At 47.5% G+C, this 51342-nt stretch overlaps 4 protein-coding genes across 9 annotated transcripts; 2 read left to right on the top strand and 2 right to left on the bottom strand.

Moving 5' to 3' along the window:
- Nucleotides 1–18548: 18548 nt before the first annotated feature.
- On the bottom strand, nucleotides 18549–22600 carry FBXO2 (F-box protein 2). The gene is made up of 5 exons (XM_085080204.1): nucleotides 22351–22600; nucleotides 21137–21263; nucleotides 20942–21037; nucleotides 20468–20603; nucleotides 18549–20065 (listed from the first exon to the last, which is right to left on the bottom strand). The coding sequence occupies exons 1-5, from the start codon at nucleotides 22598–22600 to the stop codon at nucleotides 19931–19933; spliced, it is 744 nt and encodes a 247-aa protein (XP_084936330.1). The 3' UTR covers nucleotides 18549–19930.
- A 1618-nt stretch (nucleotides 22601–24218) lies between these two features.
- Nucleotides 24219–27817, top strand: LOC146428339 (F-box only protein 6-like). The gene is made up of 6 exons (XM_085080203.1): nucleotides 24219–24294; nucleotides 24415–24728; nucleotides 25362–25488; nucleotides 26169–26264; nucleotides 26601–26736; nucleotides 27273–27817. The coding sequence occupies exons 1-6, from the start codon at nucleotides 24281–24283 to the stop codon at nucleotides 27417–27419; spliced, it is 834 nt and encodes a 277-aa protein (XP_084936329.1). The 5' UTR covers nucleotides 24219–24280; the 3' UTR covers nucleotides 27420–27817.
- A 790-nt stretch (nucleotides 27818–28607) lies between these two features.
- MAD2L2 (mitotic arrest deficient 2 like 2) lies at nucleotides 28608–35088 on the bottom strand. Of its 3 annotated transcripts, none has more exons than XM_085080205.1 (9): nucleotides 35007–35088; nucleotides 32768–32819; nucleotides 32419–32537; nucleotides 31811–31882; nucleotides 30861–30961; nucleotides 30651–30745; nucleotides 30475–30548; nucleotides 29385–29477; nucleotides 28608–29088 (listed from the first exon to the last, which is right to left on the bottom strand). In XM_085080205.1, exons 2-9 carry the CDS (start codon nucleotides 32805–32807, stop codon nucleotides 29047–29049), a joined length of 636 nt encoding a protein of 211 aa, XP_084936331.1. In that variant the 5' UTR covers nucleotides 32808–32819; nucleotides 35007–35088; the 3' UTR covers nucleotides 28608–29046. The 3 variants fall into 3 exon arrangements, with proteins under 3 accessions (XP_084936331.1, XP_084936334.1, XP_084936332.1); XM_085080208.1 differs by lacking the exon at nucleotides 35007–35088 and adding an exon at nucleotides 33466–34283; XM_085080206.1 differs by lacking the exon at nucleotides 35007–35088 and having other exon boundaries at nucleotides 32768–33439.
- Nucleotides 35089–35093: 5 nt separating this feature from the next.
- Nucleotides 35094–48280, top strand: DRAXIN (dorsal inhibitory axon guidance protein). Of its 4 annotated transcripts, XM_085080200.1 has the most exons (8): nucleotides 35094–35293; nucleotides 35663–35751; nucleotides 42044–42519; nucleotides 43864–44051; nucleotides 44429–44540; nucleotides 44896–44985; nucleotides 45222–45311; nucleotides 47242–48280. In XM_085080200.1, the coding sequence occupies exons 3-8, from the start codon at nucleotides 42060–42062 to the stop codon at nucleotides 47352–47354; spliced, it is 1053 nt and encodes a 350-aa protein (XP_084936326.1). In that variant the 5' UTR covers nucleotides 35094–35293; nucleotides 35663–35751; nucleotides 42044–42059; the 3' UTR covers nucleotides 47355–48280. The 4 variants fall into 4 exon arrangements, with proteins under 4 accessions (XP_084936326.1, XP_084936327.1, XP_084936325.1 ...); XM_085080201.1 differs by lacking the exon at nucleotides 35663–35751; XM_085080199.1 differs by lacking the exon at nucleotides 35094–35293 and having other exon boundaries at nucleotides 35614–35751.
- Nucleotides 48281–51342: the final 3062 nt, after the last annotated feature.

The raw sequence follows: 51342 nt of genomic DNA, 5'->3' as shown, positions 1-51342 counted from the left end.
GTTGTGTCTGGCTGGGGCAGGCAGGTGGTGCCAGGACATGCTGAGACTAGCTGAGACTTCTGAAAGAATTGTTGTTGTTGTTTTAGTGAAGAAGGTTATTCTGCTGATTTAACTCAGGGCTCTCAAGGCTGTGGGTTGGACTAATTAGTGTGTTAGCTGAAGCAGAGGGAAGCAGTGGTGTGAGGTCTGACATAGCAGCACTTGCATGGGACAGGCTGCAGGACAGTCAAACACTTCTCATTTATCTCCTCTGCACTGTGATGAGTTCAGGGGATGTAGGGCTCTTTTAAGAGAAACTTCAGAATCTTGGAGTTTATTTAAGATAACTTATTTCTGAGGGTTATTTTTAGCTTGCTGTGGCAATGAGATGAAATCATCTTCCAAGCCCCTCTAGCTGGGTAGCTACTTGCTTCTCCTCACTGGATCTATTTTATAATAGAAGGGAGTAATAGAGCCTGAAATGTCATTATATCTCTCATAGCATGGGACTGTTCCACAGCCAGCCCTTTGCTCTGTGCCCAGTGGGGAGGAGCAGGGCTCCAGGCAGGATTTCCACAGCAGAAATGATGCAGCTCTTGGCTCCCTGCCCCAGCTCAGGAGGCACTGAGCAAAGGGAAGGTGATGCTGTGGAGCCTTTTTTGGCACAAGGCTCAGAGGTGTTGTGGTTTGGGCTGGGATGGCACAGTCAGCTCTTTCAGTTTGCCTGTTCAGTGTTCACCATGAAGTGCAGAGCCTGCTTGGGTTGACTGTGATGTGAATAGCTTACACTTGAGACAACCAGAGATTGTCTAAATTGCCTCCTCCCTGCCTTACCTGTGCTGGATGGAGGCTCTGCAGAGCTTGGTGTGCTGCAAACTGAGTCAGCAGCAATCTGTGCAATCTGTGCCTGCCCAGGGCAATCCTGGGGGAGCCAACAACAAATCCAGCTCTTAGAACAGGTTTTCAGGCTGTGCCAACAAGCACAAGCCACTCTGGGCTTACAGGAAAGTCGCTGTTGAACCACTAACAGAGAGAAGAAGTCCAGGTCTTCAGTGTGACAAATAAATATTTTTATTAATTAATTTCAACTTATGTAGACTTTCAAAGGTCACTCAGATTGGTCAGTTCAAAACCTCCCCCCAGGCTGACTGGCCAGGTTTGAATCATTCCTATCTTGAGACACTGTTCCAACAACATCCAAACTTTATCTTTGTTTATGAAACACAGGAAGAACAGAGAAAAATTTCTCACGGGAAAGGTCTGTGCTAGTCACACAGGAGCTCATGCCTCTTGCTGAGGTGATTTTCCAAGCATGCTCAGTGGGGATGGCCAGTCCTGATCTCCTCCTATCCTAGCAGAGAGCTGAAGTTTGCCAGGTCTGAAAACTGATTCTGATCATTTGTGCTCGTTGGCACTGCCAGGAGAGCAAAGGCCTTGTGGTTTATTAATTTTAGCTCAGAAACACTGTCTCATCTTTGCTTTTTGCAATGTTCTCCCTTTAAACCAGTTGCCTGAGGCTGGAAATCACCTGGTCACTGGTTATGTGGGCTGTACAGATTTTCCCTTCTTTGCTAGCAGCCAAAGGTTCTGTCACAGCCAAGCCCAGCAAGAGGCAGAGGATACCTGTGGGTAACTGGTGGGACTGGAAGCAATGGGGATCTGGGCATGAACACATGATGAGGAGATCATCACTCTGTTCTCTGGTCAGAGCTGGAGGAGACAAAGGAGCAAAGGCTCTGCTGGGTAAAGCAATACACATTTTGTTGCCTATGGAAACTGGATAATATCCTGAGCTGGCACTGCTTGCCTGTAAAACTCTCTTTTCTGACTTGGCCTGGGATATGGAGGAAGGCAATGCATGTTTATACACCAGCTGTGCTGCTGACCTAGGAACTAGGAAGTAGAGTGTTTGGTGGTTGGTTGTTTGTTTGTTTGTTTGTTTGGGGTTTTGTTGTTGTTAAAGGATGGAATTGGTGCAGTTTGGGCTGTACAAAGCAGCTTTTAAAAGCTAGTCCTGCTGTGTGAGTTGAAAAACTGCTGAAATAAAAAAAAACCCACCACCTTCATAAAGAGGAGATCTTGAATACTTTATTTTAATCGTATGGATGCTTTCTGCATTAAAGCATTACTGTAATGAAAATGTGCCAAAGGCTTTGCTAGAAAAACCATTAAAACAGATTGGTGCATCTATCTGTACCATAAAAAGGTCTTTTTAGCAGGATTTCCCATAATTCCAGCTGTCACAAAAACAAGAGACTCCTGAAATGCCCTGTGAGCAACCATTAAAACTGGGGAACACTCAGCCAGATGATCTTGCTTTGATTGTTTTCAGTGCAAAAAGCCCTTTGACCTCTGGGCTGTCATTGCTGGGGAACCTCTCTGCCTAGAGGAATTAATGAGCCCTCATTAGAGCACAATAATAATCACCTCAATTCCCAGGCAGCTGCGGGGAGGAGGGTGAAGGCAGAGCTGTGGGATGTGCTGTGGGATGTGCTCTGCTCTATCATGTGGCTTTCCCTTGGTCCCTGACCTGTCCCTTGGTCCCTGACCTGTCCCCACCTCCCTGAACACAAAGTGAGCTGGGCAGACAAAGGCTGGTGTGACCCAGGGCCTGAGAGGGGCAAACTGCAGCAAAGCTGGGGGAAAGGAGCTTACAGAGATCCACACAGAGTCAGGGACAGTCGAGGTAGGATGGAAACTTGGGAGCTATAAAAATCAGAGCATCATCTTTTCACTGGAACAACTTTGATTTTTATCCACATCCCCACCTCTAACAAATATATGGGTTTTGTACAAATAAAATGCTCCCCCACCTCTGAGACTTTGGCTTTGGTGAAGTAACATTTTCACATGAAAAATATGAGTAGGGGAAATATTTTGCCACCTTGGCCATGATTTCTCCTCATCCCCAATGAGGTAATGGAGATATAAGGAAAGATGCACAGGGCTGGAGGAGCTGGGGAGTATCTGAGAGACCAGAGGCAAAATCAAATTAGCATCAATGCATTTGAGTTTCTGTCCTAGTAACAATGCAGACACCACTCCCCAGACCCTTGTTTTGATCCTTCAGAGCTGGGAATATAAAAGGAGTGCTCTTCCATATTCAACAGATGCATCTGAAGGAGGAACAAAGGGGAGAGAAAGTGCCAGATCCTTTGACTTCTTAGAGAAACTTATTTTAAGGGGGAAGGGGGAAGGAAATTAGCAGGGTTTAAAAATACAAGAAAGAGAGGGAGGGTAGGAAAATCATAATTTTCACTTCTAACAGTCCTCTCTGCTCCTTTCCTTTGCTGAAAGCCCTGGGTTGTGTGTGAGATAAAGGTATTTGGGATGATGTCTGTCTCTCCATCCTTTAACAGATGTTTGTGCCATCTGAGAAATATAAATTGCATTGCCAGGCAAATAGCCATAGCTTTAGATGGGTGAAATGGGTCAGCTGTGCTTAGGTTTGGGGGCATTTCTGAACTAACTGCTGGTTTAGCAGTGAGACTACATTTTACTTCAGTGGTTTGGTTGTATATATAAATTATAGCCCAGTTTTCTCCATCAAGATTTGTTGGGGAATTCTTTTTTGTGTTTATCAGTTCTTTCAATGGCTGTGTAGGAGGATGAGTAGCTCTTATAGTATATTCAGCTATGGAATTGGCCACTTGGCAGCTGCAGGGTTTGCAAAGGGTCAGGTTGTTTTAACAGAGATGCAAATTACTGTTGTTCAAGTATTGAATCCCAAAGCAGGTGGAATCTTTCCTCAAGAGAAAATGCCAAGAAAAGCCACATCATGGCTTTGCTATTACTGCAGAGCACTGAGCAGTGACTGTAAAGTGCTGCTGCATTTTATTTGCTTCCACTTACAGTCAATTGACTCTCCAGGAACAGCCATGAGATTGGAGCTTGATGAGCTGGTGACAGGAGGGACAGAGACAGGTGTCCCCTGTAAACATGGGTGAAAGGGCCATTTCTGTGTCCTGTGAAATATGTTAAATTGATGGAGTAGAGAACATCCACTGTGCACTGGCATTTAAAAGTGCTCTGTGGCTGTTAGTGGTCACTCAGACAGACACCTGGTGGCCATCTGGGCTGGTGGATGTGTCCTGAGGCTTGTCCCAGAGGTCAGCTGGTGGCCTGGCTGGGTGGGAGGAGCTGCTCAGTTTGTCCTGTTTCTGCACTAAACCAGCAAACAGGGATCTGCTGTGGATTCCAGAGGGACTTTCAGGGGCAGAAGGAACTGCCAGACATACCCAGGGTGGTTTATGCACATCCCAGCTTCAGCTGGGAAGTGTGGAGCTGTGCATCACTTCCAGGATGTCAGTTTGGGGAAGAAGCACCAGGGAGCAGCATTTCAGAGGCAATGCACTGTCAGCTCACAGGACATCATCCTGCACAGGCACAGAGCATCCCCACCTCATCCTTGCTAAAACCAGCCTTGGAAAGAGCTGCACAGCCCAGACTGAGAGTGCTGAACGATCCCCTTGGTACCCCTGCTTTGTAACATGAAAATAAACCATTTTCCATATGTGAAAGCCTGCAAGGTAATTAATATCCTAGCCATTAAATTCCACTGCAATATACTCAGTGCTAATAAGCTAGCTAAGAGCTCTGCTTCAAATTAATAAGTTGCAAATGACCCAAGGGCCGCTGCTTCATGCTTGCCTTTTTCCCCATGTACCCACCCAAAATTACAGGATTTAAACAGAAAGACAATTTTCATTTATGAGCTCCTATCATTATTCATAACCGGAGAGTTGTAAGGAATAAAAAGCCTTTCTGGCTAATTAGAAACTTCAGCATCTCAGGGAGATTAGGAAGGGAATAAAATCTGGGTTTGACTGAGGTGCACAAATACAAAGCACAAATCAAGTGGAAGGGTAATGTAATTTCTGCAGAAATTTCTAAATGCATGGTCCTGAGGGTCTGTGCAGGGAGCATGAAGCACACCAGAAACACAGTTGCTGCATGTCCAGATATTTCCCCAACTCCTGGCTGCTCTCAGGAGAGGGAGAGAGAGGAATCCAAGGAGGAAAGGAGCAGAGGAACAGCCTGATCAGCTTCTGACCTGAAAGATCAAATCCCCTTTGCTGGTCCAGCCATGCAGCTCTCCTGGCACTGACCTGCTTGGCTGCCTTTAGTTGAGCTGTTTGGGAGGTGAGAGAGGTGAAAGGAGCAGGAGCAGAGCTGGGCAGCTGCCCTTGGAGTCACAAAGCTGAGATGATTGGGCCAAAATCCCCTCTCCTCTCCAAAAAGAGGGCTGTGGTTGGAGAAACTTGGGATGCTTTCATGTGTAACTGGCTTTTTTTCTTGCTCACGGGACTGTTAGCCTGCTGTCACCTACCAGCAGCAGAACCTCTAATTAGAACAAATTAGGACAAGAAGACCTAAAAGTACAGCAATGCTCTGCTAATTATGTGGCTTGTTTAGCAGGAGAGCTGGGCTGTGCTTTTGTTCCTGTCTTTTCCAACAGAAGGTGGTGTTGAGGAAAGGAAGAGAACAGCCTTGGAAATTCAGATTATTGGTATCCCTTGGATGTGTGTGGATTGCCTCTGTGCCAAGATATCATCCTGATTCCTGTTTTCCTCTACTCAGTTCTTTCCACACACTGAAAATTGGGTGTTTCTACTGAGCTGCTGTGCTCAGAAGCATCACTAATGTGCACAATCTCCCTGCAGCTCCAGATGCTCATCTTTCCTTCCATCCCTACCCCATCCCTTAGGGGCAATTAGGAAAGAACTTGTAAATTCATAATTGTGGACCTTTTCAAAGCTAGATTAGTTCCTCCAGTCTATCAGGTGAATACATATTTATAAGTGTTCTTAAAAATGCACCACCCTTCACTCAATGAGGTGTAATGAATCCATCATGTAAATACATGCTCAGGTGCAGAATGGAGAAATCCTTGGGGTATTTTTTAGGATTAATAGAAGGATGTTCTTTGGGTAGCTTGGCTTCTTTCAAAAGTGAGAAATAAAAGTCATTTTAATATCTGTGCCCATCATGGGCACACAAACTGGTGCTGTCTCATGGGTAGCTTTAGACAACCATGTCTGTTTTCCTTCCTTGCCCTGCAATTTCTCTGTCTGCAGAATCAGCCTTTATCACAGTTTGGAGTGTTTGGCTTTTTTCTACTCACAAATACATAACAGTGAATCTTAAGATACCACCAGGGCATGTCTGTGGGACACACCTGTGATTGCTTCTAATCAGGGCTAGAAGAGTTCCACTGGATTGATTCCAGGGCACTCCAACCCACTCAGAGCCAAGCTTGCCTCTCAAATCCTTCTGCTGTGAGGCTGAAGAACACAATTCCTCCAGATTACTGTGTGCCAGGGGAGGGAAAACTCAGAATTACAGCTGGAAGGGAGCCTTTCTCATCTCGAGTTAGGAAAACTTGCAGACTCTTATCCTGCTCCTAATTAATGGAGTCTGTGCTGCTTTCATTGCATGACACCACTTAACTCCTCAGAAAGGAGAAGACAATTATCTTGCAGCATTAACAACTATCCTAATTTAATGTTGCATGGAAGAGCTGAGGCAGAAAGAAATCTGAGATTTTATGGCTACAACTCTCCAGAGTCTGTCTACCCAAAGGGAAAAGGCTTTTTTTTTGCCCAGAACAAAGGGAGGAATGAGTCAAGAAATAGATAAAGGGGCAAAGCATGTTTCTCCCATGTCTCCTTTCCCACAGATGTATTAATTGCAGTGTGCCAGAAGACAGCACTTGGTCCTTGTCATGCTAGCCAGGGGAAAATTACACCCTCAGCTCAGACATTTGCAGATGAATGTGGTAGCCTTTGTGATGCTAAGTTACCTCTGGGCCATGATGTCATTTACTCCAAACCTAGAGATGCCACCGACACAAATTTGGCATACCTTAGAAAGCTTTGCATGTTTTAATCCAGACTGAGCTCCTGTGAATTGTCCTCTCGTGAAGTCCACAAGCAATTGGGTAGGTGCTGCATGTTACCAGTTACTACTAGCAGTAATAAGGTCCCAAAGGCTTAAAAATAAAAAAAAAACCTAAAAAAAAAACCCAAACAAAGAAAAAAAACCCAAAAAACAAAAAACAAAAACCTCTCCAAAAATCAAACAAAACAAAACAAACAAACAAAAAACCAATGACCCCCCCAAAAAAACCAACCAGATCCTTCCCCAGTGATCTCTTTCTCCTTCTATAGTGTCCTGGTTACATTTTTCTTTAATCATTACAATTTCTAATGTGACAGCCTAAAGATATTGTTGAAAACTTTCATTAAATGTTGCAGCTCATTATGGCTTTGATTACTGTATTTTTTAATGTGGGCTGAGCTTTCTGTAATGTGAGTCTGTTCTCCTTTTTTTCATTACAGAAAGCAGAGGGCTTCACCACCCAATTACAATGGACTTCACAGAGGTAGCTGAGGGCTAATATTAATTACCCTTTGTCCTAGCTCATCCCTTCATACACTTTCTAATGTCTCAATCATTTCTTTTTTACATCCTTTGCATTGTGAAGCAAAGGAGTAAATGAAAAACAACCAGGAAGGTCAAGGTTTGGAGTGGGTGGAGTTGTGCTCAAAACCTCATCAAGTGCAATCCTTTCCTGCTGTGTGTTGCTGCAGCAGGAGCTCAGGGCACAGAGCTCTGCCCTGGTTCACCTGCTCTGCTCTGCTCCTGCTCCTGGTGTCAGAGGAGTGATGGATTTCATGCCCTACCCTGACCAAACCTGGTAAAGCAGGAGAGTGGAGGAGATGGCAAGAGGCACCTGGCTATTGTTCCTGTGGCCAGGTACTCATTAATTCATTAACTCTCCTCCAACTCTCCCAATGCCCGTTAATGACTAATTAATGGCTCCCAGTGCCCCCACTGATTAATTTAACCAGCCATTTGTGTGGCACCCATACAGAAAAGGGAGTCTCCATGGCATGCAGGTGCCCTGCTGGCACAAGGACACCCCAGCCTGAGCAGGGGACAAGGACTCAGCTGTGCTGTTGTACCCAAGGTTGGTGATGGCTTTGGGGTCTCTGCTGGGGGACAAGAGTGGCAAGGCAAGCAGGGGGGGATGCTGGCAGCTCTTGTGTCCCAGGAGAGCAGGGAGATGGCTTGCAGGCTGTGCTCATGGTGGCTCCTCTGGATCCTCTGTAATTTACTGAGGAGCTGTGGTTTATAAACTGCAGTCTTGGAATGATGGATGGCACTGCTTTAATGCAAGCCTGCCTCTGGTGCTGCTGCCTCAGCAGCTGCTGATTTGTTTTCTGCTCTGCCCTGCATCAGAGCAGGCTGGGATCAGGACGAGGCAGTGATTTCTCTGCCCTTGATCTTAGCTTGCTTCTTTCCCTCCCACACCACCAGCCACCTCCTCTCCCCCTTGCCTTGGGCAGAGCTGGATACAGGGCAGAGAGAGCTGCATGGAGAAGCAGGAAAAAGCTGGCTGGAGACAGCAGGCTGGCACACAGGGGTTCCAGGGGTTTTGCTGAGGGTAGAAATGGGGAGCAGGCAGCAAACAGCACATGCCTGGCAGCTGGGCAGAGCCAGGGACACAGAGCTGCCTCTCCAGCCAGCAGCTGGACCTCTGCAGGTGACTTTACTCTGCCCAGTGTTCCAAGAGCTTCCTGCCTGCTGGGTTGGAAGAGTTGAACCACCTGCTCTGTCTGGCTCTCCTGTGTGTCCTCCAGGAGAAAAGATGAGCCACTGCAGCAGGGAGATGATCTCCCAGCAGCTTGGAGCTGGAGAATGGCAAGAGCTGTCCAAGTGGCCAGCTGTCCAAGACCCCCGCTGGTGTGTGTCAAGGAGATTTATTCATTGCTTGGTGAGTCTGTGTTACATGACCCACTTTGCAGCTTTTCCTTGTCTGTTTTGAAACTGTGAAATGAGGCACAGTAATCAAGGAGGGTTTTAATAACCATCCCAGCTCTGACATTTAAATTACAGATGGCATTTTCAATTAAACGAGCGCTCTCAGCAGGTTTAATTTAGCTATCAGTTCTGCTTTGTTCTTTAAGTGTTTCCTTGAAAACAGTGATGAATTTAAAACTTGCTCCAAAGGGAGAAGAAGCCAAGAAGGGATTGGAGCTGGCTGGGAAAGGGGAAGCCCTTTCAGGGATTGCTGAGTGTGCAGGGGGCAGACAGAGAGTGAGATGTTAAACTCCCCCAGCACAGATCTGTGCTCAGGATGCCCATGGTGCTGCTGCTCTCAGGTGTCATTTTGTGTGGCTGCATGTGAGCACTTGCACTCACAACTTGGTGCTTCCAAAAGCAGTGACAGCTGGACTCTCACACCCCGTGTGTTCCTTTGCTCCACACAGCCCACACTTGCCCTTTCTATCCATTTACACTTCTGTGTTCCCATTTTACCAGGGCACCCCAAATCCTGTCACTCTCATGAGCTCTCACTGTTCATTGCTTGTTTCTCCCAAGCAAGGCTGAGGCTGATTCCACCTCTGTTTAAAAACAAACTCAACAAGACCCTAAAGAACAGTGGGAATTACTGATTTGGTTCAAAATTGTCTCCCTGCTGGCTCTGCCTTGCTTTCCCCAATAGTTACTAGATGTGCTGGCTGCTGATACACTGAGCTTGGTTTGCCTGTCCTTATGGGAGCTGCTGTTCTCAGGGGCTGCCTGGGCTGAGAAGTGCTCTGTCTCCAGTTTTAACCCAAGAGGAGGTGGGGAGCAGTAGAGGAAGGGGAGCAGAGTCCCAGTTGTGTGACACAGCTGGAGAAGTGCTGCTCTCCAAAGCCTGTGTTTCCTGACCCTCCAAATTGCAGTGGGCTGTGGGCACAGTGAGAACCCAAGGCAAAGCTGCAGGGCTGCATCTTCCAGATCACTTCCTGCTCTCCAGGAATGAAATCCTGCCTGAATTTTCTTGAGATGTGTGTGTTTCCAGTCCTCCCTGGCAGAGCTCACAGTGCCTTTGGTCAGAAACATCTCCTGTCAGCTCCACAGCCAGGGAAACAGCTGGAGCTCTGCCCAGCACAGCTACAGGTCAAGTACCACTTGTGATAGTGAAAACCCAATTCAATCATACAATTTGGGAATGTCCTGCCTGGGCCAGAGCTCAAAAAGGGAATGGGATCAGGAATTGGGATGTCAATACCTGAGTCTGCATAAAAGGCCTGGAAGTCATAACTCTCTGAGGGTGTAATTGAGGAGAACTTGGTCATCGTGTGCTTGTGGTCCTCAGCTGGTGACTTTGGGGACAGAAGTGTGTTTTATAAATTGAGGGCAAGGTCCTGGTCCTTCCTGTGGTGCTTGGAGAAGAGCCTTTCTCCTCCTGCTGAAGAGAGCAGCTGCTTCCCTGTAGCCTCCCGTGTTCCTTCCCAGTGTAGAACAGGGCTGGATAATTTCATCACTGCTAATAACATTTCTAGCAAGGCAAGCTACAATGATGATAAGGGTAATTGAATCTCATGCTTCAGGGATAAGCTGAGCTCAGGAGGGGGATCAGGGAGGAATTAATTTCCCCCATCCCTGTGGAAGCTGCTTTGCACAGTTGATCATTTGTGTTGAAAAGGATGCTTTCTGTGGCACTGGGGCTTGGCTGACCCTAAAACAGCAGTGCTCCACAACATCCCTATTGCCTGCTGTCTATCCTGACTCCCTGATGTGTGGCAAAGGGTGAGCCAAACTGGCCTGCAGGTGTTCCAGAAGTGGAGAGGGTGATGAGGAGGCTGGAGGTGCTGCCTGCATGGAAGTCTCATTTCTTCACACCCTGCTGGTGTGTGTGGTGTGAGCTGAGAGATTCTGGGAGTGGACAAGGGGGGAGGAGGGAGAGAAGCAAACTAAAGTTATCCCCTAACTGGGAGTGCTCAGGAGGCCATTTGTCCTGAGAACAACCTGTCTTACTGTAGAAAGCTGAGGCAAAGAGGGTGTTTAGTACCTCAACCTTTTCTTCATTTTTGGTAACTTGTTCTTGTTTGTTAAGGATGAATTAAGAATGAGTTATGTTCCTGTGCAACTAGTTTGGTGTAGAAAAACACATCTGCTGACCAACTTTGACTGTGACTAATTTTAACATGTCCAGAGCACTGCTTTGATTTTTACCTGTGGGGGAATGAGCTAACCTATAGGGAATGAATGAATACTCTCATAAGAATATGAGAATACCAGCTCTACTAGCATCTGTGAGCTGTGGTGTATCTAAGTCCCAGGATTTACAAAGTCTCTTTCTACCTCTCATTAAAAATAGCAAGGAGTTCCAATTCCTGCAGTCACATTACAAAAATAGTTCATCGTATTTATGGTGGAAACTTAATTTCAAATAATTTGAGAAAGTCCTGATTGAGTCAAAACTTAGAGGAGTCTTAGGAAGCAAAATGTGGCTGCAAAATTGTTTTGTTCTCCTCCCAGCTCCTAATTCCATCTGGAGGTGAATGCATTTCACTGAGGTCTGAGGAGATCTCTTAACACCCTTCTCTCACCTCAAAGGAGCAATGTAATTCAATTACATCATTTCTGCTTGCTGGGAAGCTCGAAGTGTTCTGGGCTGTGGGAATGAGAGGTGTGGCTCTCCCTCCCCTCAGTGCTGTGTTTCAGGATGTTGTGCCCATGGTGGTGTTTGCTGACCAGCAAGAGCTGCCTGGACAGGTCACAATGCCACTGCTGGGTGTCCTTGAGCCCAGTGTGGTCCCTGAAGGCACAGGGCTGCAGCTCTGCTCTCTGGGTGACCAAGTGCTGTGCAGGATGGGGACAGGAGCATCTCACAAGGGTGATTTGGGATGCTGCCTGATTTCTTAAAATGTTGCTTAGAAACCAAACTCAATGTTGCTGAACTCCACCAGGTCTGCAGTGCAGAACTTGCTGCACAGGGAAAAGGATTTTTTGTTTTTATTATTATTTTCTACTTTTTCCCTCTCTTACAAGAAATAACTCACTTTTCAGCTGTTGGAGAAAGTAGTAATTGATCTAGAGCTTTGCAGTTTGCCTTCCGGAATGGTTTTATTCTTAATGTAGGAATAAAATTCTGTTAGGTCAAATACACAGCAATAAATACAAGAAGCACATTAACTTTAATATATTGGATTATTCCACTTGGTGGTGACGGGGAAAAAAACAAGATTTAATTCCCCTGGCAATGCAGGCAAAGAAAATCACTTTCCCTGCCCATTTTTTGTCTGTCAATGCTGGTGCTGCAGGCTTTGCTGGGGTTTAATTTTCCTTTTTTTTTTTTATTTTTTTAACCTGCTGTGAAAGTAAGAAGTGTTTTCTCCAAGTCAATTGTTCAGAAATTCTCTCAATTCTTTCAGTTCTAGCTGTTGCAGACTCCTTCCCTAGTGGGATGCTTGGAGCTCTCAGTACCATCAGAAAAGGGGGATTTTCATGAGCTGGCAAGGCAGGGTGAGTTTTAGCTTCACTCTAGCATTGGAGTGGAGCAGTGAGTTCAACAAAGGTGTTCTTTTCCCAGGCATACTGGTGTTGGTTTCTCTTCCTACCCTGAAGCTTCTCAGTGAAAACTAGGATTTTTTTTTATACATATATAATATAGATATTATACATTCTTTTATACGTATATATTTATACATATAGCTTTTTATACGTATATATTTATATTTTTATATAAATAAAGCGCCTATTACCATATTGATAAACATTCTCTGGAACCCCACTGAGGTGGTTCCACATGCCAACTATTTTTGTACTATTATTGTCGCTGTTGAGCCGCTAGCAGAGAAAGGACCTGGGTTCTCAGTGTGGCAAGAAAAGAGAGATTTATTATTTTGATTTCAACTTATATAGACTTTTCAGAGGTCACCCAGATTGGTCAGTCAGAAACCTCCCCCTAGGCCTGACTGGCCAGGCCTGAACTGTCAAATCTCGAGACTCTGTAACAACAACATCCAAACTTTATCTTTGTTTATAAAACACAGAGGAAAGTTCTCATGGGAAAGACCTGTGCTAGCCACATATTATTTACCACAACTATTATTTACCACCGTCCTTCAGTGCCACATCTGCTGCACTTTTCCTCCTGTCCCGCACTCCAGTGCTGTCTTAGGGCTCCCACACAGTGCTGAATGTGCCCAGTGATGCCTTAAAAGATGGTAAAAATCAGAGGCAGACACAGCAGTATAGGGGGAAAAGGGTATTACCTTGGTTTTAATGGAATCCTTGATGCTCAGCTTGTCAAAGGTGGAATCACTCTGAGGAGCACACCTTGTGTACAATATATATACAAATTTATGGACCTCACAAATTAACATATCTACCTAAAATCCCCCAATAAGAAACTTAATAAATGAAGTAATTGTCCCCCTATTCTAATTGTCCCTCCCCAGATGAGACTACAGCCTGGTTTACAAAAACATGTTCCAGAGAGGAGGCTCTGTCCAAGGTTGGAGCTTCTAGTTCTGAGATAGTAGGGATGTTTTGTCTTCTCCAGAGAACCCCAAACTGAGCTAAATATCAGAGTACAAGAGTTATCAACATGTAGGGCTAAGGTACAGGGAGTGAAAGGTACAAGGGTATAAAAAAAATGTATAAAAAAGGGTATAAAAATAAAAGACAAGAACCATCAGGCATCACCAGAAGTGCCCAGAATGTAGCCAGAAATGTACCCCAAGTGATATTCCTTGCAGTGCTGAAGGTTTTCATCAAGTGCCACAGCCAGTCCTTGTGCTGAGTCTTCCCTTGTGTTTCTGGGAGAGCAGTGACATTAGAAACTTTTCCCACAATCCTTGCCTTTCCCCAGATTTCTGCTTTATATTGGAAAAAGGACAGATGAGAGGAGGCAGGAGTTACTTCCTTGCTTGTCACCATGGCAGGCAGGTAGCTCTGCTGTGGACCAGGCAAATATAGAAAGGCTGCAGCAGGGGTTTTGTCTGGGTGAGAGGAAACATCTCAGCATGGTGGGGGATTGTAACAGAGGGTTTGCAGGGGTAAAGCCTGCCTAGCCAGGAAGATTTTAAATAACACTGGATGAATCTGTGTCAGGAGAGCTGTACAGGTGGGGAGGATCTGAGTTAGACAGGAGAAGGGGACTTGGAGCAGGCAGGGCTGGGTTTTGTGGCTGGAGGTGTGTGTTGCTCCCAGAGCATCTCTCCTGGGTGTAAACTGGCAGGAGAGACTGGAAAAAAAGCAAGGTAGGAGTGTGAGTGTGGATAACTGAGTCTTTGCAGGTTTTTTATCTGCCCAGGCAGAGTTACCAATATGCTGGCCTCCTGCTCCAGCACACAGCCTCCATCTGATTGTGTTTGTCTGAGAGAAGAAAGACTTCACGATAATCCTGCTGACAATTAATTGGCTTTTGTTCAGCAAGAGTGAACAAGATCTCATCTTAATCTGTTTCATTATTTCTCCTTGTATAGCACAGCCAACACAAGATTAGGTTTAATTTACAAAAAAAAAATGCAAAGTCGCTACTCATATCTGGATCAGGATTTTATCTGCTTCATTTTGCAATGCTTCATGTGTCAATATGAATGAGAGGAGCTGTGCTGTGTGTGGTGAGGTAGAAATAGCACTGCTTGACTTTTGGACCTTTTGCAAGGATTGCAAGTAGCAGAGCTCTGATATCATCCTTCCTCTCTCCTCAGCTCTTCAGAAAAGAAGTTTTGTGCGCAGGGAAATTTGGGTTTATATTCCCCACTGCATTTCAGTGCTTCTGAAGGTTCTGCAAGGTGCTCAGTGGGAGGCATGTGGCTGCCAAAGCTTCCTCCCCTCGCTGAAAACACCCAGTCCAGGTTCCTACTGCAGTGAGATGTGTTTCCCCACGATCCATCAGGCCAATGAGCACTCTTATGGCTTTATTGCAGCCTCTCTGGGAGCACCGATTGCTCTGTGCTTAATGAGTCTGCACAGATACAGCTCCGGATGAGCTGCTCTGAGTGCTGCAGGGGAGGTCAGCCAAGGGCATGTGGGATGGTCTGGGGCTCCTGCCTGGCTGGGGAGAGCTGCAGAGAGACACCTCTAGGGTCTGAGTTCCTGGACAAGATGCACAGGGGGCACAGACAGCCCTGCTGCCCTGGGGGAGACTCTTCTGAGCCTTTGTGGGCTGCATTAGGGTTAGAAGATGCTCTGCACAGAAAAGTGTGTTACTAATTTGAGTGATACTTCAATGCTCTAGGATAGTGTGGAGCAAACTCTGCTGCTCCCACTCGAATTTGAAAGGCAATTCCACTCGAATGTTCAGGCAACTTTCACTGCTCTGATTATTCATTGTAAAAAGCTGCCTGCAGCCAAGAGCTGTGTTGTGGCTGCTGCCCAGGAGGCAGCAATCCTTCCCAAGGTGTGTGGTGTCCCAGATGGCAGGGATAAGCATTAGGGTCTGTGCAGCCAAGGCTGCCCTGCAAACCATGCAGCAGGCACTGCAGCAGGATGAGAAGAAAACACTTACTGGAGCCTAAGCTGCAGCTGGAAGAAGCAAGGTGCAGTGCTCAGAAACAGACCCAAACCGCAGCATCCAGACAGTTTGTAATTACAATTCCATCTCCTGTGCATAGCTCGGCGTGGAGAGAGCTGGCAGCCCAGCGGCTCCTGCCTGCAGCCCGAGTGCCCTCTGCTGTCACCGGGCTTGGGGAGGTGACACAGCGCCCAGCTGTGCCTGCTGGCCGTCCGGCTCCTCTGCTCTGGGACATCTCCTCCTCGAGGGTCAGTCTTGACTGTGAATAACTTATTCTGGTTGTCTGTGAAGCTTTGCTTTGCACACAGGCTGCTGTGTGAGGAGCTCGGCTCTCTCAGGCAGTCCTTGTGCTCGCCTTGGGAGACTTCCCAGCCGAACTCGCTGGACCTGTTTGCTCTGGAATTCCACAGTGCCTCCCCAGTGAGAAAGCATCTTCAGGTTCTTCTGATTCTGATTTCCCTCCTAGGTCAGGAGGCTGAGGGCAGGGCAGTCACTGCCCCGAGGACATCAGGAGGAACTAGCTGCATGGAAGGAGAAGCAGGGATCAGTTAGCTCAGTGACAAGGCTGCTGACATGTGGAGTGTTTTGTCCCTTGAGGTATCTGTAGGATTTGGGACAGCAGTGAAGGAGGTGTGGGAGTGGCTGCAAAGGGAGATGTGTGTCCCATGGAATGTTTCTTCACTAGTCCAGTGCTTCCCCAGTTCTTGGGAAGGTTTCTGCTCCTGACATCCCTGGTTTTGCATCCCACTAGCTGTGACCCTACAGCTCCCTGACCCTGAGATTACCTCAGCTGGTTAGAGCATGGTGCTAAGAACACAACACCAAGTTTGGGGGTTCAATCCCTGTATTTATGAGCCATTTATTTAAGGGTCAGACTCAGTGATCCTTATGAGTTCCTTCCAACTCAGAATAATCTGTCAATATCTGAATCTCTGCTGCAGCTTTATGCTTAATGTCTCTGCTGCAGTAGTTGTTCCTCTGCTATCCTGTCTTTCAGGAAGTGCCATTCTCAGCCTCTACAAGCTGATTTAGAGGAAATCAAACTCCTAAACCACCCTCCCTTTTACAACTGGCTAGAACAGCTGGGCTGCAAGCAACAGGTCATTGTCAGATAGATTATTTTTATTTTCTTCCCCAACTGTCTCATCCCCAGTCTTGAATTGCCTAGTGGGGGAGAAAACTCCTCAATCTGTCCACAACTCCCCAGATGGGTAATAATAGATGCTTCATATAGAAAAATTCAATTAGACTTGACAAGAGATGTATGATAGTGCTTCCTTGCCAGGACCCCATATTGCTCTGTTCTATTCCTCTGCAAGGGACTTGCTGTAGAAGTTAATATGGAAAAAAAAAAAAAGCTAACCAAAAAACCCCCAAAAACAAAAACCAAACCACCACGCCAAGCAACAAAAAGAAACCCCCCAAAACAAAAAGCCAAAACAGGTGTTATGCTTCTCTAGGGCTTCTCTTGGTGCCTCTGAGTATTCAAGCAGTCAGGGTAAGAGGTGTTGGTGTGATGTCTTGGCCAAGAGTGAAAGGTTTGTTTCTTAAACTCTCTAGTCCCATCATCCACCTGTTCCATCCCAGTGTTTGGAAAACACATCTGTGTTCAGTGTAGCTCAGCACTGCTGGGCTGAGCATACTGTGGGCATGATATGTAAGGGAACATGAGCCCTTTCTGCAGCTGTTGTCACCACGTTCAAGACTGGGACGGGACCCTTTCATGTGATTTTTGGCTTTTTGGTGGTGTTTTTTCCTCCACCATGAATGTTTCAGCAACACTTAATCTTTGTGTTTTAATGCTCTGAGTCTGAGTCTGGGGGATGAGAATATCTGATGTGAATTACTTGGGTAGAGCTCTTTCTGTCTGTCCTGCATTGGTCACCAATCTTCCCAGAAGCTACAGTGTAATGTCACACAGCTGCTTGCTAGTGTTGGCACAGCAGAAAGCAGAAAGAAGTTGCATTGAAGTGGTGTGTGACAGAGCCCTGCAGCAGCTGGGAGATTTGATACATCTAGGGCCTTTTATCAGTTACACTTACTTTCTGTAATCCTAGGAAATTGCATCATCTCAGTTTCCATGAAGTCTGTAAGGTGTGAGAAGCTTCCTGTGCTCCGTTTGTCTCTGACAGGTGAATTGATATTGCTGTGGAATTGGTGCAGTATGTTCAACTTACAGTGTTTGATCAAAATTCAAAAGGCATTTGGAAGAAAATATTTACAATGTGAGCAAGCCTTTTTTTCCCCATGTACCCAGACACTGACGTGCTTTGGGAGTCTAGTGCTGACATGGCTGAATGGGTGGATTAATTGCTCCCCTGAGGTCAGCAGTGGCTTTTGTGAGCAGCTCTGTGAAGCAGAAGTGGCTATTTTCTGCTGTGAGGCTGCAGGCACTGTATTGGAAAACACCTCTTGGAGGGGAGTGGGAAGGTCAGGACAAGCTTTGCTGTTCACCTGACAGCCAAGTGAACATGGGGTGTGCTGGCATGGAGAGGAATTGCAGGGAGAAAAGGCTGCTGCATTCATTGAGACAGAGCTGCTGGGGAGGCTGTGTGCATTTAGTGCTTCAGCCTGGATAAACCCAAAGTGGGGACCACAGTCCTACCCTGTATGTACAAGGGCCACAGTATCTGAAGGGTTAATCCTGGGGTTACTCTGACTGTAAGATGGTGACTCAGGAAAGGTTCAGTTTAACAATTGCATCGAGATGTGAAATATTGATGTCCTCACTATACTGACTCCTTAGGGACAGATGGAGGGATTGTTTCTTCTGTGGGGCAGGCAGTTGGCAGTGAGTTGAATATTAACTAACAGCTGCAATAAAGGCTGTGGTGGGTAAAACAGCACTGCTGACAGTGTGTGCAGGGGTAAGGGAGGGGAAACAATTAAATCCTGAACTGATTCTGCTGCCTCCTGGCTCGGAACTAAAGCTGAGCTCACAGTAGTTAGTGACAAATGACCTGGAGGGTGTGCAGCAGGGCTGGACTGTGTAGGAACCTTTCTGGACCTTCTCTGTGCCCTGAATGAATTCCCACTATGTTTGAAGGGCACTTCTGCTTGCTGTTACACTGCAGACCCACTGCACGTCAAGTGCTTCCCACAGGTCCAGGCTGCTGGGGAACAGAGCACAGACCTCTTTCAGGAGCACCCATGGTATTATACAAGGTCCAGCGACTCCTACCTTTTGGACAGGACTGGCTGACATGCTCCACATAATCAGAGGAGAGATGCTTGAGCACAGGACACAAACACCCAACACACAAGAGAATATCCACACACAATGGTGTCACTTTATTGTTTGCCTGGACTCTGGCATGGCTGTGGTTTGCAGTCCTGTGTGCCTGTGGCAGGCAGGTGCAGCTGTGCAGGAAGCCTGAGAAGTAGCATGCACAGTGCCCAAGTGGGAAGTTCTCTCCTTTGGCTGCATGTGTAAGGGGCACTTAAATGGCAGCCCAGGCAGGGCAGACAGACAGATGATGGACACAAAAATGTAAGTACCTTCTCTAGGCAAGACCAGGTCTGTTAGGGGATGCTCTTCTGAGTGGAGTAACTGGCAGGGACAGTCTTGGCTCAGGGAAGTTTAGGGGCCTGTTTTGGATGGGGCTCACAGCCCTAAGGGATATCAACAGGCACAAGTGGGAGAGTGAAGTGCTGTCTTGTCAGCAAGCACATGGCAGAGGCAGATGTGTACTTCTTGCAGTGTTAGTAGAGATGAAGTGAGGCCAACAGCTTTCTGTGTCCTGCTAGCAGAGTCACACTGGAAAACCAGGATGCTTGTTGCATGAAGCATGCAGAGGCCAGGAAGGGGTAGATGAGTTTGTTTTCATTTGTTCCTGGACCCTATCCCCAATTTTTTCTAACCCATTTCCCTCAGTTGTTGTCATCTCTCTCTCTCCTCCAGCAATTACTCTCAGATGCCATCTGTCTGAGGGAGCCAAATGAAGCCCCACAGCTGGACACCAGACAGGTTTCTGTTCCCAACACTTTCCTTGATAAATGGATGCTGGGAGCAGTGTAAGAGAAAAGGATCCAATCCCTCTTGCTTTGCATTATCACTAAAAATTAAACTAATAGCACTTGACAGCCAAGCTAGAGCACCTCTGTGGTAAACAATGCTACCTGTTTATAAATGGGAGAAGCCAAGGTTTGCACTGCAGGTCATGGAAGAAGTTGGTGACAGAGCTCTGCATTTCCCTGGCATGTTTTGAGACACAAAGCCTGTGTTTTCTTTACTCTTTTCTTCCCACTCTAACTTCCAGAAAAGGTACTTAAAGTACCCCTTAAGGGTAAGGAGTGCTGAAGCCTGGGAAGCAGGCAGGAGAGATACCTCACTCAGGCTAGGAGCTAGGGATTAGAGGCTTAAGAGAGGAGGTCTGCAGGATTTTTAGGCAATCTCCTGTCTGATGGAGAGCATCAGTGCAAGTGGTGAGGCTGAGTCTTGTGGTGCATTCACAAATTCATTCCCATTCTTTGCATAGTCCTCCTGAGGAAGGCTGGGTGGTGGCTCCTGGCATCTTGCACGCATGTTCCTGTACAGAAAGGCCATATGCTCTACAGCCAGAAGCAGCACCATGCAGAAACCATCCAAAGGCCATAGGATGCCCTGAGGGAAGTCAGCTGCAGCATGCAGGTGCTGGTTCAGCAGAGCTATGGCTCCACTGTCACAGTGCTGTTGGTGACACGGACACCATACCATCCCTTCCAGAACAGCGTGTCCTGCCCGCCGTGCTCAAAGCGGACAAAGCGGACCCCAGGCCCATAGCTGGAGAAGGTGTGGGAGATCTTTGGGACAAGAGACAAAATAGTTGTTAGTGTCAAACCTACACCAAGAACCAATAGCATTATTCAGTGCACAGAGCCTTCAAACCCACTGGACACAGGCAGGCCTGCCACGCTGGGTAACAGTGGGGGCATTTGCAGTGGGAGAAGCTTTGATCCCAATTGCTCAGAGGCCATTTAATCACTCCCAGTGGGACATCTTCACCTTATACCTGCAGTGGTGACTCAGCAAGTTTCCAGGTTTTCTCTAAGGTAGCTTCCCTTTTCCTTGTTCAATCATAGGGTCATGGCTCCAGAGAACACATGACAGAGCTTTCTCCTCCCCTTGGAGAATTCTACTGCTTAAAAAAATTCCTGATTCATGTAGGTTGGGTGCCACTTGCTGAGCCCTTAGCTGTAACTCACCTCAGTCCAGCTGCCATCATTGTCCTGGGGGATGGTGACAGTCTCACTTTTGTACTCAGCCAGCACATCCTCGTTCTCAGAGAGCAGCCTGACGCACAGCTCATAGAGGCAGCCAGCATCTCTGCGTCCTGCATACCTGCAAGGACATCCAAGCTGTTGGCACTACCTGTGAGAGCTCTGCAAAGGCTCTACCACTCTCATGAAGTTACTGGGGCCTTGGTTCAAGATGGAAATCTGCAATGGTTCTTAGCCCGGCCCACCACCTCCCCTCATTCACCACAGGAACTTGGGCTTTGGAGTTCATGAGCTCCAACATTTTAAAGCTTGTGGGAGCTGCCTGTAAGCCCTGTCCCACATCCAGGATTCTGGCAGCTGAAGTTTTAAGGCCAAGGATATATGAGGTATATGCTCTCCCTGCTCTTCCTTATCTTTCTTAACTCTCTGTCTGTCCTCAGAGTCTTCCTTAATACTTACCAGTCTCTTACCATGATTTTAGGCTGGGTTGTATCCATCAGCTCTTCCCAGTAGCCCTCAGCCCTAAGGTCAATGACCTGAGCCTTTCGACACCACCTGAAACACAAGATGTTCATTGGTATCACAGTCCCTGCTGGGACTGGGGGATCCAAAAAAATACCCCCTTTCCTGAATAAGAGAAGAAAGCAGCCTTACTCATAAGATGTAACAAAGTATTTATGGACTTCTTCACTAGGAAATTCACTTCCAAAGTCCCCTGGGAGCTCTTCAATTTTCCAGCCATCACCTCCATTCTCTACCTCTCCCCAGTGCTCCAAGTCTTCTGCAAATGGCAGAAAAGAGACTTGGATGAGTCCTGTGGGCATGGGGAACCTGACCATCTCCCACTGGAACCTTCCTCTGGCTTGTGGAAGTTTGATATTAGACACAGCACTAATTTTGTATGTAGGCCATGGATATGTTTGTTAAGCAAAGGTCAGGCAAAAACGTTTAGTCTGACTGAGCCAAATAATACCAAATGTTAACATTCCCTAGCAAAATGGCTGTGTATGTGTGGGTTTGTTTAAGAAAGTACTCCAGGGAAAGAATTTAGGTATTCTGAACAGTATGTCAGCATTTTCAATGTCACAGCACAGAAGGAGCCTGGGGAGAGATGCTGATTGCTTTATTTCTAAGTTTTCTAAATCACTAAGTAGTATTTTTTGAAGCAGTAACACCTTAAACATTGGGCTTTTTCGAGAGGGAAACATGAATATTGGTAAAGCTTGCCGAAGGTCATCTGTAAACAAAATAGGGAAGCTGTGTTGATACTGCTTTGGTCTATGATGTGTGAAATTGTTGCTGCTTGGGTTGTGAGGCTTGGCTACTGCTGCTTATTGCTACCAAGCAATAAGTAGTTCTGGCAAGTGAAGTCCACAGGTCCAGAACAATGGGGTGTGCCCAGCCTCTAACGTGGGCTGTGGTGAGCAGGGTAAACACACAACTGGCCTGAGCTGCTCCAAGGAAAGAAGCCTGAAGGGCCTGCTGAGCTGAGGGCAGACTGGCCCCTGAGCAGGGAAAGGCTGCAGCTCTCCTGTCCTGACTTGGCAAGAAGCAATACAGAAACAAATGCCATGGCCATCACTGTGTTGGATGGGTTCTGCAAAGGACATCTTTGTGTCTCAAACGTGATTTAGATCCCTGCAGAGGTTCTGTTAATGTTAAGTAAAGCCCTTTGCAAAGGCTGATTATAAAAGGCCCTCATGCTCATTAAATGATTTGGCTGTGTGGATTGAGTGACTTGGCTCTTGGGCAAGGAGAAAATTCTGCAACCTGACCTAAGATCTATTTTCAAAGACTATAGATGTGTTACTATGACCAGTAACTGGTCATCTCTCTGACACCTTAAGTTTTGTTGTGATGTCTCTTACCTTCACCACATGGGTTCTTGATGAGATTCTTCCTTTTCTTACTCAGGAAGTAGAAGTTTTGCCAGTTCTCTGCATCCTCCTCTGACTCTGCTCTGGTGAGGCCTTCCTGCTGACACTTGAGGATCCAAAGTGCAGCTCCATCAACCAGGTTCTTCCACTGGCAGCAGACCAGGCGGCACACCAGCACCAGATCCACGGCAGGTAGGGACGCCAGGATTCGGATGAGGACTGCTTCTGGGAGGGACTCCATCCCTGGGCCAGGCTGGGCAGAGCTGCTGAGAGAGAGGGTAGAAAGGAGTGGTGAGAGTCTCCCACCCCCAACAATGTCAGACACTGATGCAGTAGGAAAAAAAGGGAAGATAAGTATGTTATCTGAAGGCATGATTTTGGGGCCATAGATTGCTTCCTAGCCTCAAGGTCTCCTGTTCCTTGTTCAGTTAATATCCTGAAGCAGATTCATATTTTTATGTCCTAAGTAAAAGTCCTGAATTAAATCTGCCCACAAAATGTATATATTTCACATCTGCAATTGTGAGCTGTTTGTTCATTTTCCAGGCTGGAATCAGTCCTTCCAGCATCTCTGCTGCTGCAAAAATCAACTTCTAAGTAATGATTTCCTTTGCAGAGGGAGGCACATGGGTGTTTGTTCTGCCTTTAAGAACATCCCTGAAAACAAATGCTGCAAAGCAATACTCAAATATCAGCATTAAGTGTCTTGCCAGCCACCTTTGCAGTGGTTCATTCTATATCTGACAGGCTTTCCCTCAGAGGGCTGACAATTGATCTCCTTAGTCAGGAGCCTCTAAAAAGCATAGGTCTGAGCTGATATTCTCCAATGTTCTATTTTCTATGGCCTCATAACTGGAGCAGTTAAGTCAGAAGTGTTTGTTCTAACTTCATGTGCTAATTCTGGACTCCAAACAGCTCTCTTCTGCTCTCAGTTCCAGGTCCAGGTGCTGCAGGATTGTGGAAAGATGAGTGTGCAGATTCAGAGCCCATGTCATCAGTGAGTGATGCACTGTGACACTGCTTTTATGTCAGCTGAGTCCTGGTGCTGGGAAGCTGCTGAGATTGCAGCAAACTGCATGGATGCAGCCAAACTCCTCAGGAATGACTCATTAAGCCTGGGAGAGCACTAAGAACAAGAGGTGAAACACCCTGGCATGCAACTTGATGAAATACAGTAGTGCCAAACCTGGCAAGGGAGGGAAGAAATAGGGACTCACTGCTGTAAAAGCATCCTAAATCTAGATGTTGAGATGCAGAGCATCATGTGCCCTCTATCTGCACTGCACCCAGCAAGGACACTGTCCTTTAAAAGTCTCCGGCTTTTATGGAGACAGCATTAGTGATTCCCATTCTCCCTACGCTTCCAACCCTCAACCACAGTCCTGAAGGCTAAAATGCCATTTTTTAAAAGCAGACAGAGGGATCGTGCTGGTTTCATCTCGTACAGGGATTTCAGAAGCCTCTCCCGCTCCCTGCCTGCTGATGGAGCACTGTTAGCCAGGCTTCCTCCCGCACTCGGGAGAGGGGCAGAGGCACCTCTCCCTTCCCAAGCCGTGAACAGCTCTGCATCCCGGTCGCGCTGCCGGGCAGCACCCATCCCTTGCGGTGCTCGGAGCACACTCATGTCCTCCCTCCCTCCGTGGTGCTGCCCGGGAGACAGCACGGGAAACCGCAGGGGCTCGGGGGAGGCACCCAGCACCCTTACCTGTGCCGGGCTGGCTATGCCGGGCGGGCTGTCTGGCTGTCTGTGCCGGGCTGGCTGGCTGTGCCGGGCTGGCTGGCCGATCGAGCTCGCCGTGTCCGGGAGGGCGGTGCGGCGGCGCTGATGAAGGAGCGCTGTCCCGCCCCGCTCCGCCCCGCTCCGCCCCGCTCCGCCCCGCGGAAGAGCCGCACCGCGCACATCCGTGTCCGGGAGGAGCCCATGGGCGGAGCCAGGTGGGGCCGGAGCGGGACCGGGCAGGGCAGGGCGGGGAGCTCGCCGGGAGCGGGGCTGGGCCGGGCGGGCTGTCCGTGGCTTTGTCCGTAACGAGAGCGAACCGCCTTTGCTGCCGGCAGCTCGGCGCGTCGTGGCGCGGATTCCCCGTGGCGCTCCCGCGGCCCGCCGTGTGCCATGACAACCATCGGCGACCTGCCCGAGGACGTGCTGGTGGAGCTGCTGTCGCTGCTGCCCGCCCGGGACCTGCTCCGCACCTGCCGCCTGGTGTGCACGCAGTGGCGCTACGTGGTGGACCTGACCACCCTGTGGAAGAGAAAGTGCCAGCGCGATGGGTTTTACCGACAGAGCTTGGACAGAAGCGTCTCCGACTGGAAGATCTTCTATATGCTCTGCCACTTGAAGAGAAACTTAATCAAAAACCCTTGTGCTGAAGGTTGGTTTCGTTATTTGTCATAGAGGGCTAAGAGTTTCCGAGCAGTCAGGACAGTCAGGATGAGTCAGTGTCCTGCATGTCTCAGCTACTGCTAGTGCTGTGGGACTGTCCAGCTACTGGTGGAGCTCTGCTGGGGCAGATTCACAACTCAACTCCTGCAATAAAGCTGCTGTAGGTAGATAGGTATGTATGTATCAATACTTTGTGGTTTCAGCCAGAAAAATCTGGAGTCATAAGGCCCCAGTACTGCAGGCAGTGACAATTAATTTGCACGGCAAGCACAGTGGGGTAGTGAAATCATCAGGTATTAGGATTAAACATTTGGGCAGCTGGAGAACTTTTGTTACCAAAGACTTGACTAATATGACTACAGTAATCCTATTTTATTGCTGCTAATGATTTTGTGATGAGGTCAGAAAGCTGCTAGCTACTATCCTAGATGCTGACAGCCACATTAAAGGTAATGGCAGCATAATGACAGGAGTCACTTACAGCTGTAGGAAAAATACAGTGGCTCTGAAAACACCAAATAGCTTCCTAGAATTATCCTGTTGCTGCCTCTAACGAAAGCTGAGATCCTGCTGGTAGTTGAAGTGAGGTCCTAACCCTCACCTTGGACACCTGTGTTTGTAGAGAACTTTCAGCACTGGACACTTGATCATAACGAAGGAGATCAATGGAAAATTGAGGATCTGCCTGGAGCTCATGGAAATGAGATGCCAGACCCCACAGTACACAAATACTTTGTCACTTCATATGGGTAAGAATTGGATTCCAGTAATCTGGAACTGGGAAACCTGCTTCCTCCCATCTGTCTGAAAAGGCACCACAGTTAGAAGGCTAGTGGCAGGTTACTGAACCTTAGCTCACCTGTGGAAAAAGGAAGGAGCCTCACTAACCCTTTATGCCAGTTAATAGAAAGAGATGGGTACTCCTGAGAGAATTTATCACAGCAGGTGCTAAATTTCTGTCCCTACCAGGAACTTCCTGTAATTTTTATAGTTAGGATAATCCACATGGGATCCCTACTTCTCCTCTCCCAAAGGTGGCAGGGAAAGGTTACGGGTCTGGCAAATTTAATCAGCTGCACTTACCTGACAAGGTTAAAGCTCTAACCTCCAGGAGTGGTAGGTGAGTCATGCTAACGACTTGTAATAAAAACTGTCACCAGTGGAGGATCAACAGCTTTTACATGCACTAGGCATTGGTTTCCTATTACCAATACATAAGTGCAGGGACCCCTCTTAATCCAGCATGTACGTAACTATTCCTTTTATCTCAGGGTGAAGCTAATTCAGTTCACATCCTTGTCAGGTTCTGGCTATGGATAAGGCAGGGTTTGGCCAGGTCTGGGTGGGCATTTAAAGCTGTCAGAGAAAGGACAGCAAGAGGGAGGAGATGGGTTCTGTGGAACTGTGAGTATTCCTATGTCTGTTTCAGGCCATGTGTCAAGTCTCAACTCATTACCCTGAAGAAAGAAGGTTATTGGGATCAGCTGATGGATGAGAAACGGCCTGAAATTACAGTCAGGGACTGGTAAGTGGAGGCACTGAAAATTAGAATTTCTGGCATTCGCCTAGAGGTAAGCTAGGCTCCTGGAGCTTTTCATGTTATCAAATCAGTTCTTTATCCTTTGGAAGTTGTAGTTCTTGAGTAAAGAGTAAGCTAAATCTAACCTTACTCAGTGGACTACAAGCTGGAAATCCAGTGAAGGGCGGTATAGCTCTAAGTTCGACAACTTCTCTATAGCTATAGGGATGACATTTATTTTCCTCTGCAGACAGGGATCCCCTTGGAGACTGTTTTTGAACGATAAAGAGACCTGAATGCTGTATATACAGTGCTGCTCCTTGATTCCTCCTGCCTCTCCAGGTATGCTGCCAGGTTTGACTGCGGCTGCCGCTATGAGCTCACGGTGAAGCTGCTCTCTGAAAATTACATCGTCCTGGAGGAGTTCCACCCTGAGCCAGTGGTCATTGAGCAGTGGAGTGATGCCAAGTGGAGAGAGGTAAGCAACAGCCCTAGAGGCAGGAGCTTTTAGGTGCCCAGCATTTTCTGGAGAGTATCCTGTGGGCTTCTGTGGTGTTTTAGTGCATCCTTTTAATTGTTTCTTGGTTTTACGTAGATTCTGTCTAAATAACTAAGTTAGAAGAGCAGATTTCAGGGTTTTTTTGGATCAAAAAGCTGTTTTAAAACTACTGCATGGGTGGCCAAGTATTGCAGACTTAGTTTTTCTTTAACTATTACAGGTGTTTAACTGGTTTGATTTGCTGTAGGTTCTGCATGAGATGTTACTTGTACATGCACTTAAGAATCAAGCTTAATGTTAGTTTAACTCAGAGAGGATTTTGGAGAGAAGATTGAGTGAGAAAGTTTCCTCCTCCTCCCCAAAACAGGGGAAAGATACCTTTCAATGAAAGATACCTTGGTGTCAGGAAAAGCTCATGCTAAGACTCACACACTGTAGTTTTCTGGGCATCTAGATGAGTGTTGGTTTATTTAGGCAAATTAAGAGGAATCCTCCTTTCTCTTACTTCCCTCCAGATTTCTCACACCTTCCAGAATTACCCAGCTGGAGTTCGTCACATCTTGTTTCAGCACGGAGGTCACGACACCCAGTTCTGGGCAGGATGGTATGGAATCCGTGTGACCAACAGCAGCATCACCATTGGGCCCCAGACAGCACTATGAAGCACAGTATAAGGCTTTGCTTTTACCTCAGGACTGTAACCAGGTGGCCTCGGGTGCACTTTTTGCCTGTACTCCCTGGGTGTATCCTAGCTTTGTGTTGCAGCAGTTGTTCACAGCAGAACTTCTGCAGGTCCAGCCCTTGGGAAGGGCTTCTGTCTTCATCTTCCGTCCTCCTCTACCATGGATGCTACTCCAGTTACTGGTGCCCTTCCAGAGAAAAACTGGGACAATTAAATATGAGAGCTATCTTTTCTAGTTAATACATTCTTGTGCTAACACACACAGTCTTAAAGACAGTTTCTTGTTTATGGAACTTAAGAAAGATAAGGCTAAAATGTTTAATGTCAGATTACCAATGCTATCTACAAGGATTTCGCTACACATTTTTTTGTATGGTATTTCCTTTCCTGTTTCAGTTTTAAGATTCAGTTAAGATTTATGTTCAGCACCAGACCCTTCATAGCATCAGGAAACTCTCAACCCTTGTTCCTAAGTGCTGTGTCACTGGTACTGAATTCCTTACCCTTTCTCTAAGTGTGTATGATCAGAATTGTGGCTGCCTTCCTATCCAAAACAGTCCCTTGGTCTTTGAATAAACAGGTAGAGAAGGAAGAGATAAGGAGTCCCTTCAGGCAGCTACCTAACAACACAAGTGCCTTTTAAATGTGCTGGGCTTTTCCCACATCACCTTAGTGCTTTCAAAGGACTTGGTTTGTACTGAGCAGTGTAACCCAATATAAAATGTTAAAGTAGTGTCCAGCCTCCATCTATAGGGTCCTACACTTGTTACCTGGAGGAAGCAGGAGGTGCTGGACAGGCTGTTGTACCAAATTCTCTGACCAACAAGCTGAGCTCACTATGAGCTGTATCTGCCACCCTTATATACCTGGAACCAATGCTAAGGCCATGTTCCATCTCCTCTGACAGGCGTAGGATTAACAGTGTCTCCTTGCCTGTTCTCTGTTAGGAGTGTGTCCACTTGGCAGGTGTCTGTGCTGGACAGACAAATTCCACGTTGCTAATGCCACCTCTGGGTGAAAGGGGAGAGACCAAGGTTGTATAGGCTTTCATAGGAATGGACAGAGTGCACATGTGGGCCAGAAAAGTGGTGGAAGCTCCACAGAAGATAAAAATACTTCCTCACTGAAGAAGGGAGCCTGGTTTTGACAGCACTCAGCCCAGTTCAACTGGGGTAAAACTTAGTATTTATTGAAGACTAATTGGAACAGTCACAGTGGACAGACAATACATAAGGCCTCACTCCCCCTTAGCACAAGTGTTGCTCTCATGGATCATGTGACAGCTCCTTGCTGTCTGTCACTGCCCGTGTGCAGTGGAGCTGCCCTGTTCAGGTGAGAACTGGGGTTGGTAATAAAGCACTGACTCTCCAGGGATGCACTGTAACAACACCTGTACTCTCACATGAGCCAACAAGGGAACAGGCTCTGGCTCCCCATTCCAAGTCAGTTCTATATACAGTGGTAAGAGCACTTGAAATAAAGAGGAAGCAGCTGCTCTACATTCACCCAAAAGGCCAGCTGAAGAGATGGTTATCAAGATACGGTTGGTGACAGATCTTACTCCACTGGAAGATCAGATGAGGCTCGAAGGCAAGGAAGAGTTGAAATCAGGTGCCTTTGTGAGCTCGCTCTTCTACATAAAGCTGCATCTGGAGAGAGAAACAAGCATCAGTCCTGATAGAATACAGATAGGTGAATGGAAAAAAAAAGCCTCCAACAGGCTGAATAGGAGCACTTACACCTTCCCCTATAACCAGGTTTCCCATTTTATTATGAGCATTCTTGCCCTGCTTTGATTACTGGCACAGACATCTGCAAGACTAAGCTACTGCTCAGCAGTATTTGAAGTTGTTACACCTCAGAAAACTGCAGAGCTGGTGTCAGAGCAGACAAAGCTCAGAACTACAGCAGGTTTAGCACCTCTTGGTCAGAATGCTCTGCTCACCTTTAGGATGTCAGATGTCATGGTTTTCAGGGGAATTAGCCGGGGGTCGTGCATGTGCACGTCTTGCTCATCAGCGAGGATCCAAGGGAAATCCTGGGGTGGATACAAGGTGTTACTGGCAGAACCTGGCAGTGCTGGAAGGTGAGCTCCTCCGCAGCACTGGTTCTGGGTTAAGTTGAAAGAGAGACAGAGAGTGGTTGAGGGAAGGAACAAGTAATTCAAACCTTCCACAACAGCAGAATTTAACACTTACACGCTTGGCCCCAACAGCGTAATTCTCTTCAGTTACAACATCAAACTATGAGGTCAACCCACTTTACATGGTGATATCTCACTTCTTTAAAAGATACACTCTCAGCTGTCCTGAGCTGCCATGCCCAGTTCATTACACCAGCATTTAACTGCACCTCCAGAATGCTCAGGGCATGGATTTCCACCCTGCCTCAGAAACCTAAAGGTGGGTCTACTACACCACAAGTTTCCATTAGTAAGCAGTGCAGAGCAGATTTCCATTCTGAAACAACTTTATACATTGCTAGCTTTATTTGTTGTGCCTTAGGACACCTAAAATAACTTGGCTCAGGAAAAGTTTCCCTATATCTAAGCAAGGATTAATTAAAAATAATCTTGCTTCAGAAAGTGTTCTGCACACAGTTTCCTGTAAGATAAAATGTATTTGTGCCCCCAAACCCTGTCATTACTTGAATCTTAGTCTTTCTTGCTCTTTGTACACAATCAGCCATGCACACACAGTGGTGGTGAGGGCTGCTTTTTTGCTTGATTAAATTCAAGTATCTATTCTACACATCTGAGTATTTCTATGTGTCTGAGCAAGCACTGGGCAGTGAGTATTGTTAAAATCTATTTCAAGACTTGAAATTGTCTGCAGTTGTGGCTGTGTGTGGAGAATGTGCTGTCAGCTCACCAGCATAAACCTTTTCACCACATTCAAAGTACAGTTACAATGTGCCTCACGTGACACTAACCTACACATTCAAAATATCTCTCAGCCTTAACCTTAGAGATGTCAAAACTCTGTACTGCCCAGTCTTGGCTCTGCAGCTTCTCACACACAAAGGATATCACTCACCTTTATCACCTGGATCTTTTCCATGTTGCGTGTGGCAGCCTCCCGTGTGTGAACCAGAACTGTGAAGGTGCAACCTAAGAGAAGTGGCAGGATCCAGCTCAGGGGACAGCTCCCAGACGATCAGCCAAGCCAAGCAGTGCCAGGCATTAGGCTGGTTGGATCCAAGTGACATTTACCTGGGGGGTTGTTGTCCAGCACAGCATCACACACGCTGATTTTCAGGATGAAGGCACGCAGTAACTGCTCCACGTGGGACAGCAGGGACTCAGAACTGTGGGGGAGACAGCAGTTGTTACTGGCATGCAGCAAAGGCCTGAAGCTGCTCCCAGAATCTCTCCCACAGCTGGGTGTTGGATGCCATGGGCAAGCAGGAGTGGAAACCTCACCTAATGGAAAGAAGAGGTGGCTGGGTGATCTCAAAGACAAATCTCTCCACGGGGTGGTGCTCTTTATCCAGGATTACAACCACAACTTTCTCCACATCGTTCTGCAGGAACCAAGATAGAAAAATCCCTTCCTTAATACAAGTTGTCTGCTGCTCACAGTGTGCTTTGCATGCTTTGATGCAGTGGGAGTACACTCAGTTGCTGAGGCTCACAGCACAAGCCCTGATCCAAAACCTGAGTTCAGATTATTCTTAGCAATCAGAAAAAATGTTTTTGCAAAGCCATTTCTTGCTGGATGTTAAACTGCCAGCTTGTGGCTAAGGCTGAGGGAGATGAAGAGTGTTAAATTGTATGTTCCTCTAGATCCTGTTTTGGAACAAAGGAGGAAATGCACAGCCATCTCACTGCATCACTCTGGGATAGACACTGACAAAATTAAGATACATTCAGACTGTTGCCCAAACAACAGCTTTGTACAACCACAATTGAAAACCAACCTAATTCCATTTTCTACATGTGCATTAAAATTGTCTGTAAAGAACAAGGTACACAAAACCTGCCAGCAGCCTCCTGAAATGTTTCACCAGTCACACCTTTCTCTTGCAAAAGCTGGAGTCCAGATCTGCCTTTGCTTGTTGGCTCACAGCAAAGCATTCAAACTGTTCTGCCAGAATAGGTGCTTAAACTGGGATGGATTGTAAAGCAGAATGGTAGCATGATACTGGAAATGCACAGACATATGTCCTTGTGTGGTATATGGGCAAGGCAGGGTCTTAACTGCCAGGAAAGGTTGTGATGTTTTTAGTTTTGTTAGGAACTTCTATCAGCTGGTACATTGTATATGGTAAATTTGTAAACAAATGTTGCAATTAAGGTAATATTTTATGTTCTCTTACTTTCTATCAAAACCACTTGCAGTACCTTTGCCCAGGTCCCTGATCTGAGCTCACCTTCTCCAGCAGTGGCTTTACACAGTGCAGTGTGTCCTGGATGTACTGGTTCAGCTCGGGGTGGCAGGACATCTGTAGCAAACACAGGGAAGAGTCAGAGCTGTGTTTGATGTGAGCCAGAACAATGCTAAAAGAGAAGATTTAAACAGAAGCACCAGAGTGTACAAGGCACCCAATTCATGCTTCAAATAGTGGTGAAAAATGTTGAGTTGCCCATTCAAACCAGCAATTCTTTCATGGAAGGGTTAATCAGCTGAGGCAGATCACTGCACCCACAGTTGTTGTGTATCAGGAATGTATACCCAGAACAGCAAATTGGGAATAGCATATTCCAACCACCTCTACTTCCTAGGAAACACGCTTTCCTGTTATCTCACTGCACAGAGCTGGGGAAGCCTTCTACTACTGTTGTCCATGACCTGCTTGTTCCATGAGCACTTGTATCCTCAGCTACAGGGCTGCTCTCTCTTGTGACAGGAACTACATTCTCCTCAAAAATAAGTCAAAAACAATCACTTCCATAGTGTAAGTTTGTTCTGGTGAGTGTTGACTGATCTTTGCTATTTTGCTTGTCCACGTGGCTGTCAGCTTCCAGGAAAATCTCCTACCTGGACAGGTACATTGTATTTTTTCCTCTTCTGAAAGATCCCGATAGGGTAAACTTCTCTGACGTACAAGATGAGGTGAACAGCCACTTCCAGGAATTCTGAAAGAACATCTGCCACAACTGAAAAACAGAAGTAAAGGATGCTGGAATAGGGTGGGGGAAAGCAGAGCAATACCATAGACTCTGAGGAATTTTTTTTACAGGTATTTTTTTCTGCATAAATTTCACCTGCCTCCTCTTAGCTGCAGGAAGTTTAGGGATAGAGCAACCCTAACACAACACTGCCCCAAGCTCAGTGCCAAGGAGGAGCCTCACAAAGGCACCAGTTGCAGCTCAGTACAGCACATTACCTTGCCCAAAGTTAAGGTCCTGCCGTGTGAGAGTGGTCATCTTCCCCAGGCCCTGGAAGTAACCACAAAAGGAATGGTTATCCTCTGGCTCCTGTGTTATTCATCTGGGCAGTTCATGGAGCTATTCACCACAAGACCCAGTGAGAGGTGTGAACAGCCCACATAAGCACAGCATGTCCACCCTCAGGGATTACCAGCAGTGCACAAACCAGTGCTCACACCTCAGGATGAGATATTATCCATAATTTAATTCCTGGGGTTTTCAGTCTCTCTCCCTTTCTGGGACACAGGAAGGTTCAGACTAATACCTTTTAGTAACACAAGAAACACTAGTTTTTTAAAGCTTCATAGTACTTGCCTTTTCTAAGCCCTATCTCATGCTACAACACAAGAACTTCTCAGGTTTTTGGGTTTATTCTAACACCACCACCAAGAAGCATTGCTTGTCCAGGCTTGGAGGTGCATCTTCCACTGACACACCATCACACAGATTAGGTTCTCATCTGCTGCCACTGCCAACAGCTTCCAAGTTTCTCTCTTTAGTCCCAAAGAACCCTGCAGAGCTGCATAATTAAGTCAACATGGACTTTGTCACACAGGATTATGGAATACCTCAGGTTGGAAGGGACCTGTAAGGATCATGGAGTTCAATTCCCAGCTCCTCACAGGACCACTTAAAACGAAACTGTGTGACTTACAGCATCATCCAGCTGCTCCTCGAACTCTGACAGGCTTGGTCTGTGACTACCTCCCCAGGGAGCCTGAAATTTGTGAGCTACAAAAGGCAGCACATTATTGTGACAAATTGTTTCATGTGCCAACAGTCAAACAGCAGACACTGGAGTTCAGCTGCTCAACAGCTTTCCCTGCATAGCAGACTACATGCCTTACACAATTTAAGCAACAGTGTACATAATTATCTATCAGAAACTTTAATTTGTTTCATTATTTTATCCACACTCTCTGCGTGCAAAGAAACTCTGACCACTAACAGCAGCGCTGTTAATGAACTGTAGAGGCATTAAAAGAATGTCTCTGGAGCACCTTGGCTCCACCAGTAGCTCAGGTGTCCTACACAGACTTTTGACAAACTACAGATGTTCCAATCAGCTCTCTACACACTGATTTTCAAGCTGTTTCAGCTGCAACAAAACATGCTTTTCAGACCTACAAAGAATTAGTTCAACCTTCACAAAATAGGGAGCTACTCTCATCCCCATGTTTTAAATCAGTTATACCAGTGTATACAAAGACTTCCTGGAATATTAGTGACCTGCTACATTAAATAAAATTAAGATAGTTAAGCATCTCTTTAGCAACCCACTCACAGTGGCTCTCAAATTAACACAAAAGATCGATAGTATATGATATACAATTCTGGTTTTAAAGGTTTAGGTTCACATCCTCACTTGGCCCCAGTAACCCAAGGGATCCACTCTTCCACGCAGTCACAAAGTTAGAACTAGGCAGCACATGCTCAGCTCAAGGACTGTACAGGCTGGTAGATTATGGAATCACAGAACAGTCTGGTATGGAAGTTCATTTTATTACAACACCCTGACAGAGGCAGAGCCACCTTCCACTATCCCAGGCTGGTACTAACTCCATCCAGCCTGGCCTCGGACACTTCCAGTGACGGGGCATGTCATGGAACTGTATTCCACCACCCTCCCGGGCTATCACCAGGGCTCCCGCAGTAGCCCAGCACAGCGGGCACAGGCCAGCCCAGCAGCCCGGACGTGCCCTGCAGCGCCTGGGCTACCGGAGTCACCCCGCTCCGGTGTCACATCGCCCGAGCACAGGGCAGGGCAGAGAGCGATGGATCCCTCGAGCGCCCCGATCCCCTCAACGCACGGCACCGCCTGTCCCCGGCATTCCCCAGCCGGGAAGCTCCCGTTCGCTGCCGCTCCCTCCCCGCACGGGGCTCCTCGCACGGCACCGGCACCCACTGCCGGCCCGGCCCGCCTCAGCGCGGCCACCAGCTGCCCCGTGTCCGCCCAACGCTCCCTTCCGTCCGGTGTCCCCCTCCCGCTGTCCCCTCCCGCCCCGCTGTCCCCTGTCCCCGCGCTGTCCCCTGCCGCCCCGCTGTCCCCTCCCGCCCCGCTGTCCCTTCCCGCCCCGCTGTCCCTTCCCGCCCCGCTGTCCCCTGTCCCCGCGCTGTCCCCCCGCTGTCCCTTCCCGCCCCGCTGTCCCTTCCCGCCCCGCTGTCCCCTGTCCCCCCGCTGTCCCCGCTCCCTACCGGCCCCGCCGCCCGTCACGCCCGCCCAGCGCGGGAGGAGCGGCGGCGCGCGCGGGTGACGTCAGGGCGGGGCGGGCGAGCGCCCCCCGGCGGGCGGGAGGAGCGGGCGCGGGGCTGTCCCGCTGCCCCCGGGGGTCCCGGCGATCCCGCGGCTCCCCCGGCACGGCACGGCGGGGCTGGGGCTCGGGGCGGGCAGCGGGGCACGCTGAGCGCCCGGCGGCTCTCCCACCCCATGAGCGTAACGCGGGGGAGCCCCGCGGGGGCGCGGAGCCCGCCCTGCCGCGCAGGTGAGCGGGGGGCACCCGCCGTCCCCCGTTCCCCCCCAGCCCCGGCTGCCACGCCTTTGTCTCCGTCCTTTGTCTGCCCCGTCCGTGCCCGGGGCAGGGAGCGCTGCTGCACCCTGCGCTCCCGCACCCACCTCCTCCTTGCCGCCGGGCACCCCCGCACCCCGCGCCCCCGGAATGCCCCTGCACTCCCCCTGTCCCCCTCCCCGCTCCGCCCCTCCCAGCCCCACCTCCTCCCGCACCATGCACCCCTGTCCCCCGGGATTCCCGACGTCCCCCGTTCCTCTCGACATTCCCCCACTGCCTTCCCCCTGTCTCCTCCTCCTCCTCATCCTCCTGCTTTCGGGTTTGAACACCCCTTGCCCCCCGCAGACCTGCCTCCCCTCCGCCGCTCGCACAGCTCTGCCCTGCCTTGCCCTGCGCTGCCTGCCGGGCTCTGCCACACCGGGACCTGCGGACAGGTAGGCAGCGCTTCTCGCGCCGTGCTCACCCCGCCCCGGGGCCGCCGGTGGATGCTCCGCTGAGCTGATTCCCCTCTGCTGTCGCAGGGACCGGGGAGGAGTGGGGGACACTTTCCCACTTTCCGTGCGCCCCGGAGGAGACAAAGAGCGGGGCTGACGGGGATGCCCGGTCCTGCCGCCGTCGGGATGCGCGCGGAGCTCCGGTCGCGGCGGCATCGCTCAGCGGTGCGGGCGAGCACCGAGCTCGGACAGCGCCGGGGCCGGGGCGCGGTGCCTTCGGCCAGACCTATTGTCACCCGTGCCGGGGAGCGAGCTCCGGGCTCTTGCGCTCCCGCCGCGGTTCTGCCGCCCGGATCGCCTCCGTGCCGTGCGCCTCGCGGGGATGCGCGGCTCGGGCTCCGGGGCTCACGTCCCACCACCCACTGCGGGTCCCTGCTACTTCGGATACTCCTGCGAGCTCCCTCCCCAGATCGCTCTCCCCCTCCTTGGAAACAAAGTCGCCTCGGACAGAGGCGCTGTCTCTCTCGCAGGGCCTGAGCCCCCCGCACACCCCAGGGGTACATCCCGGCTCCGAGCCAGGGATGCCGAGGGGTGAGGGAAGCTTTTCCCACCGAGTCATTGTGTTTACAGAGCCGCGCAGCCCCTGGGTACCCGCGGCTCGTTCTCTCTTCATCCTCTGTTGATAGAAGTGAGATCTCATTTCTGAATTAAATCAATTTGGCATCAGTTAATGGCTTATTACAGCTAGTAATTCATCACGTAGAATTTAAGTGACACTTATCCAATTCACACCTGAAGTCTTCTGTCAACCAGAGGGTTTAATGGAAGTGGTTTTGTATTCCCGTCTCCTCTCCCTTGCAGAAGGAGGCATTAATTCTATGCGTGTGCTTCAAAGTGAGAATGTCGTGCAAGGAAGAATGTTGAAAGCACAGCCTAACTGTTCTGCCAGTCGGGACATATCTGTGCCTCCCCCCAGAGCAGATCAGGGCAATTCTGCCTCATTCTTCCCCTGTCACACTGGCGGGTACTTTCCGGCTGGGTGAGCAATGACCTTTGCTATTGATTGTGTCCCATTTGTCACCTGGCATTGTGCATGAAACCGAAGAGTTTTCTCTGCCGTGCCGACAGCAAGCGACTATATCTTGGATGCTAATCTCAGGCTCGTTGCTATTTTAATCTCATTATTGGGTAGAGTAGACTCTGTTTGATAGCAGGTCGCCTGTGATGGCTGTGTCAGCCACTCTGCGAAGCCCCAGAGGGAAGCAGAGCAGAGGGTACTGCATATTTATTCATGGGCCCCTCTTCCCCTTCAGTGCAGTGACTTGCTGAGCTGCTCTGTCCCTGGAGGATGTTGTGCTGGGAAGCTCTCAGGGCAGGTCGGGCTTGGCTCAGGAGGAAGGATGGCACGGCTGTGCCTAGGGGCTTGTAGTGACCTGAAGGTGTCCAGTGTCCACCAGAGCTGGGCTGCTGGAGCTCAGCAGGAGCTCAGGCAGCTCACAAACCAGGGCTGCAGGAGAGGGAGTTCCCTGGGTTGTGCTGTGGTCACTTTTGTCCTGATCAGGAGGGCAAAGCACAGGCTGTCAGCCAGAGCTGACCAGTGAGGGGAGTTCCAGCTCCAGCCTTTCAACTAATACTGAGTGAATCAAGTTTCAAGTGGTCACTGTATATGAATTGCCTCAGGGAGAGGCTTTGTGAAGGCACAGGGGCAGCTACAGCTACTACTTAAACCCCTGCAAGCCTGAATCTCTATGCCCTGTCTCTTGAGCCACTAATGCAATTGGTACATTGCTGAATTTGGCCCTTTCTATGTTGGACTGCTGTCTGGGGATGGAAAAAGTGAGAGAAAACAACACAGGTAAGGAAAAAACAGATGTTTCAAAGGGCAAGGTGGGGATTCAGGTAGCCTAAATATCTGCAGAGAAGAAATATCTCGCATCACAGTCATGAAGGACAAAGAAACTGTGGAGTCAGGCAAATATGAAAGGCAAGGTAGGGAGGAATGGTGATGATGGAAACAGGAAACCTAAGAAAGCAGGGCAGCTCTGAAAAGGAACACAAAAGGACTGGAGATCTGTGAGCAGGGAATTCTGCTGTTCTGTCATCCCAAGGATGTCTGGGACAGCAGCAAGAAAAATTAAAATTCTTTACAAATCAAGTATGCAAGAAGTGTTGGAAAGAATAAAAGTGTTAGTATGTTTGCCCTGGAGAAGAAAAGAGAAGGGTGAGTATCACCTGCCTGCTTTGGGAGATCCCAGAAAGCTGGGATTGAGCCTTTAGAAATGGGAAAGTCTCTTGGCAGATTGTTTACGAAGCTTCCCAGCATTTGCCTCCAGAAACAGAAAAACAGATGGAAAGAGACTCAGCAGGGAAGTGAAATCTCATTTATCTGCACAATGCCATCCTCCTGGCTCCAGCCAGCTCTCTGCATGTCAGCCACCATAGAGCCTACCCAGTCCATTCTGCTCCAGGCCTTCCCAAGCCCATCCATCACCCCATGGCTTCTTATTTACAGGGAGCCTGGCACAGGAAGCTGGCTTTATTGTCTGTCATCCCTGCCACACAGGCACATACATACAACACCCATGTAGATGCACATACACTTGGTGTATTGCTGCAGCATGGGCTTGTCTAGAGTCCAGGAAATCTTTACACACGTCTGCCAAAGTCTGAGCTTATCAGAGCTAAAAAGAAATCTGGCCTAGCACACATGCTTGGGTCCAGCTTGATTCAGCCCTTGAGCACACTAACTGCATCAAGGTTCTTCACAGTCTCTCGGTTTAAGGTTTTGTTCGTCTTAGCTGCGACATGATAAACATAATTTGAAAAGTTAAAGCTAGGACTGTCAGGTATCATGTTTTAAGTGAGATATGTGAATGAATGTAGATGATCTGATGTTCCTGCTTTGTCAAATACAAAACAAATAAAGCAGGGGCAGTTTCAAAGTTTATTTCAGAGCCAAGGTGACACAACTGTATTTATAGGGGGGAAACATGCGTGAATTTCTGTGTATCTGCTCAGTGCATGGCTGCCTTGCAGGATTATGAGCAGAGAAATAGCAATTATATGAATGAGTCCAGAGAGAGAGAGAGACTTCCTGCAGGGAAGGTTATCCAAGATGCAAAAAACCCCCTGATTTCTCTTGCAGGATTGTAACCATCCACTGCCAACCCAAAATGGATCAGAAATAGTGGCTGGAAGACAGCACTGCTACTCACTGCCCAGCCCTGAGCCTGTACCCTGGGCAGCTCTGAGACCTTATCTTTGCTGTACAGGTGTTCTTGTGAGAGGCAGATTTGCTACCTCAGGTGTCTTGTAGTCCTGAGGGTCTATAAAGGCAGTGCAGGTGGAGAGGTGGAGCAATAGCCATGTAGGTCTGATGTGAAGAACGATGGGCAGCTAAACCTGGCAAATACTCCATCTATTTCCCTTACTAATATATGAACCCTAAGAAGAGGATGAATTCTGGGCTTTGTTGTAACATGTGTGTTTGTTTATGGCAATTTAGGAGATGCAGCTCCTCACAAGGCCAGACTTCTTTCTGCCTGGTGTGTGTCTCAGGTAGAATTTCACCCTTTGCAGGGTGCATCAGCAGTGTGAGAATCTTGCTGTCACCTACATCAACTCGTCTAGGGCTAGCAGGGACTCCTTTTGTGGACTATGGCCCTCCTAGAAAAGAGGGTGAAGTTTACTTTGGTGTTCAGCCATTGAGGAACCTGAGCATTGAGAACTAGGAAGGCTGTTGTGTTATCTGTCTTTTGTAAGAGTGAATTCTGTAGGATAGGAAAAATGAAGGAGGTATGAATTGGTTTCTGGAATTAAAGATATATCAGGACATGGAAACAAGGGGTTAGGAGAAGGCTGGGACTGCTTTGCCTCTAGCACAGCAGTGTTGAATTAACCCAAAACTTGTCCATGCACTGATTTGGTTTAGCAAACAGCTCAGAGCTCCCCTGACAACAGTACATTACAGGTAATTATCTGCATTATTAATGCAAGATTCCCAGTGACAGTGATATTAACCTGTCTGCTCTGCCAGTGCAGACATGAGGCAATCAGAAAGCTGCACTTTCATCCTGGTTCGTGCCAACAAGACAGCTGGGCAGCTTAAATAAATGCCCCCTCCACTTTGAAGCAGACCTTCTGTTTAACTGCCCTGCAGCATTTAGCTGCCTCCCAGCTCCTGCTGAAAATCAGAATGTGTCTGTCAGGTCCATCATCAAAGGGCCATGTCTGTGACAGTGAGATTGGAGACACCCTTGCGTTCTCTTTGCACTTGTTCTCTACTCTTGGTATTTTGCCTACAGATGAAAAGGTAAGATGCTCTTTCTAGCTCTTTGAGTTGTTCTGAGTGATGTCTTAATCCAGCTGGTTTGCTCTGGTTCTTAGAGAGAAAATCCCAGGGAAAAAACAAATGACCCCATGCAGAGCTGTGTGTTGCTGGGTTGCTATTTTTTCCACTGGTTTTGAAGAAGAACTTCAAATGCTTTTTTAAAATAGATTTAGCTGTCAGTCTGGTTTTCTTTTGTCCAGGTAGTTGCCAATAAAATAGTATTTCTATCATTATGCCTTCAGTAAGTGAGCTTCCCAGTGCCTCCTAAATCAGTCCTCAAGGAACAGTTTATTGTCCTTTATGGCCAGTAGAAAGACCTGCCTTTTGGACACTACATGAAAAGAAGGCCCCTGTGCTGCCTGCCTCTTTCCTGGGAATGGCTGAACTGAAAACTTGTTCCCAGGCTAAGAGCAGCAACAGAGAGGAGTCTTGCAAAGGCAGGATCAGCTGGTGAATGCATGAGCAGGTTTTTTTCAATTAACAGGGTGAAGGCATCTCCCTCTAAACTCTCAGTCGCTGGGCTGCTGTGATGGTAGAGCTTTCACTGACTCAAAATTCTACACATCTGACTCTCAGGTTGAAAGAAAAGAGGGAGAGAAGAGCCCAGGGTGTTCCTAGGGTGTCTTCCGTCAACTCCCTGCAAAGGCTAAGAATTGGCCTCAAAGGCTGTTACCTGCTGTCCTTCACAGGTGACAGTGGCTGGTCAAGCAGAAAATCACCTGAAGAATGGAGTATGAGCCCTTGTAATTAAGCAGCAAAGTGGTTTTCCTGGTGAACAGATGGAAATCAGGTGCAGGCAAGGGCTGAGGTGCAGGAAAGACTGGGATGAGATTGAGTGAAAAGCTGTGGCTGTAACTGTGTGACTATTTCTCAAATGTAATCACAGGCCTGGTTTTCTGGCAGTCAGTATCCCTGGTAACTCTGTTTTTAACCATGTCTTCATGCTGCCTAGAGAGAGAGGGAAAGTCTGGAAAAACCACTAGAAATGCTGCAAATCCCTTTCCCCGTTTTGTGAGAAAGGATGGGAGAATGACTGAATAACTTAATTACAGAATGCTCTGACTTGTGTAACGTCCCAAAGCCATGTCTGGTAAGACAGATACAGGGATGAAGGAAGACCCCCAGAAATATGACAGTGAGGCAGAAAGAATGAGAACAGTCTGCAGCCACTGTGCTGGTGGACTCAATGAAACTTGTTCTTGGGACTTAAATTACCCTCCCAGTGACATCCTTGCCTGGTGACCTGTGCAGGATCAAGGAGGGAAAGTGGGACAAGCAAGAGAAACCTCAGTCTGCCTCCCTGCCCCTTGTCCTTAGACCAGCATCCCCTGCTCTGCTGACAGCCTTTTTATTTCCCTGCTATGCCATGAAGTATCAGCACAAAATTCCCAGTGTTTTTTCTTCCCTTGACCAATTCCAGCTACCCTGAAGCAATACGTGAGCACGTGCGAAAGTCTCTGTCTTGAGCTGCTCAGGGCTGTCGCTGGTCCTGTGAGGCCACCATCTGCCCCCAGTTCTGTTCATCTTGACATCTTCATTGCAAGGAAGCCAGCTGTGAGGAGGGGCCAGTGGCCCTGGCTCAGGATGCCAAGCTGGCAGCAGACAGCCCTGGCTGGGCAGCCCGTGTTGTGCCAGAGCTGTGGGCAGAGCTGACCCCCCCAGCCCCTCAGATGGTGGGCTGTGAATGGGAGGGTAGGGGGGCTAGTGAGGAATCAAAGGGAAGTGTCCTATTGATTGATGGCCTCATTTGCACATGAAACTGGGACCTCTCAGCCCTGCAGGCCCTGCACATGTGTCTCAGCTGCTGTAACCAGGGCTGGGAGGAGATAAGCAAAGAGGGAATCACTTGCTTCCAGCTCAGGATACCGTAATGGTTTTCATCTAAGTGTCCTAGGACTCAATCTTGATGGCCTTTACAGTTCCTAAGTGTTGGTTGCTAATTTTTTTCTTTTTTAATTGCAGGTGAGGCAGAGCACCTATGATTATGGAAACTTCCATCTTCTCTTCTTTCCTTTTCCTGTGCATGCTGCTTCTTTCTGACATCAGTCTTGCAGTCTCCCTGAACCCTGGCACAAAGCTCAAAAATGTCCCAGAGAACAACAACCACCTTCAAAACCAAGAGATGTGGCTGCAGCAGCCCAGAAGTGGTCACCACCACAGGCAAGGCTTGGCCAAGAAGGAGAAGGTCCATGCCATGCCTTTGAGAGGGCAGCTGGCTGGGGAAGAGACCCTCAAGATGGGCAGTGGAGCTTCAGCTGTGGAAGAGCTGGTGGCAGAGGGACAGCCAGCAGCCCTGAAACAGAACAAGGATGTGTTCCTGGGGTTTGAGTTGCCATATCCTGAGAAGGAAAACCAGGCCCCGGGCTCTGAGAAGGGAAAGAAGCAGAACCGAGAGCATCGTCGGCACAGCCGCAGGGATAGGCTAAAACACCACCGAGGTATTTGAGCTCCAGAGGAAGCTGGGGCTGGTGGATCACTGGAAATGAGTGTCTCTTGTGTGAGGGCAAGAAGATGAAGCTGTGGTTGAGCCCCGTGGGTGTGTGGAGGGTGTGGGGTTGTGTGCCTGCTCCGGGGAGAAATCTGCCGAACAAAAGAGGCACAAGAAGAAAGGGGAACTGCAGAACCAGAGAATTTTAGTGCTGGCTGCAGTTTTGTGACAATGACCTGGTTTGTCTTGCAGGGGGAGCTCTGAGAGTCCCTAAGTCTTGAGGGGTTGTTTTGGGGTGGCCTGCTTTGTTGGGTTTTTTTTCCCTTTATAGCAAATGGTCTAATTGGGAAACAAATATGTCCAAGCCATGCTCAATCTCTCCACTGACTTCAAAAAATGACCAGAATTGGAAAGAGCACAAACCCCTTATTTTGCTTTGAACACCAATTTCTTCTCACCAGAGCTTGTATTCTTCTATGTTTATGCTGAACTACAAAAAAAATCTGATTTTGCCTATGTGAAATTGCACTGATACCTTTAAAATGTTGCTTGTTTTTGACTGGGACTGCTTTCCTTTGCAGGTCAAGTTGTGGGAGTGTGTCTGTGGTGTGAGCTCAGTGTGGTAAACCTTGAGTTCTGTTAAAGTGAGGCAATTTGTGTCAATCTACACTATGTGACAAGCTGGGTGTCACGTCCTTGAGTTCCACCTATCACTCCTCCCTGCCTCAGTAAGAAGAGCTCTATTGTTTTTTCAGGAGACCAACTAAACAGCTTGTGTTAGCAATATAGAAGAATATGCAACAAAGCTGGTTTGGAGCAATATTTGCAGACTAAAAACAAGGCTTATTTCTTGAGGTTAATTTAAGGTCTATATTTAAATTAATACTTATGAAGAAGAGGGATAAATCTGTGAAGATTGTATTTTCAAGTTAGGTAGGTCCTGACTTGAGCTCAACCAAAAAAACTCAATGCTAAAATCAAATAAGAATGTGCTCACATGTATTTGCAACAGCTTCATCCATTGGTTTAAAAATGGTTAAACAGGTACATTTTGTACTCTTGAAACCAGAAAAAGACACCTTTTGCTTCTTAAGCAAGAGCTAGACATATCTTCAGGAAGGTGAGATTATGTATTATGTATGTCTTAAGTGTGTAAAAATCAAGCTGCATATACTCTGGACCTGATTTATCACTTTAATTGCTCATTACTGTTTTACACTGGTCTGAACAGCAGCCCAGGGTCATGGAACAGTGGCCAGTGACTGGATGAAATGTGAATTCCTTTGACTAGAATCTGTCACATGGAGAAAAGGGATGAGAAAGGAAATGCCACTGTGCTTGTTGCCCTCTGCAGGGAGGACTTCTGATGCTGGGCCAAGCTCCCTGTACAAGAAACCGAAAAGCTTTGAAGAACAGTTTCAAAATCTTCAGGCAGAGGAAGCTACAAGTCTGACTCCCACCATGCTCCTCATTACTGCACTGGACACAGCTGTTTCCACAGAAGAGCCTCCTGTTCTTCCAGCCACCTCACCATGGTCAGAGGTAAAGAGACACCTGGGAACTGTTCTGTACCTCCAAGCCTTGCCTCTCCCTCAGCTATCCAACTTCACTGAGTTTCAAGGACCAGAGAGACTGTAGGAGCCCTTAGCTGAAGAGCCAGCATGTCCCAATGCTTGTTGCTCATCTTTTGTTCTCACACAGAAGCAGTGGAAACTTCCCTCTCGGCTTCAGCCTCAACAAGGGAAAGCTCTTCCCTTTTGAAAATGAGATGCCAGGAATCCCCAGTGGACAAGGGAGGAGGGGAGGGGGAATCATAAAGCCTTTTTAAATGTCTAAAAGCACCATGAAAATTTGCAAATACGTCAGTGTCTCTACAGAAGTGTAATCTGTTGTCTGTCTGGTTTTTTTGTGGTTTGCAGGCTCGCCTCAGGCAAGATGGGGATGTGATGCCCACCTTAGACATGGCACTCTTTGACTGGACTGATTACGAGGATCTCAAACCAGACATGTGGCCTTCTGCTAAAAAGAAAGGTGCTAAACCTCCCTATTCTCTTCCCCAAAAGTCATCCTGTAAGGCTTGTCAGTGGTTAGTGTTCACAGATGTGCTGAAGGACATGAGATCACAGTGGTGGGGAAAGAGGGAAGCAGCATAATGCTGATTGTGGTTTGTGCTCAGTTTCAGAATGTTTCTCATTTCGGATTTCAGTTTGAGGGCAGAGGAAAAATGATAGATGGAGAGCTGAGAAATAAGGAGGCGATTAGACTATGAAGGTTTCGAGTTCAAACTCTTGAAATCTGAGGCTCTTTTTACCCTGGAACAATATACTCTCCAAAATGAAAACACTAGTATGAAATTTTCTATCAGTCTCTTTTTCTTTATCCATAGAAAAACGCCGCAGTAAGAGCCCCAACAGTGGAAATGAAACTGTGACAGCTGAAGGAGAGCCATGTGATCACCACCTTGACTGCCTCCCAGGTCAGCATCAGCTTGGCAGAGTCATTCTCCAGACATGAGATGCTTGAAATCTAGCTCAGGTTCTAAGACTTGCATCCTGATTTCTACTGCTGATAGGAAATAGTATGCAAGGGAAGGGCAGAGGCTCTCCAGGCATGTTGTGGGACCAGATGATGTCTGTAGGATGGAGCTGTCACAGGTAGCCCTACAGCTAAGGGGATACCTGAGCTGGGCTGACCCCTGGTCCTCTGTTTTAGGCTCTTGCTGTGATTTGCGTGAACATCTCTGCAAACCACACAATCGAGGCCTCAACAACAAGTGTTATGATGACTGTATGTGCACTGAAGGTGAGTCCAGCTCTTTCCTCCCCCACTTTGTAGCTAGTGTTGACTTGGAATAGTGGTTTGTATGTGAAAGCAGGAGCCAAGCTGTGCTGCTCTTAGCCTTTCTCTGCCACTGACTGATAGTGTGACTGTTGAGTTTTCTAGGATATCTTATTTTCCCTCTTGAAAACAACACTCCTGGTGTCTACAAACCTAACAGAAGAAGCCACAATATATTTACACTTCAATGGTGCTTTCAAGTATCACAGGCTATGAAAACAGACTGTTTTGTATGACCTTGTTCCTAACATGGCATTCCCAAGTTAATTTCAGCTGAGCTTGTAGCAGTTTAGTAGATGTGGGAAGGACAGAGTCTTTTGTTTCTTAAAATTCTTTCTGAAGAATCCCCAGCAGCCCTTACTAGGCAGGTAAAATTATGAAGATATTAAAAGACACTCTTCTAGTCTGAACATGCTCATGATCAGCTTCAGGCACTGAGTCTTGTCTGCCAGAACAAATCTGATTGCCAAGTTTTGTGACCTGTATTAGGTACCCAGTGATTTGAGCAGGCTGTTCACCTACTTTTTACTCAGTTTAACAGGCAGCTTTCCTGGAGCTGCAATGTTAAATGATAATCTTCACCTTGGCCATGTTGTGTAACACCTTAAGGTCCTAATCAGAGATGACTTTCTGATAGATTAGCCTAGAAAAGTGTTTCTGCAATCCTTAATGAGGCTGCCCCAGGCCCTGCTTTATCCTTAAGCTAGTTGTAAGTTGATAGCAAATGTGCATCCTCTGTAACATAAAAAAGATCCCCAGAGATGGAAGATCCAGATAAGACAGACCAGAGGCTAAGATAACAGCAGAGCTCTGATCTTGTGTGCTCTCCTTCTAGGAGGCCAGATTGCCCTGGGGTGATTGGTAATGAGGGGCACAAACCCAACTTTTTAAGGTAGCTGATCTCAGTGTAGCCCAGGGACATCATCTGGGTCTCCAGTGTACAACCAAGGACAGTTTTGGGCTGTCTCATTACAAAAACTATAAATCCTCAGCCTCCCCTGCTCAGGGGATGCTGGCACTGTTGCTATCTGCTGCCTGTTCTGGAAGTTAAAAGAGCTGCAGTTTCTAGAATGATCAAATCAGCTCCTGCCAACCCCACTGACCAGATCCTGTACTACTGAAAAGCAGAGTTTTCATGAGAATTATTTACTCATAGGCTGTACCCTGTCTGGCCCAACTAGCTGTGTGTTCTGGTGTAACAAAGACAAGAAACACCACAAAATCAAGCTATTGGTGCCAGAAAACAATTAGTTACCATGACCAGAGGCTCCCATTGCCTTCCACTGCCATGGGAGAATATGTACTAATGCTTTTTACAATTAAAATGTCTTTTTTTCCCCTTCACATTCACCAGTGCTATATTAGCTAGCTTCCTCCAGAGCCTGCACTTTAAACATCTAAAACTGAGAAACTGAAGGAGATGAGCAGTGGGCTTTAGATCAGACCTCCCAGTAATAACACTTCAAAGTCTCTTCCCTTCTCTCTTGAAGCTTCAGGGAAATAAATAGCAAGGGGAGGTCCCTAGCCATTGCTGCTGCACATTAAGTCGATAGTAATTTCCCAATGGAGAGATCACTTAGACAGTAATGGGAAGTAATAGGGGGAAACCAAGCAGGGCTTCCATAAAATCGCTGGAAACAATTGGAGTAATTCATTGGTATTTCAAGAAGCCAGTGAAACCTGCCTGAACCAATGAATCCCAAACCAGAACAGAGAGCCAAACAGAATGCCAGAGAGCAACATGCCCTGTCTGCGGGAGGCATTTCTCTGCCACCCCATTTGACAGAGCCCTGGGACTGTCCCCAGTGCAGCAGGATGTGAGGCAGAGAGGTAGTTGGTGTTGCTGCTGTGGTGAGCCCTGGTCCCTCCTCACTTCTGCATGTCTTTTCCATAGGGCTGCGCTGTTATGCCAAATTCCACCGGAACCGAAGAGTGACCCGGAGGAAAGGGCGCTGTGTGGAGCCTGAATCAGCCAATGGAGAGCAGGGATCCTTCATTAATGTCTAGGAGGGTGGGACTCCTGCCTGCACGGTCAGGAGCTGGGGTCAAACTGTTTATACCTAGTAATGGGAAGTAGAGGAAAAAGTTGAGCAAATGACTGAAGTTTCAGACTCTGAACATGCCAAGTCCCAGCTAGACTGAAACTCCTGTTTGTTATAAATAGAGTGGCATCAGCCTTTTCCATAGCAGGACTGCATTTCCCCTCCCTTCCCTCAGCACATTCCTCCATTGAATTGAGTCCACTTCTCCCAGTTAGTAAGCTATGATCATGACTTCCATTCTGATGGTCCTGGCAGGAAAAGGCTCTGCAGTTTCATCTCCTCTCAACAGAGGCAAGATGTGGAAGATCCTTCAGGGCGAAGGGGTTATGGGCTTAAACTTTATCCCTTAATTAATGCTTGAGAATAAAGGTAGATAGATCCTCCTCAAGGAATGTAGGTTCCTAGAGGAGAGGAAACTTGTAGCATCCAGGTGGAATCAAAGATGGGAAATCGATCAGCAGGAAGCTGCTTGCCTAGGTGAGAGAGGATCCTCTGACAGACCTCTTGCTCTGTCCCTTTTTCATTGCTCCAGACAATGCTGTTACACACTCCCTAGCTGTTACACACTACCCCTTCCTACTTGTCATCTCTGGGACCATCCAATCCTACTCCATCCTTCCTTCCTTTCTTGCTTTCAGAGAACCACCTGGTTTCTGCAAGGATGTGGCAGGACATCCCAGCCTGCAGCCCTCACTTGTTTAGCTATCCTGCCAGGTCTGTTATTTTAAATGATTATTTTTAGGAGCTTTCTGGGGAAGTGATAGTTTTCCTAGTGAGCCAAAAATAAAGTTTTTGGTAACAGGAGATAGGGACAGGCTGTTCCATTGTAGTAAATCCTGTGACATGTTGCATGTGTGTTTCCATGATATGTAAATAAAGATACGATGGATATCCTTTGTGCAACTCTTCTGCTTTTTTGACTGCACCCAAGGATGTGGAGGAGCCAGGAAAGCCTATAAGGTCAGCAGGTAGCACTGATGACTTGAGGTAATCACACAGAACAATTGTGCCACTGGCAGAAAAATTTCTCCGCCCAAGGTTCCCTGTATCCTCACTCAAATTGCAGATAACAGTTTCTGCCTGGTGTCGCCAGCCAGATGTTTTAAACTTCTTTATATCAATATTTAATTATTGGCTTCAGTGATATATTGGAGCAACAAAGGCTACCTTATGTTATCCTGAAGTAGTGGTAGCTGGTAAAGATGTTCTTTGCTACTGCTGACACCCCAATACCCTGACTTCTGTGGGGGTTTCTGTATTCTGTATTCAAGAGCCTGGAGATGTATAGCACTTTCTGTAGGAATAAAAATATTAATTGTGGTGCTGTGGACAGAATCCTCTTTACACAGCTTCCCAAAACCCCCTGTGTTCCATTTAGTTATTCAAACCTCCATTTTGCAATCCTGTTTAGGCTGTGGTACCACTCTGCATTGTGTATTCACTCAAAGACTGTGAGCATTATACTTTACATCTCTAATAGGAGTGCTCAGATGTGGCCAGAGAGAGATGCTGTGAATACAGTGTCACTTCTAAAGGAGGAATTTGCATGGTGGGAGCATTTAGGCAAAGCCTACCACAGGGTTGGATTTAATTGTTTAGATTTCTGCTTACAGCATGACAATCTTAGCCCAAAACACAGATATAAAGAAAGGTGGTTTGCCTCCAGCTCGATGCCCCAGCAGCAAGGATTCAATTTGTTAACCCAGGGAGAGCAATGCAGCCCCTCCTTCAGCCCAGATGGAGGCTGGTGGGTGGTGCTGCCAGTGCCATTGTCAGTGGAAGCAGAAAGGGAAAAAAGGCTCCTAATTGATCACAGTCAATTGCAGAGCTCTCAGCCTCTGGTCTGTGTGACAGTGACGAGAACCACATGCACAGGCACTGTCAACACTAGGTTTGATGTCACACTGCTTTTCAGTGTAGGAGCCAAGATCTGGGGGGAGCAGTGCAACTGAAAGCAAGCAGGAAATTTTGTGGGGTCTTTATCTTTAGTGATGCAGGTTTTTCTTGCCCCTTACACTATATATGGAATCCTTGTAGGATCATGGATAGTGTTTGAGGCAAGACTTTGTTGCAATTCGTGTGAAATACAAGCAAGTCTGAATTTTGTCAGAGCTTTTAGACTCCAAAAGAAGACTCCTTCAGCTCTTGCTTTTTTGGTCTTCAGTCTGCTTTTAACTCTGAATATAAAGAACAGATTCTTCTTAATTGGTGGGATTAGTTAAATGTGTAAGATCAGTGAAAATTCAGTTAACTATTATCAGTCAAGTCAGGGATTACTGGATTGATTGTTCACATTGGAGTTTCAGAAAGAGAGCCAGTGACCAAGTGTCATTCTTGCTGAATCAAGGTTGTGTTGCAGAGGGGGAGCAGGAAGGGTGAGCAGAGGTGCAGGCACAGGGTTCATAGTCACACCAGTGTGAAAACAATCAGCCTGAATTAATGGATCGAGCAGATCAACTACTGACTTTGCAATTGCAGTGCAAAGGAAAGCTGTTGAGTAACTAATGTGCCCAGGTGAGGAATGCAAGAGCAGCCTGTGATATAAATCCCCAGGGCAATATTTGTACAAATCCAACCCACTTGTGAGCACAGCAAAGCTTTTTAGTGCTGCTCTGTGCTGTCTCAAGGGCATATCAGCAGCTGCAGACCATCCCAATCACTGGGTTACTCTGAGCAACTTTCCCCTTCCTTCCCACTCTCTCATAGTCACAGTGCAGTCAGTGACAGTTCTGCCTTTGGGGGCATTAGGATTGAACAAGAGAGAGATACAAATGTCAAGCAAGACTTGATTTATATGTTCTTCTCAACTGATTGTTTAAGAAACTCAAATTAAGAATTCACACAAGCTCAGCTTCTCTGCTGCCCCCAAAGAATTTAAGTCAGAGCTCTTGCAAGATTGTCTATTGTCTTGAAAGGACTTTGGACCAGGCCCAAACCAGCCATAGCTGGGCTCTGTGCAATAATTTCTAAAGTTAATTGCAGGGCATGCATGCAAGAAAGGTGAGCAACAAAGTCCCACCCAAAGTCCTGCTCTACAGCCACTGCTGTTAGTAGCCTCCCAGAGGGAGGTTATGCATCACTTTAAACTGCTTCTCCAAGGGTAAGAATCATTACACATGGAAAGAGAGGACAGCATGCTGATTTGACATAATCATTTCAGCAGCTGCCTGCTTTGTAAATGCTGTTGAATCTTGGGGATGTTTCTCACAGTCACCAAAATTACGACTGCAAGAGAGAAAAGGAGTGGAAACACAAATTAAAACACTTGGGAATCATTCTGTCTCAGGTCTGTAATAGTCTGCATTCATTTTAGCTTGGAGGTGTTTTATTGTAATCCTCTCTTTTCCCTCCCACCCCCAGTAATTACCCTGTTGTAAATCCACAGTGTGTGAAAGTGCTTCAATTTCAAACCCATGCTACACCAAATTGTTCGCATCCATGCCAGTCATTCTCTGCTACATAAAGCATGGAAAAAACATTGCTTTCATGTTTTTTATCAGAAAAAAACTGAGGGCTGTTGTTTTCTTGGAATGTTCTGAGTGAGCATATGTACTCCATAAACCCACTTGTGGTGTGTCAGTTCATTTTTTGGAGTGTCAGTGAATCTTGAAGAGTAGTCCCTCAGTGATATCTCAAAGCTTTAGTTAGATTTTAGAAAATCAGAGGAGCAGCTCATTGCTAATGAGATTGGGAAGGACTTTCAAGTGCTTTTGTCAAGATACCACATTGGTGTGACCACCTCCACGCCCCAAACCACCTTGCCATAGTCTGTTTTGCAGTGCAATTGCAAGAGAAGACTGCACCAGCATTACAAAATGCCTTCAGTTTTCCCTCCAATCCAGGTAATGATTCTGCTTGCTGATGTCCCATTGGGATTTAAAAGGGAGTTTGTAGAGCCAGGCAACTTCTACATGCCCTTCCTCACTACTTATTCAGAAAGGCTCTGTGGCTAA

Source organism: Lichenostomus cassidix, chromosome 21 (genome assembly GCF_008360975.1).
Source record: "Lichenostomus cassidix isolate B80296 chromosome 21, HeHo_3.0, whole genome shotgun sequence".
Lineage (NCBI taxonomy): Eukaryota > Metazoa > Chordata > Aves > Passeriformes > Meliphagidae > Lichenostomus > Lichenostomus cassidix.
The sequence above is the reverse complement of the archived record's forward strand: the minus strand, read 5'-3'. Positions and strand labels throughout refer to the sequence as shown.

What these genes read in the sequence shown, in the direction of transcription:
- MAD2L2 (XM_085080205.1), bottom strand. Translation starts at nt 32,807, where the DNA reads ATGACCACTCTCACACGGCAGGACCTTAACTTTGGGCAAG. An exon ending in GCTGGACAACAACCCCCCAG is followed by an intron (nt 30,549 to 30,650) that starts GTAAATGTCACT and finishes CACTTCTCTTAG; the next exon opens with GTTGCACCTTCACAGTTCTG. An exon ending in TGACATCTGACATCCTAAAG is followed by an intron (nt 29,089 to 29,384) that starts GTGAGCAGAGCA and finishes TTCTCTCTCCAG; the next exon opens with ATGCAGCTTTATGTAGAAGA.
- DRAXIN (XM_085080201.1), top strand. Translation starts at nt 42,060, where the DNA reads ATGATTATGGAAACTTCCATCTTCTCTTCTTTCCTTTTCCTGTGCATG. An exon ending in GCCTTCTGCTAAAAAGAAAG is followed by an intron (nt 44,541 to 44,895) that starts GTGCTAAACCTC and finishes CTTTATCCATAG; the next exon opens with AAAAACGCCGCAGTAAGAGC. An exon ending in CCACCTTGACTGCCTCCCAG is followed by an intron (nt 44,986 to 45,221) that starts GTCAGCATCAGC and finishes CCTCTGTTTTAG; the next exon opens with GCTCTTGCTGTGATTTGCGT.
- LOC146428339 (XM_085080203.1), top strand. An exon ending in GAAATTACAGTCAGGGACTG is followed by an intron (nt 26,265 to 26,600) that starts GTAAGTGGAGGC and finishes CTGCCTCTCCAG; the next exon opens with GTATGCTGCCAGGTTTGACT. An exon ending in GTGATGCCAAGTGGAGAGAG is followed by an intron (nt 26,737 to 27,272) that starts GTAAGCAACAGC and finishes ACTTCCCTCCAG; the next exon opens with ATTTCTCACACCTTCCAGAA.
- FBXO2 (XM_085080204.1), bottom strand. Translation starts at nt 22,600, where the DNA reads ATGGAGTCCCTCCCAGAAGCAGTCCTCATCCGAATCCTGGCGTCCCTA. An exon ending in CAAGAACCCATGTGGTGAAG is followed by an intron (nt 21,264 to 22,350) that starts GTAAGAGACATC and finishes TGCCATTTGCAG; the next exon opens with AAGACTTGGAGCACTGGGGA. An exon ending in AAAATCATGGTAAGAGACTG is followed by an intron (nt 20,604 to 20,941) that starts GTAAGTATTAAG and finishes ATGTCCTTGCAG; the next exon opens with GTATGCAGGACGCAGAGATG.